General features: G+C 47.2%; 1 protein-coding gene and 3 non-coding genes across 5 annotated transcripts; 1 reads left to right on the top strand and 3 right to left on the bottom strand.

The window, feature by feature from the left end:
* Positions 1–12,959: 12,959 nt before the first annotated feature.
* Positions 12,960–13,032, bottom strand: trnak-cuu (transfer RNA lysine (anticodon CUU)). The gene has a single exon. It is a non-coding gene; the product is annotated as a tRNA-Lys (tRNA).
* Positions 13,033–23,345: 10,313 nt separating this feature from the next.
* Positions 23,346–23,436, top strand: trnap-agg (transfer RNA proline (anticodon AGG)). The gene is given in 2 exon segments: positions 23,346–23,381; positions 23,401–23,436. It is a non-coding gene; the product is annotated as a tRNA-Pro (tRNA).
* Positions 23,437–30,130: 6,694 nt separating this feature from the next.
* trnag-ucc (transfer RNA glycine (anticodon UCC)) lies at positions 30,131–30,202 on the bottom strand. The gene has a single exon. It is a non-coding gene; the product is annotated as a tRNA-Gly (tRNA).
* A 2,353-nt stretch (positions 30,203–32,555) lies between these two features.
* Positions 32,556–67,405, bottom strand: LOC140400039 (histone H2B-like). Of its 2 annotated transcripts, XR_011937993.1 has the most exons (4): positions 67,206–67,405; positions 67,004–67,080; positions 33,919–34,701; positions 32,556–33,441 (listed from the first exon to the last, which is right to left on the bottom strand). XR_011937993.1 is itself a non-coding variant. In XM_072489521.1 (3 exons), exon 3 carries the CDS (start codon positions 34,627–34,629, stop codon positions 34,243–34,245), a length of 387 nt encoding a protein of 128 aa, XP_072345622.1. In that variant the 5' UTR covers positions 34,630–34,701; positions 67,004–67,080; positions 67,206–67,405; the 3' UTR covers positions 33,490–34,242. The 2 variants fall into 2 exon arrangements, 1 of the variants encoding a protein (XP_072345622.1); XM_072489521.1 differs by lacking the exon at positions 32,556–33,441 and having other exon boundaries at positions 33,490–34,701.
* Between the last annotated feature and the right edge of the window lie 4,684 nt (positions 67,406–72,089).

The raw sequence follows: 72,089 nt of genomic DNA, 5'->3' as shown, positions 1-72,089 counted from the left end.
CCTCTGCTAATGAATGCTAGCACACCATAGGCCTTCTTCACAGCTCTATCCACTTGAGTGGCAACTTTCAAAGATGTATGAACATAGACCCCAAGATCTCTCTGCTCCTCCACATTGCCAAGAACCCTACCATTAACCCTGTATTCCGCATTCATATTTGTCCTTCCAAAATGGACAACCTCACACTTTTCAGGTTTAAACTCCATCTGCCACTTCTCAGCCCAGCTCTGCATCCTATCTATGTCTCTTTGCAGCCGACAACAGCCCTCCTCACTATCCACAACTCCACCAATCTTCGTATCGTCTGCAAATTTACTGACCCACCCTTCAACTTCCTCATCCAAGTCATTAATGAAAATCACAAACAGCAGAGGACCCAGAACTGATCCCTGCGGTACGCCACTGGTAACTGGGATCCAGGCGAAATATTTGCCATCCACCACCACTCTCTGACTTCTATCGGTTAGCCAGTTCGTTATCCAACTGGCCAAATGTCCCACTATCCCATGCCTCATTACTTTCTGAATAAGCCTACCATGAGGAACCTTATCAAATGCCTTACTAAAATCCATGTACATGACATCCACTGCTTTACCTTCATCCACATGCTTGGTCACCTCCTCAAAGAATTCAATAAGACTTGTAAGGCAAGACCTACCCCTCACAAATCCGTGCTGACTATCCCTAATCAAGCAGTGTCTTTCCAGATGTTCAGAAATCCTATCCCTCAGTACTCTTTCCATTACTTTGCCTACCACCGAAGTAAGACTAACTTGGCTGTAATTCCAATGGTTATCCCTATTCCCTTTTTTGAACACGGGTACGACATTCGCCACTCTCCAATCCCCTGGTACCACCCCTGTTGACAGTGAGGACAAAAAGATAATTGCCAACGGCTCTGCAATTTCATCTCATGCTTCCCATAGAATCCTTGGATATATCCCGTCAGGCCCGGGGTACTTGACTATCCTAAAGTTTTTCAAAATGACCAACACATCTTTCTTCCGAACAAGTATTTCATCGAGCTTACCAGTCTGTTTCACACTGTCCTCTCCAACAATATGGCCCCTCTCATTTGTAAATACTGAAGAAAAGTACTCGTTCAAGACCTCTCCTGTCTCTTCAGACTCAATACACAATCTCTCGCTACTGTCCTTGATCGGACCTACCCTCGCTCTAGTCATTCTCATATGTCTCACATGTGTGTAAAAGACCTTGGGGTTTTCCTTGATCCTACCCGCCAAAGATTTTTCATGCCCTCTCTTAGCTCTCCTAATCCCTTTCTTCAGTTCCCTCCTGGCTATCTTGTATCCCTCCAGTGCCTTGTCTGAAACTTGTTTCCTCAGCCTTACATAAGTCTCCTTGTTCCTCTTAACAAGACATTCAACCTCTCTTGTCAACCATAGTTTCCTCACTCGACCATCTCGTCCCTGCCTGACAGGGACATACATATCAAGGGTATGTAGTACCTGTTTCTTGAACAAGTTCCACATTTCACTTGTGTCCTTCCCTGACAGCCAATGTTCCCAACTTATGCACTTGAATTCTTGCCTGACAACATCGTATTTACACTTCCCCCAATTGTAAACCTTGCTCCATTGTACTAAAGTGAAAGTCACAGAATTGTGGTCACTATCTCCAAAATGCTCCCCCACTAACAAATCTATCACTTGCCCTGGTTCATTGCCAAGTCCCAAATCCAATATGGCCTCCCCTCTGGTCGGACAATCTACATACTGTGTTAGAAAATCTTCCTGGACACACTGCACAAACACCACCCCATCCAAACTATTTGCTCGAAAGATTTTCCACTCAATGTTTGGGAAGTTGAAGTCACCCATGTCTACTATCCTGTGACTTCTGCACCTTTCCAAAATCTGTAACCCAATCTGTTCCTCCTCATCTCTGCTACTATTGGGTCGCCTATCGAAAACTCCCAACAAGATGACTGCTCCTTTCCTATTTCTGACTTCAACCCATACTACCTCAGTAGGCAGATACTTCTCGAACTGCCTTTCTGCATCTGTTATCCTATCTCTAATTAAAAACGCCCCGCCCTCCACCACTTTTACCACCCTCCCTAATCTTATTGAAACATCTACAACCAGGGACCTCCAACAGCCATTCCTGCCCCTCGTCTATCCAAGTTTCCGTGATGGCCACCACATCGTAGTCCCAAGTACCAATCCATGCCATAAGTTCACCCACCTTATTCCTGATGCTTCTTGCGTTGAAGTATACACACTTCAACCCATCTCCGTGCCTGCAAGTACTCTCCTTTGTCAGTGTTCTCTTCCCCACTGCCTCACTGCACACTTTGGAGTCCTGAATATCGGCTACCTTAGTTGCTGGACTACAAATCCGGTTCTTATTCCTCTCCAAATTAGTTTAAACCCTCCCGAAGAGTACTAGAAAACCTCCATCCCAGGATATGGGTGCCCCTCTGGTTCAAATGCAACCCATCCTGCTTGTACAGGTCCCGCCTTCCCCAGAATGCATGCTAATTATCCAAATACCTGAAGCCCTCCCTCCTACAGCATTCCTGCAGCCACGTGCTCAGCTGCACTCTCTCCCTATTCCTAGCCTCGCTGTCATGTGGCACCGGCAACAAACCAGAGATGACAACTCTGTCTGTCCTGGCTTTTAACTTCCAGCCTAACTCCCTAAACTCGTTTATTACCTCCACACCCCTTTTACAACCAATGTCGTTGGTACCAATGTGCACCACAACTTCTGGCTGCTCACTCTCCCCCTTAAGGATCCTGAAGACACGATCCGAGACATCCCTGTCCTTGGCACCCGGGAGGCAACATACCTTCCGGGAGTCTCGCTCGCGACCACATAATCTCCTATCTATTCCCCTAACCATTGAATCTCCTACTACTATTTCTTTTCTATTCTCCCCCTTCCCTTCTGAGCCCCAGAGCCAGACTCAGTGCCAGAGACATGGCCGCTAGGACCTTCCCCCGGTAGTTCATCCCCCCCCCCCCAACAGCATCCAAAACGTTATACTTGTTTTGAAGCGGAACAGCCACGAGGGATCCCTGCACTGTCTGCCTGTTTGTTTTCTTTCCCCTGACTGTAACCCAACTACTCTTGTCCTGTACCTTGGGTGTGGTTACCTCCCGTTAACTCTTCTCTATAACCCCTTCTGCCTCCCAGATGATCCGAAGTTCATCCAGCTCCAGCTCCAGTTCCCTAACACGGTCTCCGAGGAGCTGGAGTTGGGTGCACTTCTCGCAGGTATAGTCTGTGGGGACACCTGTGGTATCCCTCACCACCCACATCCTACAGGAGGAGCATGCAACAGGCCTCGCCTCCATTCCCTCTTACCTTACAGAATATAGCTGCCCTGTGGACCAACTGGACCTCGCCCTCCGACTCTGCTCCCAGTCAGCTGCACTCTCTGTAAACTCCTGGATCCCTTCTCGCTCTTTGCGGAAATGTAGGAAACGAAATGAAAGGAGCACCTTCTCACCTAACTCCCTCAGTCACCAAACTCTCACTATAGCACTCAAATGCACCAAATTCAGCACTCAGTGCAAACCATGATGTTAATCATGATGTGATCAAATGAGCGTCTGTTTCAGTCTTTCTGCGGGGAGTTTTCATGCTGAGGAGAAACATGTTGGACATGGTCTGGGAATGTTTCACTCCGGTCCATTACCAACATATCCTGCCCGGATGGGATGGGCATTTCCTTCCAAACGTTGCAGGACACTTTATTAATATTGAATAATATTGGTTAAGTATCATTTATTAAGTATTGTTTCATATGTTTAGTGTAGTTTATTTAGACATATTAATTATCAGACGCGATAATTTTTTACTTTCATTCCCCAAACAGCTAAATTGGGTGAAAACCATGAATGGGAGGCAAAGGGAGCCCCGATCATTTGTGTGGTCAGTGGTTTGTTTATGGAGCCGAGTAAATATTCCGGAGCAGAGCCGCTCCGAGCGGGGTTCTAACCTGCGCGGGGATACAATAATGTGGGTTTGCCGTTTCTGTCCACACATCTGGATAGGAATGGAGCTGCTGCTGCCCAGGGAGCTGGACAAGCAAGAGGCACAGATATTGACCAACTGCATCCGCAACAAATAGATTCCCCAAATTACTGAACAAAACAAAAACAAGCGCAACTGATCTTTAAAGAAACTATGACAGTCTCTCTGAAATCAATATACCAACACCTCTTGAAGATTAGATTTGTTGTAACAATTCACTATGAACTGTCTCAATATCAGCCTTAATTCCTTGCCAGTTCTCAGACAGGCGCTGACTGGTTAAAAGTCTGCTTCACTTCTCAAGGTCCGGCTCAATAAAATCAATCACAGGCCCATGATCTGCTTTCCTCCTGTTCTCAGACACATCCACTTTGTACAAGGGCGCACTAACTGGTTTTCAGAGTAAGAGTCAGACTGCAGTCACCTCGTTCTCTCTCGATCCCTTTATCTCAGAGCCACCTCACAACCAGGAATGGAACTTCTTACAGAGCAAGAATGGAATAGTTTGTCGATTCTTCCACTGATTCAGGACCGTCCATCACCAGGACGTATTCGTCCAAAAGAGTTGGGATGAGATGGGGCTGAGTTTCACTGTATCCAATCAGTCCCCGGAGAAGCACAAAAATAAGGTGTGAGGGAGAGAGAAAGAAACAAAGAAATAGATAGAGAGACAAAGGAAAGAAAACAAGAAAATAATTTTCAAATATGTTCCATTTCTGCCTCGATCTTTTTACCCAGAAATACATTCAGCTGAATGAAACCAAACCACGTTTCCATTCGCTGCCGTTGCTGCTTCTCCTTCCAAACGTTGCAGGAAATGTTATTATTTATTGATTGTTGCTTTGAGTGTGAGTTCCTTATTTATCTTTATATTGAAAAATGAAATGAAAATCGCTTATTGTCACAAGTAGGCTTCAAATGAAGTTACTGTGAAAAGACCCTAGTCGCCACATTCCGGCGCCTGTTCGGGGAGGCTGGTACGGGAATTGAACCATGCTGCTGGCCTGCCTTGGTCTGCTTTCAAAGCCAGCGATTTAGCCCTGTGCTAAACCAGCCCCGTCTAGTTTTTAAAAAGAACGTTTTTCGAAAAAACTGAATTCGATAAATGTTCATACCGTTAACAGACAACCAACCAAAATTCCGATTAATTGTCGACCGGCAGCTTCCCGGGGGAGTTAAACAAACATTTCGAATCACAGTCGCTGCGAGCAGGATTCGAATCTGCGCGGGGAAACACTATTTCATTTGAGGTCCAACCACTCGACCATCACAGCTGCGTCATTCAACATCAATTTGGTCGATAGAATACATTCTCAAACCAGCCTGGAATCACTCCAGGAAGTTGTTGCATTCAAGCGACCAACGGGGCCCCGGGGTTTATGTGAGGAGGGATTGAATTTTCGTTGAAAATGACCATTCGATTTGGAGAGACTCGGAAATCTCAGCTCCCTAAACGCACAATTCCACTGAATAAATATTTTGTGTAACAACATCAGTTAAATTGGAAATATATTAGAAATTCATGTTTCTTTTCAAATGCAGCAGCACTACACTTCCCAGTCTGGAAGAAAATTAAAATGATGAATCTAGAAATTACAGAGGAGACCTGTGCAGACCGAATGGTCACATGATGACCTGATGACGCAACTAACATGATCACGTGTCGGGATTCCGGCAGTTCCCCGGATCGCGGTCAGAGCACAAGCCAGGAACAGCTGCTCAATTATTAAATCAGTTATTTTTTATTACAACTCCTTGGTCGCCAGTCATTGAGAGACCAGCATTTCTACATTGTGTCAGGAGTGGGCAGTATGGCAGAAGGACTCCACCGCATCAACCTCCTTGTATCATCGAATCGTAGAATGTCCAGCACAGAAGGCCATTCAGCCCAACGTGTCAGCACTGACCCTCCGAATGAGCACCACAGCTACTCTCCTCAAGAAGAGGTTTAATAACTAGCGCAGCATCAGCCCGGCTAGCTCCGTCGGTAGAGCATGGGACTCTTAATCCCAGGGTCGTGTGTTTCTTCCGGGTGCTGCGATTTCCTCGCACAGTCCAAATATGTGCGGGTTAGGTGGACTGTCCATGCTAAATTGCTCCTTGGTGTTCAGAAAGTTGGGTGGTGTTACAGGGATGTGGTGGGGACACAGAAACTCTTTCAGAATATCGTTGCAGAGTCGATGGGCAGAATTGCCTCCTTTTACATTTTAATGATTTCATGATAATCCTCATGTCCACTTTCCCGGGTTTTTATCTCTAGATTTCATGATGAACCTTTAAAACCAACATTCCAACCAAGCCTCAGGTACCAGTAACTCCTCAATGGTCGTTAATTTCCCGGCTGTCAATCATTTGGTCAGTCATACCTCAGGCGAGGAGCAATAAAAATAATAATAATAATAATCTGTTATTGTCACAAGTTGGCTTCAATGAAGTTACTGTGAAAAGCCCGAGTCACCACATTCTGGCGCCGGGAGGCTGGAACGGGAATTGTGAGAAGGCGGGGTTTTCATGATTCAGTTCTAGTATAACCGGGTGATCTGAATCTAATTCATCTGGTTTTCTCTCTGCTAATCTTGTCTCACAGTGAGGCAAACCTCACTGATTGGATAGACGAGTGATCGTTCTTCAGTCTTGTCATGGCCGGACCCGCTGAATATGGAGGCATATCCTGTGTGGCAGGATTTAGCTCCAACTCAATCTATAAGTTTGTGGATGATACCACTGTGGTAGGTCGTATCGCAAACAATGACGAATCAGACACAGAAGGTAGATAAATCACTTGGTTGCATCGTGTACCGAAAACAGCCTGTCTCTAAATGTCGGAAAGATCAAGGAACTGATCATCGACGCCAGGAAGCGTTGCACTACACACACACCCATCTACATCAATGGCTGCGAAGTGGAGATGGTGGATAGCTTTACATCTCTGGGTGTCATCCTCACCAACAGTCTGTCCTGGTCCACTCATGTTGATGCAACAGTCTAGAAACCCAACATCGTCTCTACCTCCTACGGAAGGAGAGGAAATTCGTCATGTCTGCATCGACTCTCACAAACGTCTCCAGATGTACCACAGAGAGCATCCTATCGGGCTGCATCACAGCTTGGGATCGCAACTGCTCGGCCCAAGGTCGCAAGAAACTGCAGTGTGGTGACACCAGCCCAACGTATCACACAAGCTTGCCACCCGCACAGTGATTCTGTCTACAACTCCCGCTGCCGCAGGACAGCAGACAACATTATCAGAAACCCTCCCACCCAGGTTTTGACTTTTTACAGATTATTCCATCAGGCAGAAGGTACAGAAGTCTGAAGACCCGCACATCCAGACATAGGAACAGCTTCTTCCCCACAGCTACTAGACTCCTCAACAACTCTCCCTCGGACTGATCTGTTCCCTGTAAGAACACGATTCACGGCGCCCTATGCTGCTCTTGCTCATGGGTTTGCTTTGTTTGGCCCCTTGTTCCGCACTGTAACCAATCACTGTTTGTCCATGTACCATTTGTCAATGTACTCTGTCGATTATTCTTTTTCTGTCTACTATCTATGTAATGTGTATGTTCCCTTGGTAGCAGAAAAATACTTTTCATGGGACAATAAATCAAATCAAAGTGGTTCCTCTCTCACTACCCGATCAATTCATCTCAATCAGAACAAGACTGAATTTTGTATTCTCGCTTTTCCAACACAACTCGCTGCAATCTGGCCTGACAACTTGGACTGGATTGTCACATCAGTTATTGCAGACCCATCTTGGAAAAATGAGACCCATTTCCGAGCAACCAGCGGATGAAAAATCGACGACGATGGGATCCGAACGCACAGAGAGCACAATGGATTAGCAGTCCAACGCCTTAACCACTCGGCCACCTCAACACACAAATCCATGCGTCAAAAAGTCTTAATTCGTGTTGCATCCATGAATTGATGGAAAATATCCGCCTCTTTGTCTTCCGAGGTTGATTTAGCACAGGGCTAAATCACTGGCTTGGAAAGCAGACCAAGGCAGGCCAGCACCACGGTCCAATTCCCGTACCAGCCTCCCGAACAGGCGTCGGACTGTGGCGACTAGGGGCTTTCCACAGTAACTTCATTTGAAGCCTCCTTGTGACAATCACCGATTTTCATTTCATTTCAGCCCGGTGGTCAATGATAGAAATGCAGATTTTGTCAATAAAACGAATTCCCAGCATATTCAGGGGCTTTTGTGAATGGACTGATGGGAAACACTTCAATACCATGTCCAAGATGTTTCCACACAGTGTGAAAGGCCCCCCGCTGAAAGACTGGAATCAACCAGCATTTGACAGCAAACACAAACGCTCCCGGCTTCACAGAGGAATCCGTCGATCATCGGAACACACATTTCACGATGGACATAGCCTGATCATTGAGTTACAGGTATCTCCAGGAAATAGAGTATATTCTTTCAGCGAGTCATGAAAGTATACTTGGAGCAGATTAATGATAAATTATTGTGTTGGGATGAGACTATTCCTGGTAGAAAGGCAAACTTTTCAGAAAGTGCCTGAATATTCAGCGGGTCCGTCCATGACAAGACTGAAGAACGATCACTCGTCTATCCAATCGGTGAGGTTTGCCTTACCATGAGACAATATTAACAGAGACAACACCAGGTTAATTAGATTCTGATCACACGGTAAATATAGAACGGAATCAGGAAAACCCAGCCTTCACAACCTTGCCCCTCGCCTGAGGTATGGAGATAATGAATGGCTTAGATAGGGTGGACGTAGGGAATTTGTTTCCATTCGCGGAGGAGACTAGGACCCGGGGGCACAGCCTTAGAATAAAAGGGAGTCACTTTAGAACAGAGATGAGGAGACATTTCTTCAGCCAGAGAGTGGTGGGTCTGTGGAATTCATTGCCACAGAGGGCGGTGGAGGCCGGGATGTTGAGTGTCTTTAAGACAGAAGTTGATAAATTCTTGATTTCTCGAGGAATTAAGGGCGATGGAGAGAGAGCGGGTAAATGGATTTGAAATCAGCCATGATTGAATGGTGGAGTGGACTCGATGGGCCGAATGGCCTTACTTCCATTCCTATGTCTTATGGTCTTATGATCCTCAGGTTAAATCAGCACCAGCCAGATCTCACCCTCAAAGGGGAAAGCAGCCTATGGTCATCAGGGACTAGAGCGACTTAATTTACTTTAGAACTGGATCAATGTATGACATTTCCAGGATGTGACTTCCTCAGACTGACCAAATGATTGACAGCTGGGAAATTAACGACCATTGAGGAGTTACTGCTACCTGAGGCTTGGCTGGAACGTTGGTTTTAAAGGTTCATCATGAAATCTAGAGGTAAAAAGCCGGGTTATCATGAAATCATTAAAATGTAAAAGGAGGCCATTCTGCCAATCGACTCTGCAACGATATTCGGAAAGAGCCTCTGTGTCCCCACCACATCCCTGCACCACCACCCAACTTTCTGAACACCAAGGAACAATTTAGCATGGACACTCCACCTAACCCGCACACATTTGGACTGTGCGAGGAAATCGCAGCACCCGGAGGAAACCCACACAGACATGGAGAGAAAGTGCAAACTCCACACAGTCAGTGACCAAAGGCTGGAATTAAACCCGGATCGCTGGCGCTGTGGGGTAACCACTGTGACAACGTGCCACATTATGAGGTCATAACACGTCATATATCAGATCAAGCATGATCTCATTGCAATACGGAGCATTTTCGATGGGCTGAATGGCTTACTTATGCTCCTACGTCTTATACCCTGACATTGTGCAATGTTCTGCTATTTGTCTCTAAAATCCTTGTTAAAACAACGTTTAGCGAGTTGGTCACACCGCAGGTGAAAGGTACTGAAGGAGATAGAAAATGGGAGACCAAAAGACAGAGCAAGAGTAGGAAAGCAGTGCAGGTGTCCCCTGCGGTCATCTCCCTGCAAAACAGATATACCGCTTTGGATACTGTTGAGGGAGATGGCTCACCAGGGAAGGCAGCAGCAGCCAGGTTCATGGCACCGTGGCTGACTCAGCTGCGCAGCCGGGCAGGAAGAAGAATGGCAGGGCTATAGTGACAGGAGACTCAACCGTAAGTGGAATAGACACGCGGTTCTGCGGACACAATCGAGGCTCCAGGATGGTATGTTGCCTCTCTGGTGCAAGGGTCAAGGATGTCTCGGAGTGGCTGCAGGACATTCTGGGGGGGGGGGGAGGCGGGGGGGGGCGGGGTGAAAAGCCAGCTGTCGTGGTTCACATAGGCACCAATGATATGGGTTAAAAAAACGGCATGAGGTCCTACAAGCTGAATTCAGGGATTTAGGAGTTAAACTAAAAAGTACGACCTCAAAAGGTAGTAATCTCAGGATTGTTACCAGTGCCACGAGCTAGTCAGAGTAGGAATGTGAGGATAGATAGGATGAATGCGTGGCTCGAGAGATGGTGCAAGATGGAGGGATTCAAATTCCTGGGGCATTGGAACCGGTTCTGGGGGTGGTGGGACCAGTACAAACCGGACGGTCTGCACCTGGGCAGGGCTGGAATTGATGTCCTAGGGAGAGTGTTCGCGAGAGCTGTTGGGGAGAGTTTAAACGAATGTGGCAGGGGGATGGGAACCGATGCAGGAATTTGGAAGGTAGTAAAACAGGGACAGAAACAAAAGGCAGTAAGGGGGAAAGTGTAAGGCAGAGAAGCCATAGTCAAAAATCAAAAAGAGCGACAGTACAAGGTACAGTGACTGAGGGGAGCTCCGTTAATAGGACCAGGAATACTAAAAGGAATAAAACGGGAAGTAAAAACATTAATGGTAAGCGACGCAGCAGGTTGTTACACAACATTATGGGTTCAACCACAAGGAAAATTAGGAGAAAAGTTAAGAGGAAATATAACTTAGGAGAGGTTACTGATCGAGGTGTTAAGATTCAGAACAGAGGTAAAAAAGCCAACATAAGTGTACTTTACCTGAATGCTCGTAGTATTCGGAATAAGGTAAATGAGTTGATGGTGCAAATCATCGTGAATGATTATGATTTAGTGGCCATTACTGAAACATGGTTAAAGGATGGTCACGACTGGGAGTTAAATATCCGAGTAAATCAAACTATACGGAAGGGCAGAGTGTATGGTAAGTGAGGTGGTGTAGCTCTGTTATTTAAGGATGACATCCGGGCAATAGTAAGGGATGACATCGGTGCTATGGAGGACAAGGTTGAATCCATTTGGGTGGAAATCAGGATAGTAAGGCAAAAAAGTCACTGATAGGAGTCATCTATAGGCGAACAAATAGTAACATTATGGTGGGGCAGGCAATAAACAAAGAAATAACTGATGCATGTAGAAATTGTACAGCAGTTAACATGGGGGATTTTAAACTACATGTCGATTGGTTTAACCAGGTCGGTCAAGGCAGCCTTGAGGAGGAGTTGAAAGAATGTATCCACGACAGTTTCCTAGAACAGTATGTAATGGAACCTACGAGGGAACAAGCGGTCGTAGATCTGGTCCTGTGTAATGAGACAGGATTGATTCAGGATCTCATAGTTAGCGATCCTCTCGGAAGGAGCAATCACAATATGGTGGAATGTAAAATACAGATGGAGACTGAGAAAATAAAATCAAACACTAGTGTTTTGTGCTTCTAGAAAGGAGTTTACAGTGGGATGAGAGAAGAACTAGCTAAGGTAGACTGGGAGCCAAGACTTTATGGTGAAACAGTTGAGGAACAGTGGAGAACCTTCCGAGCTATTTTTCACAGTGCTCAGCAAAGGTATATACCAACAAAAAGGAAGGACGGTAGAAAGAGGGAAAATCGACCGTGGATATCTAAAGAAATAAGGGAGAGTATCAAATTGAAGGAAAAAGCATACAAAGTAGCAAATATTAGTGGGAGACTAGAGGACTTGGAAATCTTTAGGGGGCAACAGAAAGCTACTAAAAAAGCTATAAAGAAGAGTAAGATAGATTATGAGAGTAAACTTGCTCAGAATATATAAACAGAAAGTAAAATTTTCTACAAATATATATATTTTTTAAAAGAGTGGCTGAGGTAAATATTGGTCCTTTAGAGGATGAGAAGGGAGATTTAATAATGGGAGATCAGGAAATGGCTGAGGTACTGAACAGGTTTTTTGGGTCGGTCTTCACAGTGGAAGACACAAATAACATGCCAGTGACTGATGGAAATGAGGCTATGACAGGTGAGGACCTTGAGAGGATTGTTATCAATAAGGAGGTAGTGATGGGCAAGCTAATGGGGCTAAAGGTAGACAAGTCTCCTGGCCCTGATGGAATGCATCCCAGAGTGCTAAAAGTGATGGCTAGGGAAATTGCAAATGCACTAGTGATAATTTACGAAAATTCACTAGACTCTGGGGTGGTCCCGGCGGATTGGAAATTAGCAAACGTGACACCACTGATTAAAAAAGGAGGTAGGCAGAAAGCGGGTAATTATAGGCCTGTGAGCTTAATTTTGGTAGTAGGGAGATGCTGGAATCTATCATGAAGGAAGAAATAGCGAGGCATCTGGATGGAAATTGTCCCATTGGGCAGACGCAGCATGGGTTCATAAAGGGCAGGTCGTGCCTAACTAATTTAGTGGAATTTTTTGACGACATTACCAGTGCGGTAGATAACGGGGAGCCAATGGATGTGGTCTATCTGGGTTTCCAGAAAGCCTTTGACAAGGTGCCACACAAATGGTTGCTGCATAAGATAAAGATGCAGCAAATTGTGTCAAATCATTCCCTATTGTGCAAATGTGTTTCCGGTTGTGGAAATATGGCCCCTCTGAAGCAGAACCTTTCTGCGCCATTACTGAGACGAAATTTAAATTCCAGATTTATTAAGTCTTGCCACCAAGGGTTAGTTCAGACCTCTATATTCCCAGTCCAGCGACATAACCTTGTGTTCCTGTTGTCAAAACAGTTCGTTCAGCATCAATATTTTCAGATCATAATATAGACCGCCCAACGTGGGGCTCGAACCCACAACCCTGGGATTAAGAGTCTCATGCTCTACCGACTGAGCTAGCCGGGCTGGTGCTGCATTAAACTAGCTATTAAACCTCTTCCTGTAGAGAGTAGCTGCGGTGCTCATTCGGAGGGGCAGTGCTAACACAGAATCATAGACGTTTACAGCATGGAAACAGGCCCTTCGGCCCAACCAGTCCATGCCGCCCAGTTTTTACCATTAAGCTAGTCCCAGTTGCCCGCACTTGGCCCATAACCCTCTATACCCATCTTACCCATGTAACTATCTAAATGTTTTTTAAAAGACACAATTGTACACGCCTCTACTACTACCTCTGGCAGCCCATTCCAGACATTCACTACCCTCTTGAGTGAAGAAATTGCCCCTCTGGGCCCTTCTGAATCTCTCCCCTCTCACCTTAAACCTATGCCCTCTAGTTTTAGACACCCCTACCTTTGGGAAAAGATGTTGACTATCTACCTTATCTATGCCCCTCATTATTTTATAGACCTCTATAAGATCACCCCTAAGCCTCCTACGCTCCAGGGAAAAAAGTCCCAGTCTATCCAGCCTCTCCTTATAACTCAAGCCATCAAGTCCCGGCAACATCCTAGTAAATCTTTTCTGCACTCTTTCCAGTTTAATAATATCCTTTCTATAATAGGGTGACCAGAACTGCACACAGTATTCCAAGTGTGGCCGTACCAATGTCTTGTACAACTTCAACAAAACGTCCCAACTCCTGTATTCAATGATCTGACCAATGAAACCAAGCATGCCGAATGCCTTCTTCACCACCCTGTCCACCTGCGACTCCACCTTCAAGGAGCTATGAACCTGTACTCCTAGATCTCTTTGTTCTATAACTCTCCCCAACGCCATACCATTAACTGAGTAGGTCCTGGCCTGATTCGATCTGCCAAAAGGCCATTCGTCGGCCCACTGGCCTAATTGATCAAGATCCCGTTGCAATCCTAGATAACCTTCTTCACTATCCACTGTGCCACCAATCTTGGTGTCATCTGCAAACTTGCTAACCATGCCTCCTAAATTCTCATCCAAATCATTAATATAAATCACAAATAACAGTGGACCCAACACCGATCCCTGAGGCACACCACTGGTCACAGGCCTCCAGTTTGAAAAACAACCCTCTACAACCACCCTCTGCCTTCTGTCGTCCAGCCAATTTTGAATCCAATTGGCAACCTTACCCTGGATCCCGTGAGCTTTAACCTTCTGCAACAACCTACCATGCGGTACCTTGTCAAAGGCTTTGCTAAAGTCCATGTAGACAACGTCTACTGCACTGCCCTCATCTACCTTCTTGGTCACCCCCTCAAAAAACTCAATCAAATTTGTGAGACATGATTTTCCACGCACAAAGCCATGCTGACTGCCCCGAATCAGTCCTTGCCTCTCTAAATGCGTGTAGATCCTGTCTCTCAGAATACCTTCTAGCAACTTACCTACTACAGACGTTAGGCTCACCGGTCTGTAGTTCCCAGGCTTTTCCCTGCTGCCCTTCTTAAACAAGGGCACAACATTCGCCACTCTCCAGTCTTCAGGCACCTCACCTGTGGCTGCCGATGATTCAAATATCTCTGTTAGGGGACCCGCAATTTCCTCCCTAGCCTCCCACAACATCCTGGGATACATTTCATCAGGTCCCGGGGATTTATCTACCTTGATGTGCTTTAAGACTTCCAGCACCTCCTCCTCTGTAATATGCACACTTCTCAAGACATCACTATTTATTTCCCTTAGTTTCCTAACATCCATGCCTTTCTCCACCGTGAATACCGATGAGAAATATTCATTCAAGATCTCACCCAACTCTTGTGGCTCTGCACATAGATGTCCTTGTTGATCCTTAAGATGTCCTTGTTGATCCTTAAGAGGCCCTAGTCTGTCCCTAGTTACTCTTTTCCCCTTTATGTATCTGTAGAATCTCTTTGGATTCTCCCTTGCATTATTTGCCAAAGCAATTTCATGTCCCCTTTTTGCCCTCCTGATTTCCCTCTTAACTCTATTTCGACAATCTCTATACTCTTCAAGGGATCCACTTGATCCCAGTTGCTTATGTACGTCATATGCCTCCTTCTTCTTTTTGACCAGAGACACAATATCTCGAGTCATCCAGGGTTCCCTACTTCTACCAGCGTTGCACTTCACTCTAAAGGGAATGTGCTTACCCTGCACCCTGGTTAACACATGTTTAAAAGCCTCCCATTTACCAGCCGTCCCTTTGCCTGCCAACAGTCTCCCCCAATCTACCTCTGCAAGTTCCTGTCTGATACCATCAAAATTGGCCTTGCCCCAATTAAGAATTTTAACTCTTGGGCCAGACCTATCATTCTCCATAGCTATCTTAAAACTAATGGAGTTATGGTCACTTGTCCCAAAGTGATCCCTCACTAGCACTTCTGTCACTTGCCCTTCCTTATTTCCCAAGACGAGGTCAAGCTTTGCCCCCTCTCTAGTCGGTCCATCCACATACTGAATGAGATATTCCTCCTGAATACACTCAACAAATTTCCCTCCATCCAAGCCCCTAATGCTATGGCTGTCCCAGTCAATGTTGGGAAAGTTAAAGTCCCCTACTACTACCACCCTATTATTCTTGCAGATATCTGTAATCTCCTTACATATTTGCTCCTCAATTTCCCGCTGACTATTTGGGGGCCTGTAGTACAGTCCTACCAAGGTGATCTCTCCCTTCTTATTTTTCAGTTCCACCCATATAGACTCAGTGGGCGAACCCTCGGATATATCCCCTCTAAGTACTGCCGTGATGTTCTCCCTCATCAAAAACGCCACTCCCCCTCCTCTCTTACCTCCTGTTCTATCCTTGCTATAGCATCTGTACCCCGGAACATTGAGCTGCCAGTCCTGCCCCTCCCTTAGCCATGTTTCAGTCATAGCTATAATATCCCAGTCCCATGTGCCCGTCCATGCCCTGAGTTCATCTGCTTTGCCCATCAGGCCCGTTGCATTGAAATAAATGCAGTTTAATGTAAACCTTCCTTGCTCTCTGCCCTGCTTTCTCTGGTCATGCTTTACACACTCTCCCTTCCTGCCTTTTGTTTCTGTCCCCACTGACTTCCTACATCGGTTCCCATCCCCCTGCCACATTAGTTTAAACCCTCCCCAACTGCACTAGCAAACACACCCCCGAGAACATTGGTTCCAGTCCCACCCAGATGCAGACCGTCCGATTTGTACAGGTCCCACCTCCCCCCGAACCGGTCCCAATGTCCCAGGAATTTGAAACCCTCCCTCTTGCACCATCTCTCAAGCCACGTATTCATCCTAGCTATCCTGTCATTCCTACTCTGACTATCACGTGGCACTGGTAGCAATCCTGAGATTACTACCTTTGAGGTCCTACTTTTTAGTTTAACTCCTAACTCCCTAATTTCAGCTTGTAGGACCTCATCCCGTTTTTTACCTATATCGTTGGTGCCTATATACACCACGACAGCTGGCTGTTCACCCTCCCCCTCCAGAATGCCCTGCAGCCGCTCCGAGACATCCTTGACCCTTGCACCAGGGAGGCAACATACCAACCTGGATTCTCGTTTGCGTCCACAGAAACGCCTGTCTATTCCCCTTACAATTGAATCCCCTATCACTATAGCTCTGCCACTCTTTTTACCGCCCTTCTGTGCAGCAGAGCCAGCCACGGTGCCATGAACCTGGCTGCTGCCACCTTCCCCTGGTGAGCCATCTCCCCCAACAGTTTCCAAAACGGTAAATCTGTTTTGGAGGGAGATGACCGCAGGGGATCCCTGCACTGCCTTCCTACTCTTCCTCTGTCTGTTGGTCACCCATTCCCTATCTGCCTCAGTAATTCTAATCTGCGGTGTGACCAACTCACTGAATGTGCTATCCACAACTTCCTCAGCATCGCGGTTGCTCCAAAGTGAGTCCATCCGCAGCTCCAGAGCCGTCAAGCGGTCTAACAGGAGCTGCAGTTGGACACACTTCTTGCAGATGAAGGAGTCAGGGACACCAGAAGGGTCCCTGACTTGCCACATCTCACAAGAGGAGCATGACACGGGTCTGAGCTCTCCTGCCATGACTTAAACCTGAAGTTAAATTTGAACTACACTACACAGCTAAGAGAAAGTCAAAGAGAGATAAATCACTTACCAGCTACAAGCCAATCACTTACCTGCTGGCTGTGATGTAATTGCTCCCGAGGCTCCCTCACAGGTCTGCTTCTCGGCACCTCCTTAAGATGAGCACCAAATTCCCTTAACTAGTTAATTAATTTACTTAATTAATTGGATTTTTTTTTTGGGGGGGGGGAAACTCAACCCCAAACACCAAACTCCAAAAATAAAACACAGCCCTCACTCACCTCTTACCCGAACTCAGTCTTACCCAAACTCAGATACACTCTGTTTGCCTCCAGCACTCTGTTTCTATAGGCACTTCAGCCACACCCTTTGTATCCTTCCTGATATACAGTCGGCCAATAGGCCTGCTCCCGAAACTGATCTCCCGAAACTAACAGCTAACTTGCAAGGTCTGGAAGTTGTTAAGCAGTACTTACCTCACCCACGCCGCGACCTTTTAAACTCTCCGCTCTGACTCGCAGCTCCCGCGCTTTTTCAAACTCCCGCGCTGTTTCCAAGGTCCCGGCTCTCTCTCTCTCCCGAACAGCTGACCTGCAAGGTAAGGAAGTGGTTAAGCAGTCCACGTTGGGCCGAATGGCCTCCTTCTGCGCTGGATATTCTACGATTCTATGATCCAAGGATGTTGATGCGGTGGAGACCTTCTGCCACACTGCCCACTGCTGACACCATGTAGAAATGCTGGTCTCTCAATGACTGGCGACCAAGGAGTTGGAATAAAAATAACTGATTTAATAGTTGAGCAGCGGCTCCTGGCTTGTGCTCTGACCGCGATCCGGGGAACTGCCGGAATCCCGACACGTGATCATGTTAGTTGCGTCATCACGTGACCTTTCGGTCTGCACAGGTCTCCCTCTGTAATTTCTTGATTCATCATTTTAATTTTCTTCCAGACTCGGAAGTGTAGTGCTGCTGCATTTGAATTTCTAATATATTTCCAATGTAACTGATGTTGTTCCACAAACTATTTAATCAGTGGAATTGTGCGTTTAGGGAGCTGAGGTTTTCGAGTCTCTCAAGGCCTCTCTCCAAATCCAAAGGTCATTTCCCACGAAGATTCAACCCCTCCTCACATAAACCCCGGGGCCCCGTTGATCGTTTGAATGCAATAACTTCCTGGAGTAATTCCAGGCTGGTTTTAGAATGTATTATATAGACCAAATTACCAATGAATGACATACTGGACACAGCTGCGATGGCCAAGTGGTTAAGGCGTTGGGATTGAAATCCATTGGGGTTTCCCCGCGCAGGTTCGAGTTTTGTTCGCAGCGACTGTGATTCGAAATGTTTGTTCAACTCGGCGGACAAGTCGCTGACTCCGGAATGAATCGGAATTCTGATTGGCTGCAAATAAACGGTTGGAACCTTCATCGAGTTCAGTCCGATATTTAACATTTTTGGGGGGAAACTGAACGAAATATAAAGATGGAAACGTGGTTTGCTTTCATTCAGCTGCATGTATATCTCTGTAAAAAGATCGTGGCAGAAATAGAACATATTTTATCTCTCTATCTGTTTCTTTGTTTCTTTCCCTCTCCCTCACTCATTGTTTTTGTGCTTCTCCGGGGACTGATTGGATACACAGTGAAACTCAGCCCCATCTCATCCCAACTCTTTTGGACAAACACGTCCTGGCGATGGGCGGTCCTGAATCAGTGGAAGAATCGACAAACTATTCCATTCTTGGCTCTGTGAGAAGTTCCATTCCTGGTTGTGAGGTGGCTCTGAGATAAAGGGATCGAGAGAGAACGAGGTGACTGCAGTCTGACTCTTACTCTGAAAACCAGTTAGTGCGCCCTTGTAGAAAGTGGATGTGTCTGAGAACAGGAGGAAAGCAGATCATGGGCCTGTGATTGATTTTATTGAGCCGGACCTTGAAAAGTGAAGCAAACTTCTAACCAGTCAGCGCCTGTGTGTGAGCTGGGAAGGAATGACGGCTGACATTGAGACAGTTCAGAGTGAATTTTTACAGCAAATCAAATCTTCAAGAGGTGTTGGTATATTGTTTTCAGAGAAAATGTCATAATTTCTTAAAAGATCAGTTGCGCGTGTTTTTGTTTTGTTCGGTAATTTGGGGAATCTGTTTGGAGCGGGTGCAGTTGGTCAATATCTGTGCCTCTTGCTTGTCCAGCTCCCCGGGCAGCAGCAGCTCCATTCCTATCCAGATGTGTGGGCAGAAACGGCAAACCCACATTATTGTATCCCCGCGGAGGTTCGAACCCCGCTCGGAGCGGCTCTGCTCCGGAATATTTACTCAGCTCCATAAACAAACCACTGACCACACAAAAGACCGGTGCTCCCTTTGACTCTGATTGATGGTTTTCACCCAATTTGGCTGTTTGGGGAATGAAAGCAAAAATTTATAGGGTCTGGTAATCAGCATTTTTTAATAAACTACACTAAACGTATAAAACAATACTTTATAAAGGATATTTAACCAATATTAATCAATATTAATAAAGTTTCCTGTAAAGTTTGGAAGGAAAAGCCCATCCCATCAGGGCAGGAAATGTTGGGAATGGACCGGAGTGAAACATTCCCAGACCATGTCCAACATGTTTCTCCTCAGCATGAAAACTCCCCGCGGAAAGACTGAAACAGACACACATTTGATCGCATCATGATTAACATCACACACACCTTAACCATGAGGCCACTGATGAAGTCATGATGGCTTCGAATTTCTCCTAAAATGCCAACTGAACCCACTGACTGGCAGAATGACATTACCCACGTGATTGGCGAGGCGCATCCACAGGCCGACTTGGCGAGTGGTGAAATCTGACATCACTGCTTCTGATCAGCTCCAGATCAGAGAGATAAATGTCACATTGTTCATTAACATTTCTGATTTATAATTGTGGGGAAACTGATGGGCTTTGGGACGCAATTAAAAGTTGTTTTAAGTGAGATCAAATCAGCGGCTGGCTAGTTGGTCTGGGGAGACCTGTGCCACACACAGCAGCAGAGACTGCAGGTAGAGAATGACTCGAATATTCACATGTCACACCGGAGAACACATCGGAGAACACTTCAGCAGTCAAGGGCATTCAGCCTCTGATCTCGGGGAAAGCGTTCTCCAAGGCAGCCTTCAGGACGCGCGACAACGCAGAATCGCCGAGCAGAAACTTATAGCCAAGTTCCGCACACATGAGTACGGCCTCAACCGGGACCTTGGATTCATGTCGCATTACATTCGCTCCGCACCATCTGGCCTGGGATTGCGGAATCCTACCAACTGTCCCGACTTGAGACAATTCCCACCTCTTTAACCTGGGGTTACCCCTATCTACGGATCTGTAAAGATTTAATTACCTGCAAATGCTGGCATTCAAAGCATTCTCTTACATCTTTGACTTTGTCTATATACATGTTTCCGGAACATATCTCTTCATACACCTGAGGAAGGAGCAGCGCTCCGAAAGCTAGTGTTTGAAACACACCTGTTGGACTTTAACCTGGTGTTGTCAGACTTCTTACTGCGCACATCAGAGACTGACAGATAAAGATTCATTCACCACCCAAATGCATATATGCCCCTCCCCCAACGGACACACAAGCGCAACGCCACTGAAAGTTTTGTAATGATTCTGATATGCAGACGTTTTACGGAAATTGGCAAAGAACATAATGATTTTCTCCACTCAATAACAATATCAGAGATTGATCATTACAGATTTAGTTCCACCTTCACACAGATTTTCAGAGAATGAAAGATACTGAATGAATGACAGACTCTCATACAGTCCCAGAGACACACACAACGCGATTTAACTGAATCCCAAAGACAGAGTGTTACAGTAGATGTGCAACAATCCTAGGAATTACCGGAATATTACAAATATGGAATAAATCTGACTCTGTCATACAGTGTCAGAGACTGAAATATACATGAATTATATTTCAAAATTGATTGCATTTAGCAGGGTGGTAGTGTCAAATAACCCGATGGAGCGAATCCTCAATGTGAAGATGGGGCCTTGTCTCCACAAGGACTGTGCAATGGTCACTCTGAACATATAGAGTATGGGACACGGAGTTCCACAGACTGAATCCTACTTTCCACACAACACCACTGACTGGATTGGATTGGATTGGATTTGTTTATTGTCACGTGTACCGAGGTACAGTGAAAAGTATTTTTCTGCGAGCATCTCAACAGATCAAAATCGTGCATGAGAAGAAAAGGGAATTTAAAAAAATACATAATAGGGCAACACAACATATACAATGTAACTACATAAGCACTGGCATCGGATGAAGCATACAGGGTGTAGTGTTAATGAGGTCAATCCATAAGAGGGTTATTTAGGAGTCTGGTGACAGTGGGGAAGAAGCTGTTTTTGTGTCTGTTCGTGCGTGTTCTCAGACTTCTGTATCTCCTGCTCGATGCAAGAAGTTGGAAGAGTGAGTAAGCTGGTGGGAGGGATCTTTGATTATGCTGCCTGCTTTCCCCAGGCAGCGGGAGGTGTAGATGGAGTCAATGGATGGGAGGCAGGTTTGTGTGATGGACTGGGCGGTGTTCACGACTCTCTGAAGTTTCTTGCGGTCCTGGGCCGAGCAGTTGCCATACCAGGCTGTGATGCAGCCCGATAGGATGCTTTCTTTCGTGCATCTGTAAAAGTTGGTAAGGGTTAATGTGGACATGCCGAATTTCCTTAGTTTCTGAGGAAGTATAGGGGCTGTTGTGCTTTCTTGGTAGTAGCATCGGAGTGGGTCGACCAGGACAGATTTTTGGAGATGTGCACCCCTAGGAATTTGAAACTGCTAACCATCTCCACCTCGGCCCCGTTGATGCTGACAGGGGTGTGTACAGTACTTTCCTTCCTGAAGTCAATGACCAGCTCTTTAGTTTTGCTGGCATTGAGGGAGAGATTGTTGTCGCGACACCACTCCACTAGGTTCTCTATCTCCCTCCTGTATTCGGACTCATCGTTATTCGAGATCCGGCCCACTATGGTCGTATCGTCAGCAAACTTGTAGATGGTGTTGGAACCAAGTTTTGCCACACAGTCGTGTGTGTACAGGGTGTAGAGTAGGGGGCTAAGTACGCAGCCTTGCGGAGGCCCGGTGTTGAGGACTATTGTGGAGGAGGTGTTGTTATTCTTTCTTACTGATTGTGGTCTGTTGATCAGAAAATCGTGAATCCAGTTGCAGAGTGGGGAGTCAAGTCCTAGGTTTTGGAGCTTTGATATGAGCTTGGCTGGGATTATGGTGTTGAAGGCGGAGCTGGAGTCAATAAATAGGAGTCTGATGTAGGAGTCCTTGTTTTCGAGATGCTCCAGGGATGAGTGTCGGGCCAGGGAAACAGTTAGGGGCAGCACGGTAGCATAGTGGTTAGCACAATTGCTTCACAGCTCCAGGGTCCCAGGTTCGATTCCTGGCTTGGGTCAACGTCTGTGCGGAGTCTGCACATTCTCCCCGTGTTTGCGTGGGTTTCCTCCGGGTGCTCTGGTTTTTTCCCCCAGTCCAAAGATGTGCAGATTAGGTGGATTGGCCATGCTCAATTGCCCTCAGTGTTTGGTGGGGTTACTGGGTTATGGGGATAGGGTGCATGTGTGGGCTTGGGTAGGGTGCTCTTTCAAAGAGCCGGTGCATACTCGATGGGCCGAATGGCCTCCTTCTGCACTGTAAATTCTATGAAATGTCGTCTGATGTGGACCGGTTGCAGAGGTATGCGAATTGCAGTGGATCGAGGCGTTCTGGGAGTATGGAGGTGTTGCGCTTCGTGGTGAATCCTGGTGAATACCAAGAGCTGAATTATGTTGTGAACACTCACATAGAATGGCACACAGAATAAAATGGCGAGATTGTGGAAAATGTGGACCGTTTTCCATGGCCGGAAGCCTTCACTGAAAAAAGGCAGATCCAGCAGATAGGATTCGCCCTCACCTCCAATGTGTCAGCTCAGCCTTCAGCAGATTGAGAAAGAGAATACTTGAGGAGCAGCTTCATGACAGAATCGTTCGGAGTGACCATCGCACAGTGCTTACTCAGCAACGGCAAAGACTGGTCCCGTATGTGTTTTATTCTGCTCGCAGTGGAGGCCAACAAACCAAAAATAACCCAATTTACCCAATGATCCCAGTACGAAAAGCAAGGGACAAAAATTGTTCCTTTTGATTTTATTTTAACAACGAAACGAAATTGAACAGGAATTCAGAAGCGCATTGAGCTGATACAATAAGCTTCGGGAGGCAATGATAAGCTGGTTTGAGTAAGTCTTAGCTGTGATTTGGCTCGTTGGTCTAGGGGCATGATTCTCGCTTAGGGGCTTCCATTTGCGATAAAATGCGAGAGGTCCCGGGTTCAAATCCCGGACGAGCCCTGTTTATTTTTATCACGACGATCATTGAAGTCGGGAGCAGGTTTGAGCCCCAGAGAACACGTGAAGAAACGAACACGTTATTTAAAGACCGTTTCACCATGGTGTTGGACGCTGAATGTATCCTCAAATATGTAAAACAAACGAACGCCTGTGCATCCAGGTAGCTGGCTGAATGCAATGGGTGTATGTAACCCCGATAAACCTTTGATTTATTTGCTGAATGTCCGCCTTAAAAATAATCAATGTCCCGCTTCCGCCGCCTTCTGAGGCAGAGTTCCAAAGTCGCACAACTCTCTGGGAGTGAGAAATTTCCCCATCTCCATCCGAAAAGGGCGACATCCTTGTTTTTAACTGCCCAGTAGTTCTGGTCTCACCCACAAGCAGTGACATCCTTTCCACGTCCACCTTGTCAAGACCATTCAAAATCTGATGCACTTCAATCAAATCAACTGTCACTCTTCACATCTCCACTGGAAACAAGTGCAGTCTGTGTAACCTTTCCTCAATAGCAAACCCGCTCAAAGAACAACAAAGAACAAAGAAAAGTACAGCACAGGAACAGGCCCTTCGGCCCGTCAAGCCCGTGCCGACCATGCTGCCTGACCAATGACGAGTCTAATATGTTTTCCACTTCCTGGGTCGGTATCCCTCGATTCCCATCCTATTCATGTATCTGTCAAGATACCGCTTAAATGTCACTATCGTCGCTGCTTCCACCACCTTCTCCAGCAGCGAGTTCCAGGCACCCACTACCCTCTCTGTAAAAAACTTGCCTTGTACATCTCCTCTAAACCTTGCCCTCGCACCTTAAATCTATGTAATTGATTAGTAATTGACCCCTCTACCCTGGGGAAAAGCCTCTGTCTATCCACTCTGTCTATGCCCCTCATAATTTTGTAGACCTCTATCAGGTTGCCCCTCAACGTCCGTCATTCCAGTGAGAACAACCAGAGTTTATTCAACCGATCCTCATAGCTAATTCCCTCCATAACAGGCAGCATCCTGGTAAATCTCTTCTGCACCCTCTCTAAAGCCTCCACATCCTTCTGGTAGTGTGGCGACCAGAATTGAACACGATACTCCAAGTGTGGCCTAACTAAGGTTCCAGACAGCTGCAACATGACTTGCCAATTTTGTACTCAATGCCCTGGCCAATGAAGGCAAGCATGCCGTATGCCGTCTTGACTACCTTCTCCACCTGTGTTGCCCCTTTCAGTGACCTGTGGACCTGTAGACATAGATCTCTCTGACTTTCAATACTCTTGAGGGTTCTACCATTCACTGTATATTCCCTACGTGCATTAGACCTTCCAAAATGCATTAACTCACATTTGTCCGGATTAAACTCCATCTGCCATCTCTCCGCCCAAATCTCCAAAAGATCTAAATCCTGCTGTATCCTCTGACAACCCTCATCGCTATCCGCAATTCCACCAACCTTTGTGTCATCTGCAAACTTACTAATCAGACCAGTTACATTTTCCTCCAAATCATTTGTATATACTACGAACTGCAAAGGTCCCAGCACTGATCACTGCAGAACACCTCTCGTCCCAGCCCTCCAATTAGAAAAGCACCCTTCCATTGCTACTCTCTGCCTTCTATGATCTAGCCAGTTCTGTATCCACCTTGCCAGCTCACCCCTGATCCCGTGTGACTTCACCTTTTGTACCAGTCTACCATGAGGGACCTGGTCAAAAGCCTTACTGAAGTCCATATAGACAACATCCGCTGCCCTACCTGCATCAATCATCTTTGTGACCTCTTCGAAAAACTCTATCAAGTTAGTGAGACACAAAACCATGCTGCCTCTCACTAATACAAAGCTCAAAGAACAAACAAAGAACAAAGAAATGTACAGCACAGGAACAGGCCCTTCGGCCCTCCAAGCCCGTGCCGACCATACTGCCCGACTAAACTACAATCTTCTACACTTCCTGGGTCCGTATCCTTCTATTCCCATCCTATTCATATATTTGTCAAGATGCCCCTTAAATGTCCCTATCGTCCCTGCCTCCACTACCTCCTCCGGTAGTGAGTTCCAGGCACCCACTACCCTCTGCGTAAAAAACTTGCCTCGTACATCTACTCTAAACTTTGCCCCTCTCACCTTAAACCTATGCCCCCTAGTAATTGACCCCTCTACCCTGGGGAAAAGCCTCTGACCATCCACTCTGTCTATGCCCCTCATAATTTTGTATACCTCTATCAGGTCGCCCCTCAACCTCCTTCGTTCCAGTGAGAACAAACCGAGTTTATTCAATCGCTCCTCATAGCTTATGCCCTCCATACCAGGCAACATTCTGGTAAATCTCTTCTGCACCCTCTCTAAAGCCTCCACATCCTTCTGGTAGTGTGGCGACCAGAATTGAACACTATACTCCAAGTGTGGCCTAACTAAGGTTCTATACAGCTGCAACATGACTTGCCAATTCTTATACTCAATGCCCCGGCCAATGAAGGCAAGCATGCCGTATGCCTTCTTGACTACCTTCTCCACCTGTGTAGCCCCTTTCAGTGATCTGTGGACCTGTACTCCTAGATCTCTTTGACTTTCAGTCCATTTACGTCCATTTGCTTCCAAATGGGAGTAGGTTCTGTCTCGAAGGATTCTCTCCAGTAATTTCCCTACCACTGACGAAAGGCTCATTCCTGGCACCAATCGAGGAAACCTTCTCTGAACCATCTCCAACATATTTACATCTTTCCCTAAATAAGGAAACCAAAACTGCACAGAATTAGCGAAATGTGTAGCTCCTGGAATAAAAGGGACAGTAGCAATATGGATATAAATGTGGTTGAATAATCAGAAACAGAATATAATGGTCAATGGAGACTTTTCGGACTGGAAGAAGGTTTGTAGTGTTCCACATGGGTTCCTACTGGAACATTTGCTGTCCCTGATATATAACAATGTGCTAGATCATGGTGTACAGGGAACAGTTTCAAAGTTTGGGGATGGTACAATCTTGGAAATTTTGGAAAGTGAGACGCGGACAGTCTAGAACTTCAAACGACAAAAGATGATTTTCAGTCTGGAGACGTGTGAGATGATGCATTTTGGTAGGGAAGTATAGAATCATAGAATTTACAGTGCAGAAGGTGGCCATTCGGACCATGGAATCTGCACCGGCACTTCAAAGAGCACCCCCATGAAGCCCACACCTCCACCATTTCCCCGTATCCCAGCAACCCCATCTAACCTAAGGGCAATTTAGCCTGGCCAATCCACCTAACCTGCACATCTTTAGAGTGTGGGAGGAAACCGGAGCACCCGGACGAAACCCACGGAGAACACAGACAGTGATCCAAGCGGGAATCGAACCTGAGACACGGCGCTGATGAAGCCATAGTGCTCACCACTATGTTACCGTGCTGCCCCTCAACTATTTATGGGGTGAAGGAGCAGACAGAGCTGGGTGTATATGTGGATAGATCATTGAAGGTGGACGGGTGGAGAGAGCAGGCAATAAAGCATATCTTATTCTGGGCTTTATAACGAATGGAAAAGAGAACAAGAGGAAGGAGGTTATGCTGAATCTGTACAAGGCGCCAGTTAGACATCAGATGGAATATTTTGCACAGCTCTGGGAGCCACAATATTGGAAGGCTGTGGACGTATTGGGCAGCGTGCAGAAGAGGTTTACAGGATTGATTCCATTTATGAGGCTAGATTGGAGATAGTGGGAACGTTCTCCTTGGAGAGGATTAGGCTGAGAGGAGATATGATCGAGATGTTCAAAATCATAATATCAACATATTAACTGACCCACCCTTTACAGCCCCTATTCGGTTCATACAAACATTTCTCCAGATACACTATACTCCGAGAGAAGAAACTACTCATCATTTCTGTTTGAAATGGGCGGCCACTTATTCTGAGATTATTCCTTCTGGTCCAAGACTCTCCCACATGGTGAACCAGCTTCTCAGCATCTATTCTGTCAAGCCCCGCCCCCCGCCCCTGAAAATCTATTATATCAGTGAATTTGAATGGTGGGATTTATTCCGAGTTCCAAAGATTCGTTCTGGCCTCTGGATTCCCAATCCAGTAACATAATCTCACATCCCTCTGAACAAAAAAACAGTTGATTCAGCTCATTATTAAACATCTTGGGCCAGTGGGCCGATGAATGGCAAATAGAGTTTAATTTGGATAAGTGCGATGTTATGCATTTGGGTCGATCAAATCAGGGCAGGGCCTACTCAGTTAATGGTAGGGAGTTGGGGAGAGTTACAGAACAAAGAGATTTAGGAGTACAGGTTCACAGCTCCTTAAAGCTGGAGTCGCAAGTGGACAGGATGGTGAAGAAGCCATTCAGTATGCTCGGTTTTATTGGACAGAATATTGAATACAGGAGTTGGAACGTCTTGCTGGAGTTTATAGACCATATAATTTACAGTGCAGAAGGAGGCCATTCGGCCCACCGAGTCTGCACCGGCACTTGGAAAGAGCACCCGACCCAAGGTCAACCCCTCCTCCCTAACCCCATAACCCAGTAACCCCACCCAACACTAAGTGCAATTTACCATGGCCAATCCACCTAACCTGCACATCTTTGGACTGTGGGAGGAAACCGGAGCACACGGAGGAAACCCACACACACACGGGGAGGATGTGCAGACTCCGCACAGACAGTGACCCAAGCTGGAATCGAACCTGGGACCCTGGAGCTGTGAAGCAATTGTGCTGTCCACAATGCTACCGTGCTACCAAGTTGCACAATACATTGGTAAGACCACACACGGTATGCTGTGTTCAGTTATGCTCACCCTATTATAGGAAGCATATTGTTAAATTAGAAAGAGTGCAGAAGAGATTTACGAGGGTGTTCCCAGGACTTGATGGTGATTTATAAGGAGAGGCTAGTTAGGCTGGGACTTTCCCCCCTGGACCGTATGAGTCTTGGGGGTGAACTTACAGAAGTCTATACAATAATGAAGAGCATAGCTAAGGTAGTCGGCATCTTTTCCCAAAGGTAGAGAAGTCTAGAAGGAGAGGGCATAGGTTTAAGGTGAGAATGGAGAGATACAAAAGAGACCAGAAGGGAAATTTCCTCACACAGAGGGTGGTGGGCATCTGGAACGGGCTTCGTGAGGCAGTGGCAGTGGGGAGGAAGCGGGCACGATTTTATCTTTTGAAAAGCAGTTGGACAGTTACATGGGCAGGGTGGGTAGAAAGGGATATGGGCGAAATGCGGGCAAGTGGGACTAGCTTAGTGAAAGAAACTGGGCGGCATGATCAAGCTGGGCCGAAGGGCCTGTTTCCGTGCTGTCAACACCTATGACTCTTTGACTCTAACCATCTTCCTGAGAACATTAGAATGCCCTCCACAGAATTGTATTGAACCGCTTGATACATAATCATTTCTTTATCCAAATCAAACAGATATTGTGGATTAATTAGGGGGTAAACGAAATCCTAAAATGAGAGAGAATTGAATGAACTGAGCTGAGGAAGGAAAACTGGATTGTCAGCAAGTTATACCGGATTTCTGTATAAAACGACCACGGCAGGCCTCGAACCTGCAATCTTCTGATATCATCACTAGATTTTCCCCAAAGTCAGACGTCTTACCCATTAGGCCATGCGCACTGATGTTTAGCCCATATCAATAAATACTGTGATTATATGTGTTTCATTTCTGTTTTTTTGATGATCCGCTGTTTCCCAGATCCCAGAAAATACAAGGCAAAGCTCCAGCTGCCGGACATGGTCATTTTCAAAGTGGAAAAGCCCTTCACTCTGTGAGCTGTGAAGATTCATGGAGGCTCGGGGACTCTCAGGCCAGGGCTCTTTATCCGGCTCCATTCACAGGAAAAGTGACTTCAGTTTCCGCAATAACATCCACTCTCTCTGAAACCCCCAAACTGAAATTCAGACTCACCGTTAAGGTGAAGACTGCGGACTGCGGTTCCCGCTCCTGCTGTTTAATACTGATCACTATAACTGTGTAGTGAGCAGAAAGAAATTGCTGTTGTTTGTAAACATTTCTTACTGAACTCACTGTCATTCTGCATTAACAGGACGAGATGAATCTCCTGCTATTTGACAAATTTGCTCAAGCGGGTAAATATGAAATATATTATTTGCATCGTGGAATGGAGTCATTTCGAGAACATTTCTACAGAGAGAAATTCCTGGAACCAGCTGCAGAAAGGCTCCGTGCGCCTGACATGATTTCAACGCAACCTTCTGATCTGGAGTCAGGCGCGCTCCCGTTGCGCCACAAGCGCAAATATACTCAGAGATTATTTTTATTTATTTATACTTTGACTGTGTTCTGTACATCAGCAACTGTGCGAAACAAACTCAAAGAAGTTAGATTGATGGATACTAAAGGGCCCTGAAGTAAAGCAGCTGTACCACGTGGTTAAGGTGGTGCACAATAATCCATTGTGCTCTGTACACGTGGCTTCAAATCCCATCCTCGTCTGTAACGTGTCTGTTGTGTCTCTGTTTGGTCCACTTCATAAGGGTGAAGTGAAAATGCTGTGATTTTTAGCTTTAGTTTGAGGGCTTGGGTGGTGAATAGTCAAACACTGTCCATATTGAAACCATATTAAAAATGATGAGAAAGTTACTTATTTCACTCCCCACCCTAATTGCGCCCAAATTCTGAGTTCGGAACTGTTTCTCTTTCTCGGTTTGAAACTCACGAAGTGGCGCAAAAATATACAACCAGCTTTTTATTGCGATGGCCGGGAATCGAACCCGGGTCAACTGCTTGGAAAGCAGCTATGCTCACCACTATACCACCATCGCTCACTGAAAGAATCAGATTCCAATTGGTCCTTTAGATTAGCTTGATAAACTGTTTTGGAACACATTCATACTTAGCGTAAGTTATTTCACTCCAATGTAAAATGCTCCTGAATGAGAGTGTCCGTGTCGCACGGCTCCCGTTCTGCCAGGAGATGGCACCAGTCCACAATAAATGTATTTATCTCATTGATTTCTAATGTGTGTGTCATTACTTTGGACACTTACTCTGGCCTGAGACCGTAACTTGTTCTTGTGTCCTGATGCTGCCGTTTTCACCCTATTTCAGTAATCGTAGAATGGCTCCAGTGCGGAAGGAGACCATTCGGCCCATCGAGTCGGCACCGACCCTCGGAAAGACCACCCGACTTCGCCCCAATCGCACCTAACCTTTCGAATACGTCAGGATGGCCGAGTTCAGGTAGCAGTCTCCTCTGGAGGTCAGGGCTCGAATCCCACTCCTGAAATTGACCTTTCCTCCGCGAGGCACCATCCAAACCTGGAACCCCTCCCTAACAGCACTGTGTGTGTACATACACCATATGGACTTGGAGCGGTTCAAGAATCCCCTCACCGCCCATTCTCGCGGTCAATTAATGATAGATTGTAAATGTTTGGCCGAATCAGCGATAATCACAGCCAGAGCGACCTGCAATAACCCTCAGATCAGGAAAGGCAACTCATTGTCCTTTGGCCCAAAAGCAAAATACTGCGGATGCTGAAAATCTGCAACAAAGACAGAAAATGCTGGAAATATTCAGCTGATCCGGCAGCTTCTGTGGAGAGAGAAACAGGTCGTTCCAATGAAAGGTCAGCATGTGAAATGTTAACTATTTCGCTTTTCACAGATACTACAGATCCGTACAGTATTTCCAGCATTTCCTTGTGATTAGCTGAACATCCTCACACTCTGTAGCTTAATCCGTTAAAGCGCCTGTTCCCCTGTTGCGTCCTGATCCCAGAGGATCTGTTCAGTATTTCCAATAATGTTTCATTCCGAATCCTCCATTTCCAAAGAATTGTGACGCTGAAATTGCTCACATTTCTCTCCATTGTTATCTACTCTGCAGGTATTCTGCACCGTCTAATGGAGACATGCTCGCAGGGCTGTGAGAGAGGCTTTCTTTCAGGCGTGAGGCCTCTTTTGGTCCATCAACAGCAACCGGATGCCTGCAGAGAAACTCAGAATGACGATCCCCTCTTCCCGGGGTGATCTTAATCAGGGACAAGATGTTGTTTGCAGAGAGAATCAAAGGTCTGAAGAATTGGTCTGAGATTCCTGGCGTTTTGTGAAGAGAACAAGGTGGTGGAACAATGTGACAATAGCAGGATACGAGTTTGGGATATTATCCAGTTTGTGCTGGGGGGCTGCGGGAAGGACGTTGTCTTGTCTGCCCACCCAAGCTGAATGTTGGGATTGAGGTCGTGATCAGATTCCGAGAGGAGGGTGAAATCCTTTCACTGAGTTTCAAGCTCACAGTGCGGTTGAGTGTCTTGAGTTACAGGAAGATACAGACGGGATGGTCAAATGGGCAGAAAAGTGGCTGATGGAATTTAAAGCTGTAAAATTAGATGTGATCCACTTGGTAGGGGGGTTTCACAGTAACTTCATTGCAGTGTTAATATAAGCCTACTTGTGACAATAAAGAATATAATATTATTATTATAGGATTAATGTGAATGGCCTGACACTGGGAAGTCCTGAGGAACAAAGGGACCTTGGAGTGTTTGTCCAGAGATATCTGAAGGCAGGTGGGCAGGTTAATAGGGTGCTGGAAAGGCATATGAAATACTTTATCAATCCGGGCACAGATTACAGAAGCAGAGAGGTCACGTTGGAGTTGTATAGAATGTTGGGGAGGTCACAGCTGGAGTACAGTGTGCAATTCTGGTCACCACATTTTGGAAATATGTGACTGCATTGGATGGGGTGCAGAGGTGATTCGGCAGGATGTTGCTTGGGATGGAACATTTAAGGGTTGAAGAGAGGTTGGACAGGCTTGTTTTTTTTTCGCTGGAACAGAGAAGACTGAGGGGTGACCTGATCGAAGAGTACAAGATTATAATGGGTATAGAAAGGGCGGATAGGGAGCACCTGTTCAACTCAGTAGAAGGGTATGTCACGAGGGGACACTGTGTTATTCTGTGAGTCTGAAACTGTTACAGATCAGGTCTTGGAGGTATGGCTGCTGTAACTTACTCTGAACAAGTGTTTGAGAATAATCCTGTATCTGTCAGGCTTCGTGACTCACTGTGAGGATGGGATTGAGGATGTGACCTTCAATCTCTGGGACTGTTTATAAATTTGCATTCATTCCACGTAAATTTCCAGCACAGAAAGAGACAACTGATGTGGGAGGTTTTAAGCAAACAACGTGAGCATTTAATATCAGAACACAATAGTGAAAGATAATGGAACCTTTAATCTGATACTGGATTGCTCTGGAAGTTTAACTCAGGTTGTACACATTGATTTGATCTCTGACACTCCGTCTGATTCGGAGTCAGAATTTTGACATGAATGTAAAATGGACCACAGTCTGGAATCGCTACAGTGTCTTCCATCTGGAACAGAGTGAGTGAGGATTTTGTAATAGTTTGCAAGTTACAGCTCAGTTCATAGACATCGAAATGAGATTGTATCTTTTATTTTCATAAATTGGGTGAGTTTTAAACGAGAATCAGAGTTTGTATCTTTGTCGCTTTCAACATATCTCAATCTGAGAATGTAGCAGATATTTGGGTTTGCAGCTAATGTATTTGTGAGGACACACTCTGGGGATTTGTGCAGCCACTTCTAAACCGCCTATTGCGCGATGTGACTGGTATTTAACTCGAATCTCAGAGTACATTATTAAGGTTCATTGTGTAACTTTTAACCGGCAATCACGTGTCAGTTTTCTCTGATATTTATTATTTCACTAAGGCTGCACTATTGTGGATCTGAGACAGTGATGATGAGAGTGGGTGAGAATTTGGACTGGGATTTATGAGGCCCCCGTTAGGGTGACATGGACACAGCGTCTGCCTCTCCTGCTCTGTTTGATTGATGGGTTGAAAATATGTCTCTGGAACTATTTCTGCTGCCGGAGACTGTGGAACTGATGACCTGTCTGTGTCTCTTTGCTCTGTCAGTGACAATGTATGGACTGTGTGTGGGAAGGAGCTGGCGACACTTTTCCCTGTAACTTGTGTGGAGGAAACACCACATTTATTCATCTTCAGAATATTCTGGTATTTGTCTGTGGAAACAAATTATATTTTAAATCTCAAGTACAGTCCGGGAGAAGTTACAGATTTCATCAGTTTAATCCCAATTAATAATCATTGAAACCGCTTTCAGTATCAACAGCAAGTCTCCAGCTCGGATTGGTTAACACTTGTCAATTCAATAACTAACCAATCACAGGGCCAGGGAGACGACATTGTAGGATTTCATTGGCTTATGTTTTCAAATTCCAAAATCCCGCCAATTTCACTGCAGTGAAATGTTCAGGAAACGATTTGAATCTCACTTTGTGATCGGTTTATTATATTTTGCCGTCCCAGTTTCCAGGCGCTATATTAGGAACAGTTAGAATTTGCCAACCTCTTATCTGTAACCGGCGGTAATTTAAAACGGAGCAAATCTCAGCTCACAGGGAAAACAGGATTCATGTAGCGGCGCCCAGATCACCCCAGAGGAAACATAAAAAAACAATTTGATTAATTTAACTCACCAGTTGTGAAATCTGAATATGGTTATTAAACTTAAATAATTCCCTCCTGAAATTGTGTTTCTCCTCATTGTCCGTCACAAATACCAGACTGGGATTAAAATCGACTCTCAATTCGGTTGGATTCTCTTCTGTGTGAAACTGTCTGTGACGGGCGGGTATGAAGCCACATTCACAACATTCTGGAACGGGACAAATCTCTATCCTCCACAGAGATTTCTCATCAAGTCAATGCGGGAAAACATGGTGCAGCTTTTTCATAGAGATTGTGGGTGGCTCTTAAAAGAGCCGTTGTGTTTGGGGTGGTTTTCAGTCCATTGTGGAGTTTTACTTGGAGCTGGTGTACTTGGTCACCGCCTTTGTCCCTTCCGACACGGCGTGCTTGGCCAGTTCCCCGGGCAGCAGCAGGCGCACGGCGGTCTGGATCTCCCGGGAGCTGATGGTGTGGCGCTTGTTGTAATGGGCCAGGCGGGAAGCCTCACCCGCGATGCGCTCGAAAATATCGTTGACGAACGAGTTCATGATGCTCATGGCCTTGGAGGAGATGCCGGTGTCGGGGTGAACCTGCTTCATCACTTTGTAGATGTAGATGGAGTAACTCTCCTTCCTCGACCTTCGCCGCTTCTTGCCGCCCTTTACTGCCGGTTTCTTAATGACTTTCTTGGCTCCCTTCTTGGAAGCTGGTTTCGATGTTGGTTTCTTCTCATCAGCCATCGTCAATTTCACCCAGAAATAAAGCAAACCCCTTCCGAGCGCTGATTAAATAGACAGAGACTCACATCTATGCTAATGAGGAATGGGGAAAGGAATGATTGTGATTGGACATTGTGAGAATGAGGACAGCCAGTTATGTTCTGTTGATTTGATTGGATATAACAACAGACCAATCAGATTTAGGATTTTGCAACAATCAGTAACCTTCTTACTACAAACAGGTAATCCATTTCAGAAAGAATGTCTCCAGTCCCAGTTCGTCAATGTGTAAAGATCCAACGGGTAAAATCAGCTAGCTGTCGGTGAGAGGGATTGTGCGGCAGTCTGGGATTCCTTCAGCAACTGTGAGTGTCTTGTAATATGTGAGAGTGTGGGATTTGCTCACAAGACGCAATGGGGAAAGGCCACTCTGATACAATGTGTGAGTGAGGGATTTACTCACTCTCTCATACAGTGTGAGAGTGTGTGATTTACACACTCTGATACAGTGTGTGTGAGGTATTTACTCACTCTGATACAGTGTGACAGTGTGGGATTTACTCCACTTCTGATATAGTGTGGGATTTGCTCAACTTTTGATATAGTGTGTGAGTGTGGGATTTACTCACTCTCTGATACAGTGTGTGAGTGTGAGATTTACTCACTATCTGATACTGTGTGTGAGTGGGATTTACTCACTATATGGTACAGTGTGTGAGTGTGGGATTTACTCACTCTCTGATACAGTGTGTGAGTGTGAGATTTACTCACTCTCCGATACAGTGTGTGAGTGTGGGATTTACTCACTCTCCGATACAGTGTGTGAGTGTGGGATTTACTCATTCTCTGATACAGTGTGGGATTTACTCACTCTTAGATACAGTGTGTGAGTGTGGGATTTACTCACTCTCTGATACAGTGTGAGAGTGTGGGATTTGCTCACTTTCTGATACTGTGTGTGAGTGTGGAATTTACTCAGTCTCATGTAAATCTGTTATCGTGTGGGGCGCAGTGGTTGCTGAGTGAGTGCTTGCTAAGGGGAGTAAATTTTTAAAAAACTTATTGTTGGCGGTTTCCAGCTGAATCCAGTCGGAGTGAGGACAGAGTGACTGCTGGGTAAGGAGTAAAGATTTAAATTGTTTGTGCGGGCCCATAACAGCTGATTGCTGTTATCGTGTGGGATGCAGTGGTGCTGAGTGAGTGCTTGTTAAGGGGAGTAAATTTTTAAAAATTTACTGTTGGGGGTTTGCAGCTGAATCCGGTCGGAGTGAGGACAGAGTGACTGCTGGGTAAGGAGTAAAGATTTAAATTGTTTGCGCGGGCCCATAACAGCTGATTGCTGTTATAGTGCAGGGCGCAGTGGTTGCTGGCTAAGTTTTTTATTTTTACCTGTATTGAAATTGGGCGGTTCACATCGGTACCAACGACAAAGGTAAGAGAAGAGTCGGGGATTTAAAACAGGAATTTCGGGAGCTAGGGTGGAAGCTGAGAGCCACGACAAACCATGTTGTCATCTCTGGTTTATGCCGCTGCCACGTGCTAGCGAGTTGAGGAACAGGGAGAGAGTGCAGATAAACATGTGGCTGCAGGGATAGTGTAGGAGGGAGGGTATCAGTTACGTGGATAATTGGAGCACATTCTGGGGAAGGTGGGACCTGGACAGACAGGACGGTTTGCACCTGAACCAGAGGGGCACCAATATCCTGGGAGGGAAATTTGCTACAGCTCTTCAGGGGGGTTTAAACTAATTTGTCTGGGGGATCGGGAAACAAGCTGTAGTCCAGAAGCCAGCATTGAGAGTAGTGAGGTACTGAGGAGGGTATCAAGGTCGCAGGCGTGTACCGGCAGACAAGAAGGTGGGTTGAAGTGTGTCTACTTCAATGCAAGGAGCATCCGGAATAAGATAGGTGAACCTGGAGCGTGGATTGGTACCTGGGACTACGATGTTGTGGGCATTACGGAGACATGGTTCGAACAGGGACAGGAATGGTTGTTGGAAGTACCGGGGTTTAGTTGTTTCAGTAAGAGCAGGGAAGATGGTAAAAGAGGTGGAGGAGTAGCATTGTTAATCAAGGATAGTTAAACGGCTGCAGAAAGGCAGTTCGAGGGGGATCTACCTACTGAGGTAATATGGGCTGAAGGTAGAAATAGGAAAGGAGCGGTCACGTTGTTAGGAGTTTTCTATAGGCCCCCAAATAGTAATAGAGATGTGGAGGAAGAAATTGCAAAACAGATTATGGATAGGTGTGGAGGTCACAGGGTAGTTGTCATGGCTGACTTTAACTTTCCAAATATTGATTGGAACCTCTATAGGTTGGGGCAGTTTTTGTACAGTGTGTGCAGGAGAGTTTCCTGACACAATATGTGGATAGGCCAACAAAAGGTGGGGCCACATTGGATTTGGTACTGGGTAATGAACCGGGCCAAGTGTTAGATTTGTTTGTGGGAGAGCACTTTGGAGATAGTGACCACAATTCGGTGTCTTTCGCTATTGCAATGGAGAGGGATAGGGCCATACGGCAGGGCAAGGTTTATAATTGGGGGAGGGGTAATTGTGATGCGATTAGGCAAGAATTAGGGAGCATAAGATGGGAACAGAAACCGTCAGGGAAAGGCACAAATGAAAAGTGGAGCGTGTTCAAGGAACAAATACTGCGTGTCCTTGATAGATATGTCCCTGTCAGGCAGCGAGGAAATGGCTGTGTGAGGGAACCATGGTTCACAAAAGAGGTTGAACGGCTTGTCAAGAGGAAAAAGGAAGCGTATGTAAGGATGAGGAAATAAGGTTCATTTGGGTCACTTGAGGGTTACAAGGTAGCAAGGAAAGACCTAAAGAAAGGGCCAAGGAGAGCTAGGAGGGTGCATGAGATGTCCTTGGCGGGTCGGATCAAGGAAAACCCCATGGCTTTTTACTCTTATGTGAGAAATAAAAGAATGACCGGGTGAGGTTAGGGCCGGTCAAGGACAGTAGTGGGAATCTGTGCATGGAGTAAGAAGAGATAGGAGAGGCGTTGAATGAATACTTTTCTTCAGTGTTCACCAAGGAGAGGGGCCATGTTTTTGAGGATGAGAGTGTGATACAGGCGGGTAGGCTGGAGGAGGTAGATGTTCTAAGGAAGGATGTATTAGCAATTTTGGAAAACCTTAGGGTCGACAAGTCCCTCGGGCCAGATGGGGTATATCCTAGGATTCTTTGGGAGGCGAGGTATGAGATTGCAGAGCCTTTGATCTTTGGGTCCCTATTGTCCACGTTGATAGTGTCCACTGACATAGAATTTACAGTGCAGAAGGAGGCCATTCGGCCCATCGTGTCTGCACTGGCCCTTGGAAAGAGCACCCGACGCAAGCCCACACCTCCACCGTCTCGCCATAACCCAGTAACCCCAATTTTGGACACTGAGGGCAATTTACCATGTCCAATCCACCTAACCTGAAAATGAAATGAAATGAAAATCACTTATTGTCACAAGTAGGCTTCAAATGATGTTACTGTGAAAAGCCCCTAGTCGCCACATTTCGATGCCTGTTCAGGGCGGCTGGTACGGGAATTGAACCGTGCTGCTGGCCTGCCTGGGTCTGCTTTAAAAGCCTGCGATTTAGCCCTGTGTGCTAAACCAGCCGCTGCACATCTTTGGACTCGGGAGGAAACCGGAGCACCCGGAGGAAATCCACGCACACACGGGGAGAACGTGCAAACTCCGCACAGACAGTGACCCAAGCCGGGAATCGAACCTGGGACCCTGGAGCTGTGAAGCAATTGTGCTAACCACTATGCTACCGTGCTGCCCCTGCCCATGCTAGAGGACTGGAGAGTAGCGAATGTTGTTCCTCTGTTCAAGAAAGGGAATAGGAATAACCCTGGTAATTATAGCCCGGTTAGTCATACTTCGGTGGTCGGTAAGGTAATGGAAAAGGTCCTGAAGGATAGGATTTATGACCATTTGGAAAGATGCAGCTTAATCCGGGATAGTCAACACGGATTCGTGAAGGGTAAGTCTTGCCTCACAAATTTGATTGAATTCTTTGAGGAGGTTACTAGGTGTGTAGATGAAGGTAGAGCAGTTGATGTCGTATACATGGATTTTAGTCAGGCGTTTGATAAGGTTCCCACATGGTCGGCACATGAAGAAAGTAAGGAGGTGTGGGAAAGAGGGAAATTTGGCCAATTGGATAAGTAACTGGCTATCACATAGAAGACGAGGGGTGGTGGATGGAAAATTTTCAGTATGGAGAACAGTTACCAGCGGTGTACCACAGAGATCAGTGCTGGGTCCTCTGCTGTTTGTGATTTTTATCAATGACTTGGAGGAGGGAGCTGAAGGGTGGGTCAGTCAATTTGCTGATGACACCAAGATTGGTGGAGTAGTGGATAAGGTGGAGGGCTGTTGTAGGCTGCAAAGAGAAATTGATAGGATGCAGAGCTGTGCCGAAAAATGTCAGATGGAGTTTAACCCTGATAAGTGCGAGGTGATTCATTTTGAATGCGGATTACAGGGTCAACGGCAGGGTTCTGAGGGATGTGGAGGAACAGAGAAATCTTGGGGTTCATGTCCATAGATCTCTGAAGGTTGCCACTCAAGTAGACAGAGCCGTTAAAAAGGCCGAAAGTGTGTTAGTCGTTATTAACAGGGGTCTTGAGTTTAAGAGCCGTGGGGTTATGCTGCAACTGTACATGACACTGGTGGGACGACATTTGGAGTATTGTGTGCAGTTCTGGTCTCCTCACTACAGGAAGGGTGTGGAAGCATTGGAAAGGGTGCAAAGGAGATTGACCAGGATGATGCCTGGCTTGGAGGATAGGTCTTATGAGGAAAGGTTGAGCGAGCGAGGGCTTTTCGCTTTGGAGTGGAGGAGGATGACAGGCGACTTAATCGAGGTTGAAAGATGATGAGGGGGATAGATAGAGCGGGCGTTCAGAGACTATTTCCTCGGGTGTATGTAGCTGTTACAAGGGGGCATACCTATAATGTTTGGGGTGGGAGATATAGGAGGGATGTCCGAGGTAGTTTCTTTACTCAGAGAGTGGTTAGAGTGTGGAATGGACTGCCTGCTGTGATAGTGGAGTCGGACATTTAGGAACTTTCAAGCGGTTATTGGATAGGCACATGGAGCACACCAGAATGACAGGCAGTGGGATAGCTTGATCTTGGTTTCGGACAAAGCTCGGCACAACATCGAGGGCCGAAGGGCCTGTTCTGTGCTGTTCTATGTTCTAAAGTCTGTGAGTGTGGGATTTGCTCCCTCTCTCACAGTGTGTGAGTGTGGGATTTACTCACTCTCTGATACAGTGTGTGACTGTGGGATTTACTCACTCTCTGATACAGTGTGTGAGTGTGGGATTTACTCACTCTCTGATAGAGTGTGTGAGTGTGGGATTTATTCTCTCTCTGATACAGTGTGAGTGTGGGATTTACTCACTCTCTGATACAGTGTGAGTGTGGGATTTACTCACTCGCTGATACAGTGTGAGTGTCTGGGATTTACTCACTCTGTGATACAGTGTGTGAGTGTGGGATTTACTCACTCTCTGATACAGTGTGTGTGTGTGGGATTTACTCACTCGCTGATACAGTGTGAGTGTGGGATTTACTCACTCTCTGATACAGTGTGAGTGTGGGATTTACTCACTCTCTGATACAGTGTGAGAGTGTGGGATTTACTCACTCGCTGATACAGTGTGAGTGTGTGGGATTTACTCACTCTTTGATACAGTGTGTGAGTGTGGGATTTACTCACTCTCTGATACAGTGTGAGAGTGTGGGATTCACTCACTCTCTGATACAGTGAGAGTGTGTGAGATTTACTCACTCTCTGATACAGTGTGAGTGTGTGGGATTTACTCACTCTCTGATACAGTGTGTGAGTGGGGGATTTCCTCACTCTCTGATACAGTGTGGGATTCACTCACTCTCTGATACAGTGTGTGAATGTGGGATTTACTCATTCTCTGAAACAGTGTGTGAGTGTGGGATTTACTCACTCTCTGATACAGTGTGTGAATGTGGGATTTACTCATTCTCTGATACAGTGTGTGAGTGTGGGATTTACTCACTCTCTGATACAGTGTGTGAGTGTGGGATTTACTCACTCTCTGATACAGTGTGAGTGTGTGGGATTTCCTCACTCGCTGACACAGTGTGAGTGTGTGGGATTTACTCACTCTCTGATACAGTGTGAGTGTGTGGGATTGACTCACTCTGTGATACAGTGTGTCGGACTTACTCACTCTCTGATACAGTGTGAGTGTGTGGGATTTCCTCACTCGCTGATACAGTGTGAGTGTATGGGATTTACTCACTCTCTGATACAGTGTGAGTGTGTGGGATTGACTCACTCTCTGATACAGTGTGTGAGTGTGGGATTCACTCACTCTCTGATACAGTGAGAGTGTGTGAGATTTACTCACTCTCTGATACAGTGAGAGTGTGTGGGATTTACTCACTCTCTGATACTGTGTGTGAGTGGGGGATTTACTCACTCTCTGATACAGTGTGGGATTCACTCACTCTCTGATACAGTGTGTGAATGTGGGATTTACTCATTCTCTGAAACAGTGTGTGAGTGTGGGATTTACTCACTCTCTGATACAGTGTGTGAGTGTGGGATTTACTCACTCTCTGATACAGTGTGTGACTGTGGGATTTACTCATTCTCTGATACAGTATGTGTGTGTGGGATTTACTCACTCTCTGATACAGTGTGAGAGTGTGGGATTTACTCTCTCTGATACAGTGTGTGAGTGTGGGATTTACTCACTCCCTGATACAGTGTGTGAGTGTGGGATTTACTCACTCTCTGATACAGTGTGTGAGTGTGGGATTTACTCACTCTCTGATACAGTGTGTGAGTGTGGGACTTACTCACTCTCTGACTTTAAACTAGCAAGTTGGGGGGAAGGGAAGTGTAAAGCTATGGACGGTATAATGGTTAATGGAGATCAAGGCAGCAGGTTACGTGACAGGTTATTATGTAGAGATATGGGTTCAAAGACAAGGATCATTAGGAGAAAGGGTAAGAGGAAAAATAAATTGTGAAAAGTTACAGATCAAGGTGTTAGGATTCATAACAAAGACATAAAAAACAGCATAAGTGTACTTTACCTGAATGCTCGTAGTATACGAAATAAGGTAAATTAGTTGATGGCGCAAATCATCGTGAATGACTATGATTTAGTGGCCATTCCTGAAACATGGTTAAAAGATGGTCACGACTAGGAGTTAAATATCCAAGGGTATCAGACTATACGAAAGGATTGAATGGACGGTAACGGCGGTGGTGTAGCTTTGTTGTTTAAGGATGGCATCCGGGCAATAGTAAGGGATGATATTGGTGCTATGGAGGACAAGGTTGAATCAATTTGGGTGGAAATCAGGAATACTAAGGCGAAAAGGTCACTGATAGGAGGAGTCTATATGCCACCAAATAGTAACAGGATGGTCGGGCAGGCAATAAGCAAAGAAATAACGGATGCATGTAGAAATGGTACAGCGGTTATCATGGGAGATTTTAATCTGCATATCGATTGGTTTAACCAGGTTGGTAAAGGCAGCCTTGAGGAGGAGTTTATAGAATGTGCCCGGGATAATTTCCTGGAACAGTATGTAATGGAACCTACAAGGGAACAAGCGGTCCTAGGTCTGCTCCTGTGTAATGAGGCAGGATTGATTAATGATCTCATAGTTCGGGATCCTCTTGGAAGGAGCGACCACAATATGGTGGAATTTAAAATACAGTAGGAGGATGACAAGGTAAAATCAAACACTAGTGTTTTGTGCTGAAACAAAGGCGATTACAATGGGATGAGAGAAGAACTAGCTAAGGTAGACTGGGAGCAAAGACTTCATGGTGAAGCAGTTGAGGAACAGTGGAGAACCTTCCGAGCGATCTTTCACAGTGTTCAGAAAAGGTTCATACCGACAAAAAAGAAAGACGGTAGAAAGAGGAAAAATCAACCGTGGATATCTAAGGAGATGAGGGAGAGTGTCAAATTGAAGGAAAAAACATACAAAGTGGCAAAAATTAGTGGGAGACTAGAGGACTGGGAAGTCTTTAGGGGACAACAGAAAGCTACTAAAAAAGCCATAAAGAAGAGTAAGGTAGACTATGAAAGTAAACTGGCTCAGAACATAAAAGCAGATAGTAAAAGCTTCTACAAATATATAAGACAAAAAAAGAGTGGCTAAGGTAAATATTGGTCCTTTGGAAGATGAGAAGGGAGATTTAATAATAGGAGACGGGGAAATGGCTGAGGAGCTGAACAGGTTTTTTGGGTCAGTCTTCACAGTGGAGGACACAAATAACATGCCAGTGACTGATGGAAATAAGGATATGATAGGTGAGGACCTTGAGATGATTGTAATCACTAAGGAGGCAGTATTGGGCAAGCTAATGGGGCTAAAGGCAGACAGGTCTCCTGGCCCTGATGGGATGCATCCCAGAGTGTTAAAAGAGATGGCTAGGGAAATTGTAAACGCACTAGTGATAATTTATCAAAATTCACTAGACTCTGGGGTGGTCCCAGAGGATTGGAAAGTAGCAAACGTGACACCACTGTTTAAAAAAGGAGGTCGGCAGAAAGCGGGTAATTATAGGCCGGTAAGCTTAACTTCGGTTGTAGGGAAAATGCTGGAATCTATCATTAAGGAGGAAATAGCAGGGCACGTGGAGGGAAATTGTCCCGTTGGGCAGATGCAGCATGGGTTCACAAAGGGTAGGTCATGTCTGACTAATTTGGTAGAATTTTTTGAGGACGTTACCAGTGCAGTAGATAACGTGGAGCCAATGGATGTGGTATATCTGGATTTCCAGAAAGCTTTTGACAAGGTGCCACACAAAAGGTTGCTGCATAAACTAAAGATGCATGACATTGAGGGTAAAGTGGTAGCACGGGTAGAGGATTGGTTAACTAACAGAAAGCAGAGAGTGGGGATAAGTGTGTGTTTCTCTGGTTGGCCACCTGTAACTAGTGGGGTCCCTCAAGGATCAATGTTGGGCCCGCAGTTGTTCACAATTTACATAGACGATTTAGAGTTGGGGACCAAGTGCAATGTGTCAAAGTTTGCAGACGACACTAAGATGAGTGGTAAAGCAAAAAGGGCAGAGGATACCAGAAGTCTGCAGAAGGATTTGGATAGGTTCGGTGAATGGGCTAGGGTCTGGCAGATGGAATTCAATGTTGCCAAGTGTGAGGCTATCCATTTTGGGGGGAATAACAGCAGAATGGATTATTATTTAAACGGTAAGATGTTAAAACATGCTGCTGTGCAGAGGGACCTGGGTGTGCTGGTGCACGAGTTGGTGTGCAGCTGCAACAGGTAATTAAGAAGGCTAATCGAGTTTTGTCTTTCATTGCTAGAGGGATGGAGTTCAAGACTAGTGAGGTTATGCTGCAATTGTATAGGGTGTTGGTGAGGCCGCATCTGGAGTATTGTGTTCAGTTTTGGTCTCCTTACCTGAGAAAGGACATTTTGGCACTGGAGGGACTGCAGAGGAGATTCACTAGGTTGATCCCAGAGTTGAGGGGATTAGATTATGACGAGAGGTTGAGTAGACTGGGACTGGGATCTTATAGAAACATATAAAATTATGAAGGGAATAGATAGGATAGATGCGGGCAGGTTGTTTCCACTGGTCGGGGAAAGCAGAACTACGGGGCATAGCCTCAAAATAAGGGGAAGTAGATTTAGGACTGAGTTTAGGAGGAACTTCTTCACCCAAAGGGTTGTGAATCTCTGGAATTCCTTGCCCAGAGAAGCAGTTGAGGCTCCTTCTTTAAACGTTTTTAAGAAAAAGATAGATGCCTTTCTAAATAATAAAGGGATTCGGGGATATGGTGTACGGGCCGGAGAGTGGAGCTGAGTCCACAAAGATCAGCCATGATCTCAATAAATGGCGGAGCAGGCTCGAGGGGCCAGATGGCCTACTCCTGTTCCTAGTTCTTATCTTCTTATGGTACAGTGTGTGACTGTGGGATTTACTCACTCCCTGATAGAGTTTGAGTGTGGGATTTACTCACTCTCTGATACAGTGTGTGAGTGTGGGATTTACTCACTCTCTGATACAGTGTGAGAGTGTGGGATTTACTCACTCTCAGATACAGTGTGTGAGTGTGACATTTAGTCACTCTCTGATACAGTGTGTGAGTGTGGGATTTACTCACTCTCTGATAGAGTGTGTGAGTGTGGGATTTACTCACTCTCTGATACAGTGTGTGAGTGTGGGATTTACTCTCTCTGATACAGTGTGTGTGTGGGATTTACTCACTCTGATACAGTGTGTGAGTGTGGGATTTACTCACTCTCTGATACTGTGTGTGAGTGTGCGATTTACTCAATCTCTGATACAGTGTGTGAGTGTGGGATTTACTCACTCTCTGATACAGTGTGTCAATGTGGGATTTACTCACTCTCTGATACAGTGTGTGAGTGTGGGATATACTCACTCTCTGATACAGTGTGTGAGTGTGGGATTTACTCACTCTGATACAGTGTGTGAGTGTGGGATTTACTCACTCTCTGATACAGTTTGTGAGTGTGCGATTTACTCACTGCCTGACAGTGTGTGAGTGTGGGATTTACTCACTCTCTGATACAGTGTGTGAGTGTGGGATTTACTCACTCTCTGATACAGTGTGTGAGTGTGGGATTTACTCACTCTCTGACACAGTGTGTGAGTGTGGGATTTACTCACTCTCTGACACAGTGTGTGAGTGTGGGATTTACTCACTCTCTGATACAGTGTGTCAGTGTGGGATTTACTCACTCTCTGATACAGTGTGAGTGTGGGATTTACTCACTCTCTGACACAGTGTGTGAGTGTGGGATTTACTCACTCTCTGATACAGTTTGTGAGTGTGCGATTTACTCACTGCCTGACACAGTGTGTGAGTGTGGGATTTACTCACTCTCTGATACAGTGTGTGAGTGTGGGATTTACTCACTCTCTGATACAGTGTGTGAGTGTGGGATTTACTCACTCTCTGACACAGTGTGTGAGTGTGGGATTTACTCACTCTCTGATACAGTGTGTGAGTGTGGGATTTACTCACTCTCTGATACAGTGTGTCAGTGTGGGATTTACTCACTCTCTGATACAGTGTGAGTGTGGGATTTACTCACTCTCTGACACAGTGTGTGAGTGTGGGATTTACTCACGCTCTGATACAGTGTGAGAGTGTGGGATTTACTCACTCTCTGATACAGTGTGTGACTGGGATTTACTCACTCTGTGATACAATGTGTGAGTGTGGGATTTACTCACTCTCTGATACAGTGTGTGAGTGTGGGATTTACTCACTCTCTGATAGTGTGTAAGTGTGGGATTTACTCACTCTCTGATACAGTGTGTGAGTGTGGGATTTACTCACTCTCTGATGCAGTGTCTGTGTCTGGGATTTACTCACTGTCTGATACAGTGTGTGAGTGTGGGATTTTCTCTCTGATACAGTGTGTGAGTATGGGATTTACTCACTCTCTGATACAGTGTGTGTGTGGGATTTACTCTCTCTGATACAGTGTGTGAGTATGTGATTTACTCACTCTCTGATACAGTGTGTGAGTGTGGGATTTACTCACTCTCTGATACAGTGTGTGAGTGTGGGATATATTCACTCTCTGATACAGTGTGTGAGTGTGGGATTTACTCACTCTCTGATACAGTGTGAGTGTGGGATTTACTCACTCTCTGATAGTGTGTGTGTGGGATTTACTCACTCTCTGATACAGTGTGTGAGTGTGGGATTTACTCACTCACTGATACAGTGTGTGAGTGTGGGATTTACTCACTCTGATACAGTGTGTGAGTGTGGGATTTACTCACTCTCTGATACAGTGTGAGTGTGGGATTTACTCACTCTCTGATAGTGTGTGTGTGGGATTTACTCACTCTCTGATACAGTGTGTGAGTGTGGGATTTACTCACTCTCTGATACAGTGTGTGAGTGTGGGATTTACTCACTCTCTGATAGTGTGTGAGTGTGTGATTTACTCACTCTCTGATACAGTGTGAGAGTGTGGGATTTACTGACTCTGATACAGTGTGTGAGTGTGGGATTTACTCACTCTCTGATACAGTGTGTGTGTGTGGGATTTACTCACTCTCTGATACAGTGTGTGAGTGTGGGATTTACTCACTCTCTGATACAGTGTGTGAGTGTGGGATTTACTCACTCTCTGATACAGTGTGTGTGTGGGATTTACTCACTCTCTGATACAGTGTGTGAGTGTGGGATTTACTCACTCTCAGATACAGTGTGTGAGTGTGGGATTTACTCACTCTCTGATACAGTGTGTGTGTGGGATTTACTGACTCTGATACAGTGTGTGAGTGTGGGATTTACTCACTCTCTGATACGGTGTGTGAGTGTGGGATTTACTCACTCTCTGATACAGTGTGTGCATGTTAGATTTACTCACTCTCTGATACAGTGTGTGAGTGGGATTTACTCACTCTCTGATACAGTGTGTGAGTGTGGGATTTACTCACTCTCTGATACAGTGTGTGAGTGTGGGATTTACTCACTCTCTGATACAGTGTGTGTGTGTGGGATTTCCTCACTCTCTGATAGTGTGTGCGTGTTAGATTTACTCATTCTCTGATACAGTGTGTGTGGGATTTACTCATTCTCTGATACAGTGTGTGAGTGGGATTTACTCACACTCTGATACAGTGTGTGAGTGTGGGATTTACTCACTCTCAGATACAGTGTGTGTGGGGGATTTACTCACTCTCTGATACAGTGTGTGAGTGTGGGATTTACTCACTCTCAGATACAGTGTGTGTGGAGGATTTACTCACTCTCTGATACAGTGTGTGAGTGTGGGATTTACTCACTCTCTGATACAGTGTGTGAGTGTGGGATTTACTCACTCTCTGATACAGTGTGAGTGTGGGATTTACTCACTCTCTGATACAGTCTGTGTGTGTGGGATTTACTCACTCTCTGATACAGTGTGTGAGTGTGGGATTTACTCACTCTCTGATAGTGTGAGAGTGTGGGATTTACTCACTCTCTGATACAGCGTGTGTGTGTGGGATTTACTCACTCTCTGATACAGTGTGTGAGTGTGGGATTTACTCACTCTCTGATACAGTGTGTGTGTGTGGGATTTACTCACTCTCTGATACAGTGTGTGAGTGTGGGATTTACTCACTCTCTGATACAGTGTGTGTGTGTGTGGGATTTACTCACTCTCTGATACAGTGTGTGAGTGTGGGATTTACTCACTCTGATACAGTGTGTGAGTGTGGGATTTACTCACTCTCTGATACAGTGTGTGAGTGTGGGATTTACTCACTCTCTGATACAGTGCTTGAGTGTGGGATTTACTCACTCTCTGATACAGTGTGTGTGTGTGTGGGATTTACTCACTCTCTGATACAGTGTGTGAGTGTGGGATTTACTCACTCTCTGATACAGTGTGTGTGTGTGGGATTTACTCACTCTCTGATACAGTGTGTGAGTGTGGGATTTTCTCACTCTCTGATACAGTGTGTGTGTGTGGGATTTACTCACTCTCTGATACAGTGTGTGAGTGTGGGATTTACTCACTCTCTGATACAGTGTGTGAGTGTGGGATTTACTCACTCTCTGATAGTGTGTGAGTGTGGGATTTACTCTCTCACTGATAGTGTGTGAGTGTGGGATTTACTCACTCTCTGATACAGTGTGTGAGTGTGGGATTTACTCACTCTCTGATACATTGTGTGAGTGTGGGATTTACTCACTCTCTGATACAGTGTGTGAGTGTGGGATTTACTCACTCTCTGATACAGTGTGTGAGTGTGGGATTTACTCACTCTCTGATACAGTGTGTGAGTGTGGGATTTACTCACTCTCTGATACAGTGTGTGAGTGTGGGATTTACTCTCTCACTGATAGTGTGTGTGTGTGGGATTTACTCACTCTCTGATACAGTGTGTGAGTGTGGGATTTACTCACTCTCTGATACAGTGTGTGTGTGTGGGATTTACTCACTCTCTGATACAGTGTGTGAGTGTGGGATTTTCTCACTCTCTGATACAGTGTGTGTGTGTGGGATTTACTCACTCTCTGATACAGTGTGTGAGTGTGGGATTTACTCACTCTCTGATACAGTGTGTGAGTGTGGGATTTACTCACTCTCTGATAGTGTGTGAGTGTGGGATTTACTCTCTCACTGATAGTGTGTGAGTGTGGGATTTACTCACTCTCTGATACAGTGTGTGAGTGTGGGATTTACTCACTCTCTGATACATTGTGTGAGTGTGGGATTTACTCACTCTCTGATACAGTGTGTGAGTGTGGGATTTACTCACTCTCTGATACAGTGTGTGAGTGTGGGATTTACTCACTCTCTGATACAGTGTGTGAGTGTGGGATTTACTCACTCTCTGATACAGTGTGTGAGTGTGGGATTTACTCACTCTCTGATACAGTGTGTGAGTGTGGGATTTACTCACTCTCTGATACAGTGTGTCAGTGTGGGATTTACTCACTCTCTGACACAGTGTGAGAGTGTGGGATTTACTCACTCTCTGATACAGTGTGTCAATGTGGGATTTACTCACTCTCTGACACAGTGTGAGAGTGTGGGATTTACTCACTCTCTGATACAGTGTGAGAGTGTGGGATTTACTCACTCTCTGATACAGTGTGTGTGTGTGGGATTTACTCACTCTCTGATACAGTGTGTGAGTGTGGGATTTACTCACTCTCTGATACAGTGTGTGTGTGTGGGATTTACTCACTCTCTGATACAGTGTGTGAGTGTGGGATTTACTCACTCTCTGATACAGTGTGTGTGGGGGATTTACTCACTCTCTGATACAGTGTGTGAGTGTGGGATTTACTCACTCTCTGATACAGTGTGTGAGTGTGGGATTTACTCACTCTCTGATACAGTGTGTGAGTGTGGGATTTACTCACTCTCTGATACAGTGTGAGTGTGGGATTTACTCACTCTCTGATACAGTGTGTGAGTGTGGGATTTACTCACCCTCTGATACAGTGTGTGAGTGAGGGATTTACTCACTCTGATACAGTGTGTGTGTGTGGGATTTACTCACTCTCTGATACAGTGTGTGTGTGGGATTTACTCACTCTCTGATACAGTGTGTGAGTGTGGGATTTACTCACTCTCTGATACAGTGTGAGTGTGGGATTTACTCACTCTCTGATACAGTGTGTGAGTGTGGGATTTACTCACTCTCTGATACAGTGTCAGTGTGGGATTTACTCACTCTCTGATACAGTGTGTGTGTGTGGGATTTACCAATGTTTTACAGTTCCAGCAGAACCTGCCTGTTCTTAAACTCCGTGCCTCGGCTAATATAGTCTGTGGTATCATGGGCCTGGCATTTTTAAGCTCAGGGCCGTGTCCTATGGGTGGATCTCAGGAAGGTTCCAGGATGGTGGCGATAATCAAGATTGCGGGAGGAATGGCCAATGGTCACGACCAGCTTTTAAAAGTCCCGGCCGTGAGGCTGTTTTAGGATTAACGGCCATCCCGCGCCTGCCCACCTTATCAAGTAGTGCGCAAGGTGGACCGGCTCCTCCTGATGTCAGTGCGTTGTCCCACCTTTTATAAGGTTGAACTGTTTGATGTTACTTTTTTTCCTTTTTTATTCAATGTGTTTTGTGTTGGTTTTTTTTGTGTGGCCTGCACGTACTTTTTTGGTGCGTGCAGGGTTAAAGTAGCGCCTGCCACTAATCGGCGTGGCGCTGGTACCACGTCGTGAAACTTAGCAAAAAGAACAGAAATAACGAATGGATAAAAACAAATGTGGGGGGTGCCCCAAAACAGAACAGAAAAGGCAACAAAAGCTTATCAAAATCCCCGTCAAATCAAAGTGCGAAGATCGGGACCAATAAGGCAGTCCAACCCCTGCGGTGCCCACCGCGCACAGAACAACTCACGTATGCCCGTGGTCACTGCATGCTCCCTCTCCAGGGACACCCGGCCGCGAACAAGGCCGCGGAAGAGGGGCAGACAGTTAGGCCGGATGACCCCCTCGGTCGCCCGCTGCCTGGACCTATAAACGGCAAGTGTGGCCAGGCCCAGGAGCAGGTTTACATGGATATCCTCCACCCTCGTCGCCCCCCTCCGCACCGGATGCCCGTAGATGAGGAGCATGGGGCTGAAGTGCAAACTAAACCTCAACAACAACGTTGTCAAGAAAGCAAGAAGGGAGTGCAGCCTAGGACATACAACATAGACATGCTCCACGGTCTCCACCAGGCCGCAAAAGTGGCAGGTCTCCGGCACAGCCGTGAAGCAGTGTACAGTGCGCTGTCCCAGGCCAGTTATTTTCAGCAAATTCTGGAGTCCTCCCACCGGAGGCGGCGCCAGAGAGCAGGTCACATGCCCCATACGCTGACATCACGTGTTCTGGGCCCGAGCCAGATTCCTCCATTTTGCAGCTGCCAGCAGTGCTGGAGTGAACTCCAGGGCCTCTGGTGAACAACCCATGAAGAAGCTGAAAACAGGAACAAAGCACCACAATGATGATTAGGGGCAGCACGGTAGCATTGTGGATAGCACAATTGCTTCACAGCTCCAGGGTCCCAGGTTCGAATCCGGCTTGGGTCACTGTCTGTGTAGAGACTGCACATCCTCCCCGTGTGTGCGTGGGTTTCCTCGGGGTGCTCCGGTTTCCTCCGCGAGAGGGAGCGCGCGTGTGAGAGGGAGCGCGCGTGTGAGAGGGAGCGCGCGTGTGAGAGGGAGCGCGCGTGTGAGAGGGAGCGCGCGTGTGAGAGGGAGCGCGCGTGTGAGAGGGAGCGCGCGTGTGAGAGGGAGCGCGCGTGTGAGAGGGAGCGCGCGTGTGAGAGGGAGCGCGCGTGTGAGAGGGAGCGCGCGTGTGAGAGGGAGCGCGCGTGTGAGAGGGAGCGCGCGTGTGAGAGGGAGCGCGCGTGTGAGAGGGAGCGCGCGTGTGAGAGGGAGCGCGCGTGTGAGAGGGAGCGCGCGTGTGAGAGGGAGCGCGCGTGTGAGAGGGAGCGCGCGTGTGAGAGGGAGCGCGCGTGTGAGAGGGAGCGCGCGTGTGAGAGGGAGCGCGCGTGTGAGAGGGAGCGCGCGTGTGAGAGGGAGCGCGCGTGTGAGAGGGAGCGCGCGTGTGAGAGGGAGCGCGCGTGTGAGAGGGTGCGCGCGTGTGAGAGGGAGCGCACGTGTGAGAGGGAGCGCGTGTGTGAGGCGTGTGTGTGTGAGGCGTGTGTGTGAGAGAGCGTGTGTGTGAGAGAGCGTGTGTGTGTGTGTGAGCATGTTTGCATTTTACCCTCTTTATCTCTCTTTGATATATTACTCATATTTTCCTGTTCCTGCCCAGTTACTGGTGTGTGTGAGAGAGTGTGAGCGTGTGTTTTACCATCATTGTCTCTCTATGATAGATGATGCATATTTTACTGCTGTTTACTCAGTAACTGTTGTGTCAGAGAGTGTGAGTATCAGAAAGTGTGTGAATATGAAAGAGTGCGTGTGTGTGAGGGAGCGTGTGCAAGTGAGTGTGTCAGTCTGTGTCAGGGAGAGTGAGGGAAATAGTCTGCAGGAGTGTGAGTGTGTGGGGGGAGAGAGTGTGTGTTTTACCTTCATTGTCTCTCTGTGATATATAACATATTTTACTGCTCAGTCACAGGTGTGTGAGTGTTTTATCCTCACTGTCTATCAGAAATAACATATTTCACTGCTTACTGCTCAGTAACTGGTGTGTGTGTGAGAGAGAGTGTGTGTGTGGGGAGAGCGCGTGTGAGCGTGTTTTGTACCCTCACTGTCCCTCTGTGAAATCAGCAAGAAGTCTTGCTGGAGAGGGATAGGGCCATACGGCAGGGCAAGGTTTATAATTGGGGGAGGGGGAACTTCCGGTTGCGGCTATGCGGAGCTAAGTCGCACATTTGGCGGCTCCCGCTAAAACTGACTTTTGGGCTCTTTTCAGGGCCCCCAACGGCACTTTTTCGACGTTTCCCGGTGTGGGAAGGAGTCTACAACAGCTCCCCGTCAGTATATGGCTTCAACTAGGAGCGGGGCGAAGAAAAAAGGTGGCGGTGGACCCGACGAAGGTGTGAGGGAAGAAGGACAAAATGGCGGCGGACGGAGACCTGGCAGCGTGGATGCAGTGGGCGGAAGAGCAGCAGGAGGGTATCCAGCGCTGCTTCAGAGAGATTAAAACGGACCTGCTAGAGCCGATGAAGGCGTCTATTGATAAGCTGCTGGAGGCACAGACGGCCCAGGGATTGGCGATCCGCGAGGCTCGACAAAAGATCTCTGACCAATGAGGCCGAGATCTCAGGCCTGGCAGGAAAGGTGGAGGCGCACGAGGCGCTCCACAAGAAATGGCAGGAGCGGTTCGAGGAGATGGAGAATCGGTCGAGGCGGAAGAATCTGCGGATTCTGGGCCTCCCGGAGGGGCTGGAGGGGCCGGACGTGGGGGCCTATGTGGTCACCATGTTGAACTCGCTGATGGGAGTGGGGTCCTTCCAGGAGCCCCTGGCGCTGGAAGGGGCCCATAGAGGGCTGGCGAGGAGGCCCAAGGCTAACGAGCCTCCGCGGGCGGTGCTGGTGAGGTTCCATTGGTTCATCGATCGGGAATGTGTGTTCAGGTGGGCCAAGAAGGAGAGGAGCAGGTGGGAGAACGCGGAGGTTCGGATATATCAGGACTGGAGCACGGAGGTGGCGAAGAGGAGGGCCGGGTACCATCGAGCGAAGGCAGTGCTGCACAGGAAGGGGGTGAAGTTTGGCATGTTGCAGCCGGCGCGACTGTGGGTTACCTGCAAGGACCGGCACCATTATTTTGAGTCTCCGGAGGAGGTGTGGGCCTTTGTTCAGGCCGAGAAGTTGGACACAGATTGAGGGTCGGGATGGGCGATTGGGGACTATGGTTGATATGCTATGTTTATTTTTGTTTTGAGGGGGGGGGCTTTTGTATTGCTCCGGGTTTCTTTTTCTTTGTGTTTTTTCTCTTTTGGGTCGGTGCAGGTGGCTGGGGCGGGTTGGGCACTGTTTTGGTTGGGTTGGTCGGGGGGGGCTCTTGAAGGTGAGATGGGGCCTTGCGGGGGAGGGGGAGGCCCGAGTCAGGGGTGAGGGGACAGGGCCTGTAAAAGGAGCTGCGTCAGAGGTGGCGGGGCCTGGTAGGTGTAAAGCGCGGGCTTTTTCCCGCGGTGAAGACTGGAGGGGGCGGGGCCGGGGCGGGGAAGCGAGGGTTGTTTTCCGCGCTTAGAACAGAAGTGGGAGGGGGAGAGCCTATGGATGGGGACGGGAGAGGAGGGTGTGCCACACAATGGGAGGAGTCGAAGAAGAGGCGGGAGTGGCCGGGGTCAGCAGGAGACAGCTGACTTGCGGAAGTGCAATGGGGGGAGTAAATCAGCTAGGCTGGGTCCTAGCTGGGGGAGGGGGGGCGTGGGGTGTTGGGTGGGGGGGAAATCGAATTGCTGCTGCTATGGTCAAGGAGGAGCTGGAGCGAGCGGGGGGGGGGGTCGAGACGGGGGTATGCCGCTGTGGCGAACGGGCCGGGTGTGGGGTGCGGGCATGTGGCTGGCCGAGGAGGGGTCATGGCTAGTCAGCGGGGAGGAGGGCGGGTAGCCCCCTGATCCGGCTGATCACCTGGAATGTAAGGGGACTGAATGGGCCGGTTAAGCGGGCCCGCATGTTCGCACACCTGAAGAGGCTCAAGGCAGATGTGGTTATGCTTCAGGAGACACACCTGAAGGTGGCAGACCAAGTAAGATTGAGGAAAGGGTGGGTAGGTCAGGTGTTTCACTCGGGGCTGGATGCCAAAAATCGAGGGGTGCGATCTTGGTGGGAAAGAAGGTGTTGTTTGAGGCGTCGAGCATTGTGGCAGATAATGGCGGCAGGTACATAATGGTAAGTGGTAAGTTGCAGGGAGAGAGGGTGGTACTGGTCAATGTGTATGCCCCAAATTGGGACAATGCGGGTTTTATGCGGCGTATGTTGGGTCGGATCCCAGACTTGGAAGTGGGGGGCCTGATAATGGGGGGAGACTTTAACACGGTGCTGGACCCGGCACTGGATCGCTCCAGGTCTAGGACGGGTAGGAAGCCGGAGGTGGCTAGAGTGCTGAGGGGGGTTTATGGACCAGATGGGAGGGGTGGAGCCTTGGGATCTGCAAGGCCGGGGGCTAGGGAATTTTCATTCTTCTCACATGTCCATAAGGCTTATTCCCGAATCGACTTTTTCATCTTGAGAAGGGCGTTGATAGCGAGAGTAGAGGATACTGAGTATTCGGCAATAGCCATTTCGGACCACGCCCCGCATTGGGTGGACTTGGAGATGGGGGAGGAGAGGGACCAGCGCCCGCTGTGGTGCTTGGAGGTGGGGCTGTTGGCGGACGAGGAGGTGAGCGAGTGGATCCGAGGAAGTATAGAGAGGTACCTGGAGACCAACGCCAACGGGGAGGTCTGAGTGGGGATGGTATGGGAGGCACTGAAGGTGGTGGTGAGGGGAGAGTTGATCTCCATTAGTGCCCACAAGGGCGGAGGGAGTGGGGGGAGAGGCTGGTGGGGGAGATGGTGAAGGTAGACAGGAGGTATGCGGAGGAGCCCGAGGAAGGATTGTTGAGGAAGAGGCGTAGCCTCCAGGCCAAATTCGACCTGGTGACCACCAGGAAGGCGGAGGTGCAGTGGAGGAAGGCCCAGGGGGCGATTTACGAGTATGGGGAAAAGGCAAGCCGGATGCTGGCACATCAGCTTCAGAAGGGGGACGCAGCTAAGTTAAGGACAGTGGGGGGGGGGGGGGGGGGGGGGAGTGCAGCTGGCATCAATGGGGTCTTCAGGGACTTCTACGAGGAATTCTACAGATCCGAGCCCCCACGGGAGGAGGGAGGGATGGGCCGCTTCCTGGACCAATTGAGGTTTCCAAAGGTGGAAGAGGGACTGGTGGCGGGATTGGGGGCCCCGATTGGGCTGGAGGAGCTGATCAAAGGGATAGGAAGCATGCAGACGGGGAAGGAACCGGGGCCGGTCGAATTCTGCAAAAAATATATGGACCTGTTTGGCCCGCTGTTAGTTAGGACCTTCAATGAGGCAAGGGAGGGGGGTGCTTTCTCCCGGGCACTGATCTCCTTGATCCGGAAGCGGTACAAGGATCCCCTGCAGTGTGTGTCTTACAGACCGATTTCCTTGCTAAATGTAGATGCCAAGGTGCTGGCGTAGGTCTTAGCCTTGAGGATTGTGTGCCGCAGATCATCCATGAAGACCAGACGGGGTTTGTGAAGGGGAGGCAGTTGAACACAAATGTGCGGAGGCTTTTGAACGTTATCATGATGCTGGCGAGGGAGGGGGAGGCAGAGATAGTGGTAGCAATGGACTTTGAGAAAGCCTTCGATAGGGTAGAGTGGGGTTATCTGTGGGAGGTGCTGAAGAGGTTCGGGTTTGGGGAGGGGTTTGTCAGGTGGGTTAGGCTGTTGTATGAGGTCCCGATGGAGAGTGTGGCCACAAACAGGAGGAGGTCCGAGTACTTTCGGTTGCACCGAGGGACGAGACCGGGGTGTCCCCTATCCCCCCTGCTCTTCGCACTGGCGATTGAACCCCTGGCTATGGCACTGAGGGAGTCAAGGAACTGGAGGGGGTTGGTGCGGGGTGGGGAGGAGCATAGGGTGTCACTTTATGCGGACGACCTGCTGCTGTATGTGGTGGACCCGGTGGGAGGAATGCCGGAGGTAATGAGGATTCTCAGGGAATTCAGGGACTTTTCAGGGTACAACCTCAACATGGGGAAGAGCGAGCTGTTCGTAATTCATCCAGGGGACCAGGAGAGGGGGATTGGCGAGCTCCCACTAAAAAAGGCGGAGAGGAGCTTCAGGTATCCGGGAGTCCATGTGGCCAGGAGCTGGGGGGCCCTGCATAGGCTTAATTTTACAAGGCTGGTGGAGCAAATGGAGGAGTTCAAGAGGTGGGACACGTTGCCGCTGTCCTTGGCGGGTAGGGTGCAGTCAATCAAAATGACGGTGCTCCCAAGGTTTTTATTCCTGTTCCAGTGCCTCCCTGTGTTTATCCCGAAGGCTTTTTTCAGGCGGGTTAACAGGAGTATAATGGGGTTTGTGTGGGCGCGAGGGACTCAGAGGGTGAGAAGGGTGTTCCTGGAGCGGAGGAGAGATAGGGGAGGACTGGCGCTGTCCAACCTCTGTGGATACTACTGGGCCGCCAATGCGACGATGGTGCGCAAGTGGGTGATGGAGGGGGAGGGGGCCGCATGGAAGAGGCTGGAGACGGCATCTTGTGTGGGTACGAGTCTGGGGGCGATGGCAACGGCGCCGCTGCCGCTCCCTCCAAGGAGGTCTACCAAGAGCCCGGTGGTGGTGGCTGCACTCAAAATGTGGGGGCAGTGGAGGCGGCATAGGGGGGAAGTGGGGGCCTCGGCGGGGACCCCATTACGGGGGAACCACCGGTTCGCCCCAAGAAGAACAGGTGGAGGGTTTGCGGGGTGGCACAGGGCAGGGATACGAACGTTGGGGTACCTGTTTGTGGGCGGGAAGTTCGCGAGCCTGGGTGAGCAGGAGGAGAGGTACGGGCTCACCCCGGGGAACATCTTCAGGTACTTACAGGTAAGGGTGTTTGCCAGACGGCAGGTGACGGAATTCCCACGGCTACGGCCACACACAATACAGGACAGGGTGCTCTCGGGGGGGTGGATGGGAGTGGGGAAGATCTCGGAAACTTACCAGTGATGCAGGAGGAGGCCTCGGTGGTGGAGGTAAAAGGTAAGTGGGAGGAGTTTGGAGAGGAAATTGAGGAAGGGACATGGGCAGACGCCCTGTGGAGGGTGAACTGTTCCTCATCTTGCGCGAGGCTCAGCCTCATACAGTTTAAGGTGCTGCACAGGGCACACACACCGGGACAAGGATGAGTTGGTTTTTTTGGGGTGAGGACAGGTGTGTTAGGTGCTCAGGGAGCCCAGCAAACCACACCCATATGTTCTGGGCATGCCCAGTGCTGGAGGAATTTTGGAAGGGTGTAGCAAGGACGGTGTCGAGGGTGGTAGGATCCAGGGTCAAGCAGGGCTGGGGCTCACAATATTTGGGGTGGCAGAGGAGCTGGGAGAGCAGGAGGAGAAAGAGGCCGGAATTCTGGCCTTTGCGTCCCTGGTAGCCCGGCGGAGGATTCTTCTTCAGTGGAAGGATGCGAGGCTGCCAAGCGTGGAATCCTGGATCGACGATATGGCGGGGTTTATTAAGTTGGAGAGGGTGAAATTCGCCTTGAGAGTGTCAGTACAAGAGTTCTTTAGGTGGCGGCAACCATTCTTAGACTTGCTGGCAGAGCGGGAGACATTGGTCAATGGCAGCAGCAACTCGCGGGGGGCACTTTATTTTTTTGTTTTTGTTATTTACACTGGAGGGTCTGAGGGGTTGTATATACTTGTTGTATTAAGTCGGGGTGTTAATGTTAATTTATTATTTATGTACAGGGGGAGGGGGATATGGAGGGTTGTTTTTCTGGACTGTGTTTTGTACTTAACCCTGGTGGGTTTCTTTTTCATTTTGTTGTTGATATTTTATGAAAACCTTTAATAAAAATTTTTAAAAGTAAAATAAAATAATTGTGGGAGGGTTAATGATGATGTGATTAGGCAAGAATTAGGAAGCATAAGATGGGAACAGAAACTGTCAGGGAAAAGCACAAATGAAAAGTGGAGCTTGGTCAAGGAACAAATACTGCGTGTCCTTGATAGGTATGTCCCTGTCTGGCAGGGAGCAAATGGCCATGAGAGGGGACCATGGTTCACAAAAGAGGTTGAATGTCTTGTCAAGAGGAAAAAGGAAGCGTATGTAACGATGAGAAAACAAGGTTCAGTAGGGTAGCTTGAGGGTTAGAAGGTAGCAAGGAATGAGCTTAAAAAAGGACTTAGGAGAGCTAGGAGGGGACATGAGCAGTCCTTGGCGGGTCGGATCAAGGAAAAGCAAAAGTCTTTTTACTCTTCTGTGAGAAATAAAAGAATGACCAGGGTCAGGTTAGGGCCGGTCAAGGACAGTAGTGGGAACTTCTGTGTGGCATCAGAAGAGATAGGAGAGGCGTTGAATGAATACTTTTCTTCAGTATTCACCGAAGAGAGGGGCTATGCTATTTGTGATTTTTATCAATGACTTGGAGGAGGGGGCTGAAGGGTGGGTCAGTAAATTTGCTGATGACACCAAGATTGGTGGAGGAGTGGATGAGGTGGAGGGCTGTTGTAGGCTGCAAAGAGACATTGATATGATGCAGAGCTGGGCCGAAAAATGGCAGATGGAGTTTAACCCCTGCTAAGTGCGAGGTGATTCATTTTGGTCGGACAAATTTGAATGCGGATTACAGGGTCAACGGCAGGGTTCAGAGGAATGTGGAGGAACAGAGAGATCTTGGGGTTCATGTCCACAGATCTCTGAAGGTTGCCACTCAAGTGGACAGAGCCGTGAAGAAGATCTATAGCGTGTTAGCGTTTATTAACAGGGGCTTGTGTTTAAGAGCCGTGGGGTTATGCTGCAATTTACACGACCCTGATGAGACCACATTTGAAGTATTGTGTGCAGTTCTGGTCACCTCATTTTTGGAAGGATGTGGAAGCATTGGAAAGGGTGCAGAGGAGATTTACCAGGATACTGCCTGGATTGGAGGGTAGGTCTTATGAGGAAAGGTTGATGGAGCTAAATCTTTTCTCATAGGAGCGAAGGAGGATGAGAGGCGACTTAATAGAGGGTTGTAAGATGATGAGGGGGATAGATAGAGCGGACGTTCAGAGACTATTTCCTCGGGAGGATGTAGCTGTTACAAGGGGGCATAACTATAAGGTTTGGGGTGGGAGATATAGGAGGGATGTCCGAGGTAGTTTCTTTACTCAGAGAGTGGTTAGGGTGTGGAATGGACTGCCTGCTGTGATAGTGGAGTCGGACACTTCAGGAACTTTCAAGCGGTTATTGGATAGGCACATGGAGCACACCAGAATGACAGGCAGTGGGATAGCTTGATCTTGGTTTCGGACAAAGCCCGGCACAACATCGAGGGCCGAAGGGCCTGTTCTGTGCTGTACTGTTCTATGTTCTAACAACACCAGGTTCAAGTCCCACAGGTGGTGCTTCGAAACAAACCTTTTGGACTTTAACCTGGTGTTGTAAGACTTCTTACTGTGCTCACCCTAGTCCAACGGTGGCATCTCCACATCATCTCTGTGATATATAACATATTTTACTGCTCAGTAACAGGTGTTGGAGAGTGTGCGAGTGTGTGTTTTACCCTCACTGTCTGTCTATCATATACAACATATTTTGCTGCTCCCTGCTCAGTTGCTGGAGTGTGTGAGTATGTGAGAGTGGCGAGAGTGTGTTTTACCCTCACTGTCCCCCTGAGACATACAATGCATATTTAACTGCTTACTGCTCAGTGTCTGGTGTGTGTGAGAGAGCATGAGTGTGTGTGAGAGATAGTGCCTGTATGAGAGTGTGAAGGTGTGATTTGCCCTCATTGTTTCTCCGTGATATATGATGCTTACTGGCGTGTGTGAGAGTGTGTGTGAGTGAGAGAGTGTGTGAGATCTCTCAGTGATGTCTAACACATTGTAATATTCAGTTACCGGTGTGTGTGTGTGTGAGAGAGAGAGAGTGTGAGCAGAAGTGTGTGTGTGGGTGTCAGTTTTCTCCTCACTGTCTCTGTGATATATAATGCATATATTAGTGTCTGCTGCTCAGTCACTGATATGTTTCAGAGTGGGTGTGCGTGAGAGAGAGCGGGTGTGCGAGAGAGAGAGCGGGTGTGCATGAGGAGAGTGGGTGTGTGTGAGAGCGGGTGTGCTTGAGAGAGAGCGGGTGTGCGTGAGAGAGAGCGGTTGTGCGTGAGAGAGAGCGGTTGTGCGTGAGAGAGAGCGGGTGTGCTTGAGAGAGAGCGGGTGTGCTTGAGAGAGTGGGTGTGCTTGAGAGAGTGGGTGTGCGAGCCTGTGAGTCTATGTGTATTTAACCCTCATTGTCTCTCTTTGATATATAACACATATTTTGCTGCTCAGTTACTGGGGTGTGTGGTGAGTGTGTGAGAGAGAGAGCGAGAATGTGTTTGACCATCACTGTCTCTGTGATATGTGATGCATATTTTACTGCTCACTGCTCAGTTACTGTTGTGAGAGTGTGTGAATATGAGAGTATGTGAATATGAGAGTGTGTGTGAGAGAATGTGTCAGTGTGTGTTTGGGAGTGTCTGAGTGGGAGAAATAGTCTGTGCGAGTGTGTGTGTTTTACCTTCATTGTCTCGGTGATAAAAAACACATATTTTACTGCTCAGTTACTGGTGTGCGAATGTGTGTTTTACCCCCACTGACCCTCTGTGATATAAAACGCATATTTAACTGCTTACTGCTCAGTGACTAGTGTGTATGTGAGAGAGAGTCTGTGAGAGAAGGAGCAAGAGTGAGAGAGAGAGCGTGAGTGTGTGGGAGAGTTAGTGTTTGCCAGACAAATAGAGTGAGAGTGTGTGTTTTACCCTCACTGTCTCTCTGTGATATATAATGCATATTTTTCCGCTCAGTTACTGGTGTGAGTGTGTGAATGAGATAGTGTACGAGTGTGTGAGAGAGAGAATGTGTGTGAGAGAAGTAAATATGAGTTATATAGCATAAAGAGACAGTGAGGGTAAAGACACACTCTCACTCTCAACACTCACTATCTCTCGCACACACTCTCTCTCACACACACAGACCTGTAACTGAGCAGGAAGCATAAGAATATTCATTATATATCACAGACAGTGAGGTTACTACACACACTCATGGATAGATAGTCCCAAAAGACGTGCTGTTAGGTAATTTGGACATTCTGAATTCTCCCTCCGTGTACATAGAACATAGCACATAGAAAATACAGCACAGAACAGGCCCTTCGGCCCACGATGTTGTGCCGAACCTTTGTCCTAGATTAATCATAGATTATCATTGAATTAACAGTACAGAAGGAGGCCATTCGGCCCTTTGAGTCTGCACCGGCTCTTGGAAAGAGCACCATACCCAAACTCAACACCTCCACCCAACACCAAGGGCAATTTGGACATTAAGGGCAATTTATCATTGGCCAATTCACCTAACCCGCACATCTTTGGACTGTGGGAGGAAACCGGAGCACCCGGAGGAAACCCACGCAGACACGGAGAGGACGTGCAGACTCCGCACAGACAATGACCCAATCCGGAATCGAACCTGGGACCATGGAGCTGTGAAGCAATTGCGCTATCCACAATGCTACCGTGCTGCCCTTAAGAACAAATAAATCTACACTATATCATTTTACCGTCATCCATGTACCTATCCAATAGCTGCTTGAAGGTCCCTAATGTTTCCGACTCAACTACTTCCACAGGCAGTGCATTCCATGCCCCCACTACTCTCTGGGTAAAGAACCTACCTCTGATATCCCTCCTATATCTTCCACCTTTCACCTTAAATTTATGTCCCCTTGTAATGGTTTGATCCACCCGGGGAAAAAGTCTCTGACTGTCTACTCTATCTATTCCCCGGATCATCTTATAAACCTCTATCAAGTCGCCCCTCATCCTTCGCCGCTCTAATGAGAAAAGGCCTAGCACCCTCAACCTTTCCTCGTAAGACCTATTCTCCATTCCAGGCAACATCCTGGTAAATCTTCTTTGCACCTTTTCCAGAGCTTCCACATCCTTCCTAAAATGAGCCGACCAGAACTGTACACAGTACTCCAAATGTGGCCTTACCAAAGTTTTGTACAGCTGCATCATCACCTCACGGCTCTTAAATTCAATCCCTCTGTTAATGAACGCGAGCACACCATAGGCCTTCTTCACAGCTCTATCCACTTGAGTGGCAACTTTCAAAGATGTATAAACATAGACCCCAAGATCTCTCTGCTCCTCCACATTGCCAAGAACTCTACCGTTAACCCTATATTCCGCATTCATATTTGTCCTTCCAAAATGGACAACCTCACACTTTTCCGGGTTAAACTCCATCTGCCACTTCTCAGCCCAGCTCTGCATCCTATGTCTCTTTGCAGCCGACAACAGCCCTCCTTACTATCCACAACTCCACCAATCTTCGTATCGTCTGCAAATTTACTGACCCACCCTTCAACTCCCTCATCCAAGTCATTAATGAAAATCACAAACAGCAGAGGACCCAGAACTGATCCCTGCGGTACGCCACTGGTAACTGGGATCCAGGCTGAATATTTGCCATCCACCACCACTCTCTGACTTCTATCGGTTAGCCAGTTCGTTATCCAACTGGCCAAATTTCCCACTATCCCATGCCTCCTTACTTTCTGCATAAGCCTACCATGGGGAACTTTATCAAATGCCTTACTAAAATTCATGTACACTACATCCACTGCTTTACCTTCATCCACATGCTTGGTCACCTCCTCAAAGAATTCAATAAGATTTGTAAGGCAAGACCTACCCCCCACAAATCCGTGCTGACTATCCCTAATCAAGCAGTGTCTTTCCAGATGCTCAGAAATCCTATCCTTCAGTACCCTTTCCATTACTTTGCCTACCACCGAAGTAAGACTAACTGGCCTGTAATTCCCAGGGTTATCCCTAGTTCCTTTTTTTGAACAGGGGCACGACATTCGCCACTCTCCAATCCCCTGTACCCAAACAGGTGCCAGAATCTGGTGACTAGGGAATTTTCACAGGAACTTCATTGCCGTGTTAATGGAAGCCTACTTGTGACAATAAAGATTATTAGAAGATAGAGTCATATTAACCTCAATGTCTCTCTGCGATATATAATGAATATTTTACTGCTTACTGTTCAGTTACTGGTGTGTGGGTGTGTGAGCGAGAGTGTGTGAGTATATTAGTGACTGTGTGTGTGTTTATTCTTACTGTTCAGTTACCGGCGTGTGAGAGAGAGTGTGTGCGAGTTTTATCCTTAATGTCTCTCCATGATACATATCACATATTTTAATACTTACTGCTCAGTTACTGGTGTGTGAGAGTGAATGGGTGTGTGTGAGAGAGAGTGAGAGAGAGGAGAGAGAGACAGAGTTGATATTTAATGATTATTGTACCACTGTTACTGGTGAGTGAGAGTGTGTGCGAGTTTTATCCTTAATGTCTCTCCATGATATATTTCACATATTTTAATACTTACTGCTCAGTTACTGGTGTGTGAGAGTGAATGGGTGTGTGAGAGAGAGAGAGAGAGGAGAGAGAGACAGAGTTGATATTTAATGATTATTGTACCACTGTTGCTGGTGAGTGAGAGTGTGTGAGTGAAAGTGTGAGTTTTATGCTCAGTGTTTCTATGAAATAAAACATATCTTACTGCTCAGTCATTGTTGTGTTAATGTGTTAGACATATTTAACTGCTTACTGACTGGTATGTGTGTGAGTGAGAGTGACTGAGTGTGTGTGAAAGAGAGTCTGTGCGTGTGTATGAGAGAGGGAGCATCTGTGTGTGAGAGATAGCGTGTGTGTGAGACAGTGTGCGAGTGTGTGTTTTTCTGTGATATATAACAAATATTTTACAGCTTACTGCTCAATTAATGTGTGTGTGGGAGAGCATGAGTGAGATAGTGTGTGTGAGAGGGAGGGAGTGTGGGTGAGATTTTTATCCTCACTGTCTCTCTATGAAATAGACACATATTTTACAGCGTACTGCTCAGTTAATGGTGTGTGTGAGTGCCACTGTGTGTGTGAGAGAGATTGAGTGTAAGTTTTATCCTCACTGCCTCTCTGTGATGTATTACACATACTTTACTGCTTATGGCTCAATTCCTGGTGTGAGAGAGTGTGTGTGAGAGGGTGAGTCTGTGAGCATGTGTGAGGGATGGTGAATGTGTGTGAGAGCAACAGGGTGAAAAGTGGATGTGCTGCTGATGGGCAGCAGGGTGGCACAGTGGTTAGCACTGCTGCCTCACAGCACCAGAGGCTGGGTTTGATTCTGATCTCAGGCGCCTGTCTGTGCGGAGTTTGGGTTTCCTCCGGGTGCTCCAGTTTCCTCCCACAGTCCAAAGATGTGCAGGTTAGGTGGATTCAATATGCTAAACTGTCCCTTGGTAGGGTTACAAGGAGATGGTGGGAGATTGGTCTTCGGGTAGCATGCTCATTCAAAAGGTCAATGCAGACTCGATGGGTTGAATGGCCTCCTTCTGCACTGTAGGGTTTCTATGAGAGAGAGTGTTTTACCCCCCCCCCCACCCCATCCCCTTTGATACACTTCGTCCCGAGTGCTAAATCTATCTGTTTCTTAAAAAGGGCAGCACGGTAGCATTGTGGATAGCACAATTGCTTCACAGCTCCAGAGTCCCAGGTTCGATTCCGGCTTGGGTCACTGTCTGTGCGGAGTCTGCACATCCTCCCCGTATGTGCGTGGGTTTTCTCCGGGTGCTCAGGTTTCCTCCCAAAATCCAAAGATGTGCAGCTTAGGTGGATTGGCCATGATAAATTGCCCTTAGTGTCCAAAATTTCCCTTAGTGTTTGGTGGGGTTACTGGGTTATGGGGATAGGGTGGAGGTGTGGGATTAAGTAGGATGCTCTTTCCAAGAGCTGGTACAGGCTCGATGGGCTGAATGGCCTCCTTCTGCACTGTAAATTCAATGATTTAAAAAAAAGACTCTCACTGATTCTCTCTGATTTATAACAAATATTTTACTGCTGACAGCACACACACACTCTCTCCCTCTCACACACACACACTCCAGTCACTGAGCAGTAATCAATTAAATATGCAATATATACCACAGAGATACAGCGAGGGTAAAACATGCACTCACTCTCTCAGTCACACTCACTCAGTCACACAGCAGTAACTGAGCAGTAAGCTGTAAAATATGTGTTATACATCATAGAGAGACAGTGAGGGTAAAGCACACACACTCACATATTTTACAGCTTACTGCTCAGTTACTGCTGTGTGACTGAGTGAGAGAGTATGAGTGAGAGAGTATGAGTGAGAGAGTGAGTGCATGTTTTACCCTCACTGTATCTCTGTGGTATATATTGCATATTTAATTGATTACTGCTCAGTGACTGGTGTGTGTGTGTGTGAGAGAGGGAGAATGTGTGTGTGTGTGAGAGAGAGAGTGTGAGTGAGTGTGTATTAACCTCACAGTCTCTGTGATATACAATTAATATATTCTTGATTACTGCTCAGTTATTGATTTGTGAGTGTGTGGGAGAGATAGTGCATGGATGTGTGTGAGAGAGAGTGTGTGAGAGACAGAGTGTGAGTGAGTGTGTATAAACCTCTCTGTTTCTGTGTGCGATATATGACTTATTTTACTGCTTAATGCTCAGTTATTGGTGTGTGTGAGTTTCACCCTCAGACTCCCTGTGATATTCACAGCATATATAGTGCTTCCTGCTAAGTTACTTGTGAGTGAGCATGTGCATGAGAAAACGTGAGTGTGTGTTTTACCCTCACTGTCTATTTATGATATATGGCATATTTTACTGCTTCTTGCTCAGTTGTTGGTGTCTGAATGTGTGAGTGTGTTCTCCATGGTAGCTGTCTGTCTCTGTTATGGGTCAAGTGTTAGGGGGGAAATTAATTTGACTCACTAACACTCTGTCTCTGTGCTTGCATTTGTAGCTGTATGTCTCTGTTATGGGATTCTGGGTTTAATCTCTATCTGTAATATTATTTACAGATACACGAGAGGACAGGTAATCTCAGTCTGTCCACCTCTCTGATGTGCAAGATTTTACTGTGTTTTCTGTACTTGTCAATATCTGTTTTGTGAGTTAAGGGTGAACATTCTGTTCAGTATTCATCCTCCATTATTACTTTTAGTGATAACATTGATATGTTAAATGATCTATTTCCATGTCTGTTTCATGAGAATGACACTGTACCATTATATCTGAGATTGTGTGAGATATTTGGATTGGAATTTAATATTTTGTTTTGGGAGGTGTCTCGGTAGAAGTTTATGATTATTTCTGCACTTTTCAATAATCTGTACTATCCGACCTTTTACTTGTACCAAAGGTTCACAACTTGTGAGATGAAAGGATGGCCTGACAATTTGATAAGTGTCCCTTTGGAGAACAATTTAAATGTATCATTTTTCTGTTAATGCCTTATTCAAGTGCTTTGCTTCTGATATATTTTAAACTAAGAAAGTTACAAAAAAGTGCCAATGGATGCTTGCACATTGATTGCTGAATCTATAGCCTAATTAATACTATACAGATTACTTTACAGATGAAACGCTGTTGTCAAAAGTTGATCCAACATTCCATGAGAGAGTAGGGGTGAATCGTGGAAAATTATCCCACCTGCCCTCTCGTGTATCTGTAAATAATATTTACATTTTCTCCCGAAGTCCAGATCTACTTGAATTTCTTCAATTGGATAATGAGGACTGTTGGATTGGACATGTTTATCTGGGACTTGAGGTCTCTGCGAATCTGACTGCTTCTGCACTGTGACGGTGGAGCTGATGTTGTGTCTGTGTCTCTGCAATGTTGGATTAATATTGTACTTACAGTCAGTTAGAAGGAGACGGCTGTACATTTATGTTGCTGAGGAATCATCATCATCATCTTGGAACTCATCTTTTCATCTGTTGAACGAGGAAGAAGAAAACAAATTTCTTGTAAATTAGGGTCAGATGAGGCCAATGATAGATCAATCGATTGTTTCAACTGATAATCAGTAAAAGAAAGAAAATACTCTCCAAATCCTAACCCAGAATCAGACAATAGGCCAGGCCCAGAAAAAGCTCTCCCATTCCCCCCGCTCACTCCAATCCCGGAACAAGATCGTGCTCCGCTGCGCCTCTTGCAAACAGCCCCCGATTCTCACTGAACTCCCCCCGAGTCAGTAATGATCTCTGAGCCTCTTTGCTCACACTCCCAAATGGAGGTGCTGCTGCAATGAGAACGCTGTTTCCTCGCTGTCCTGGGCCCTGACATTGACATTTCATTCAGTTTCAACAAAGCGATTCCACTCACTGACAAAATGGAGTGAGCTGGATAGGGGTTGCGCATGCGCTCTAAATATCTGAATGGCGACAGGCAAGCCGTTACGCCGGGCATGCGCAGACCCCAAGCAATTCCGCGTTGAGAATCAATTCCCCATTTCACCGTCATCGCAAATGGATCAAAACCTCCTATAGAGCCCGTGTTGGGGGGACTGTGTGTGTGGCTGCAAATGGCCCTGCGCCCTCGGGCTCAACCAATCACCTTTGTAGCTGTGTGTTTGTCCCAATGAGAGATTCAATTTGCAGTCATTGCCTGCAGCTTGTTTGTTATTACACTGTCACTCAGCCCCTCAAACTCACACTTTCTGCAAACTACCATTTCACTGACTGACTTCATTTTTCATAGAAGCACACAATTTATTTTCAAAAATATACTTCATTTATAAAATCCCTTGAAATAAACATGGTCAAACATTTCAAATTGTCATCACAATAACATCGTTTCGTACAATAATATTTACATTTTCTCCAGAGGTCCAGATTTACTTGAATTTCTTCAGTTGGATAATGAGGACATTACACACATTTCAATATTTACATTACAATTCTTCTCAAAATATTTACATCAGTCATGTTCCACCCTGTAAAGCTTCAATAATTTTAAACATTTAGTGTTAATCACACATACGAGGTGGATTTTACACAGTTACCAGCCCCTCTTTAGTGTTACTCACACAGACCCGGGGTTTTACCCGGTTACCAGCCTCTTGGTGTACATTTGCTGCAAGAACTTACACAGTGGCCTTTCCACATCACAGTGGCCTTTCTCCATTGAGCCTTGGTGCCGGGTACCCCAAGCTTGAGTGAGTCCCTCAGCACGTAGTCCTGGACTTTGGAATGTGCCAGTCTGCAACACTCAGTCGAGGCCAATTCTTTACCCTGGAAGATCAACAGGTTACGGGCAGACCAAAGAGAGTCTTTCACCGAGTTTATGATCCTCCAGCAGCAGTTGATGTTTGTCTCAGTGTGTACCTGGGAATAGCCCATAGAGCACAGAGTCCTGTGTCACAGAGCTGCTCGGGCTGAACCTGGACAAATCCCACTGCATCTCTCAAACAAAGAACAATACAGCACAGGAGCAGGACCTTCGGCCGTCCAAACCTGTACCGGTCATGATACCAAACTTTGCCAAAACCCTCAGCACTTCCTTGTGCCGTATCCCTCTCTACACACCCGATCCATGTGTTTGTCAAGTTGATTTTTGACCGCCGTAATGTAGCTGCTTCCACAACCTCCCCTGGCAACGCGGTCCATGCTCTCCCCACTGTCTGTGTAAAAAAACCTGCCTCGCACATCCTCTGTAAACTTTACCCTGTACACCTTAAATCTATGCCCCCTGGAGACTGGCCCCTCCACCCTGGGAAAGATTGCCTGCCCATTCACTCTATCCATGCCGCTCATAATTTGGTCGGCCTTTATCAGATCACACCTCCGTCTTTCTAATGAAAACAGTCCTAGTCTATTCGGCCTCTCCATAAAGCTCACTTTCCAGACCAGGCAACAGCCTGTTAAACCTCCTCTGCATCCTCTCCAAAGCCTGCACAGCCTTCTGGTAAGATGGCGGCCAGAATTGTGCACAATATTCCAAGTGCGTCCTTACCAAGGTTCTATACAGCTGTAGCATAACTTGCCAGTTTTTATACTTAATGCCCCGTCCAATGAAAGCTGGCATTCCGTCTGCTTTGTTGACGAACTTGTCCACTTCCATTGCCACCTTCAAAGATCTGTGGACCTGCGTGTCCAGATCTCTCCGACTTTCTATATTCCTAAGAGTTTTGCCATTAACGGTATATTTCCCCTCTTATGTTAAACCTACCAAAATGCATTACCTCCCGTTTGTCCAGATTAAACTCCATTTGCCATTTCTCTGCCCAAGTCTCCATCCTATGTATGTCCTGCTGTATCCTCTGACAATCCTCAACACTCTCTGCCACTCCCACCAACCTTGGTGTCATCCATGAACTTTCACTCTCCAGACCTTATTTGGAAAGGCACATTCCACATGGAGGTGAGTGACCGTTTCGCGCGCGCCCCCCCCCCCCCCCCCCCCAGCCACTTCGAGGGCAGCGTGTGACGGCGTTGAGACTTCGGGAGTGCAGGAAGGATCTGCCGGGAGAGTCCTGCTCACCACCAGCCAAGCTGGGGCTTGGTGCTTGTTTGAACGTTCTGGTGATGAGATGATCTGCCAGATGCCTCTGAGAGTCCGCTCAGGGGAACCATCTGACATGATCCACCGTCTCTTTTTCCCTAAGGGCCTCGAGGACATTACGTGCAGACCACTGCTTGATCGCCTTGTGGTCAAAGGTGTTTTCCTGAACAAATGTTTCCATGAGGGACAGGTGTTACCACACGGTCCAACTACCAGAGCATCCTGAGGCAATGAGGCCAGACCCATCGTTCGTAACACCGGGGACAGGTAGAACCTCAGTACGTAGTGACACTTGGTGTTTGTGTACCGGGGGTACATGCACAGCTTGATGTAGTCACACACAAAGGTGGACATCAGGGGGAGACCGGCCTTGTGTATGTTTCCCCCTCCATTATCCAGAGATTTGTACATGCTGTCCCTTCTGTTTGTATATGGGTCCCTGTGATCTCCAGATGAACCTGATGATGACTCGGGTGACTGCTGCGCGCAGGACTGGGGAATGGGCCAGACCTGCGCCACGTCCAGCAACACCGAGATCTTTCCCATATAATTACTACAGTGCAGGAGGCCATTCAGTCCACAGCGACTCCCTGAAAGAGCAAACCTACCCAGGCACACTCCCTCGCAACTCCACTTAACACACACACCGAGACACAAAGGGCTAATTTAGCATGGCCAATCCACCGAACCTGCGTATCTTTGACTGTGGGAGGAAACCCACACAGACACAGAATGTCAGGGTCAGAGTGAACCAGGGTCCCTGGCGCTGTGAGGCAGCAGTGCTGACCACTGTCCAGCCCATCATGTTGCAGTTGTACGTGTTGTTCAGCGCCCTCTTTTCACTTCTGTTTGGAATATAAAATGTGGGTTGGAGCAGGCAGGAGGAGGAGCTGGCTGATCAAAGACATTTCACTGCTCCCTCTGTCACTCAGTCTGCTCCCCGCCTCTCTCTCTCAGCCAGGTCGGGGCGGGCTGTATAATAAAGGAAAGAGCAGTAGCTCGTCGCTCATTCAGCAGCGATTTGACTGAACAAGCATCATGTCTGGCAGAGGGAAAGGAGGCAAAGGACTGGGCAAAGGCGGAGCAAAGCGGCACCGCAAAGTGCTTCGTGATAACATCCAGGGCATCACCAAACCAGCAATCCGCCGCCTGGCTCGCCGTGGCGGCGTCAAGCGCATCTCGGGTTTGATCTATGAGGAGACTCGCGGGGTGCTGAAGGTTTTCCTGGAGAATGTGATCAGGGACGCGGTCACCTACACTGAACACGCCAAGCGCAAGACCGTCACCGCCATGGATGTGGTTTACGCTCTCAAACGCCAGGGCCGCACTCTCTATGGATTCGGCGGCTGAGGAAATCAATTTGACAATTTAACAAAACCCAAAGGCTCTTTTCAGAGCCGCCCAAATCCTCACATTGAGCACTGACCTTAGAATGGCAGCAGAATAACACATTGAGCTGGTTTACGAGTAAGGACATTGCAATGAGAGCGGGAATTAATTCTGAAACTCCGCAAACCCATTGCAGGGCCTGCCCGCTAAAACTGCCGTCCCCCGGCAAATACCAACCATACAGGGGAAGCTCATTCCAGCCGGAAGCCTCTGGGAAATTCTCACAAACACGGCACTAAGCGGATCGAGAACAGGTCACCCTTTTTCAGATAAAGTGAGTGGCTCTGAAAAGAGCCTTTGGGTTATTAGATTAAAGAATGGTCGCTTCACTTCTTGCCGGCGCCAGCGCTGGTTTTCTTGGGCAGCAGCACGGCCTGGATATTAGGCAGCACCCCGCCCTGAGCGATGGTCACCCCTCCCAGCAGCTTGTTGAGCTCCTCGTCGTTGCGGACGGCCAGCTGCAGGTGCCTGGGGATGATGCGGGTCTTCTTGTTGTCGCGGGCCGCGTTGCCGACCAGCTCGAGGATTTCAGCGGTCAGATACTCGAGCACAGCAGCCAGATAGACCGGGGCTCCGGCCCCCACACGCTGCGCATAGTTGCCCTTTCTCAGGTGCCTGTGAACACGGCCCACCGGGAACTGCAGTCCAGCCCGGGAGGAGCGAGACTTGGCCTTGGCCCGAGCTTTACCGCCGGTCTTTCCTCTTCCAGACATTGTCCCAATGTCACAAACACTTTCCCACAGAATGAGGAAACCCGCCCACATTCACTTCTCTTATAGCTTCAGGAGGAATGGCGGTGCACACATTGCTGATTGGTTATCTGAACAACATTGTGGAGCCTGGCACAAACTGACCAATCAGATGTCTGTTTGAAGCACCAATCAGGAGACTCCACGGTGCTGAGGGCGGAAAGTTTGGGCGCCAAATGTTCAGATTCCAACCGAATATTTATTTCAAAGCTTAAAAGAGGGCGAAAACATAAGAGATAAAATTGAACAGGGACCGTAAAACATGTGAATAAATCATTGAGTTTTGAGTATAAGATTGTTGG

Source organism: Scyliorhinus torazame, chromosome 24, assembly GCF_047496885.1.
Source record: "Scyliorhinus torazame isolate Kashiwa2021f chromosome 24, sScyTor2.1, whole genome shotgun sequence".
Lineage (NCBI taxonomy): Eukaryota > Metazoa > Chordata > Chondrichthyes > Carcharhiniformes > Scyliorhinidae > Scyliorhinus > Scyliorhinus torazame.
This window is presented reverse-complemented; position numbering and strand designations above follow the sequence as displayed.

What these genes read in the sequence shown, in the direction of transcription:
- LOC140400039 (XM_072489521.1), bottom strand. Translation starts at nt 34,629, where the DNA reads ATGGCTGATGAGAAGAAACCAACATCGAAACCAGCTTCCAAGAAGGGA.